Genomic DNA, 64,846 nt, shown 5'->3' on the forward strand with positions numbered 1-64,846 from the left:
AGGAGCCCAGTTCGCGAGCCACGCGGAGACCCACGGGATGGGTTGTGCCCGTCTCTAACCATCAGCACAAAAAGAGAGATAGCCCAAATAGGGTGGTTCAGGCCAGCAAGAAAAACAAACACCTCACCTATTTCCGTGCCCCAGTCAGTGAGGAGGTACCCAAAAGAGCCGCCGTTCTTTATTCTGCGGGCAAAAGCGGAACACCGCAAGACACAATGGTGGGTGGAGAAGGTAAGAGGGAGCAACTCAGCTGCATCCAACCGTGAATGAAACTGCGGTCAACAGCAGACGTGGGAAGCCTCAGGTGGTGGCCGAACCGAGCTGGCTGAAAAGACAAACCCAGCCGGACTTTGGAGACTGGGAAAATGACGTCACTGCTGGGGATTGCATAATGCCCCGTTTCTCACATAATGACTAATCAGTGCAGCATGGGAATAGGAACATGAAAAGAGCCCTGCTGGACCAGACCAGTGGTCTATCTAGTCTAGCATCCTGCCTCACACAGGCAGGGGTACCACAGTATAAGAAGGATGTGGACAAGCTGGAACATGTCAACAGAAGGGCAACGACAGAGATGGTGAGGGGTCCTATGATGAAAGGTTGAAGGAACTGTGTGATGCAGAATGTTGGATGGGATGGGCCATTGATCTGATCCAACGTGGCTTCTCTTATGTTCTTGGTGCTTGGGGGGAAACAGTGGGAGGGCTTCTGGGGTGCTGGCCCTGCTGGTGGACCTCCTGATGCCCCCTGGGTTTTGGCCACTGTGTGACACAAAATGTTGGGCAGGATCAGCCATTGACTTGATCCAACATGGTGTCTCTTAAATTGTTATGTCTGGGGCAGTGATGCTCTGTCTTCTTAGTGTTTGGAGGACTACAGTGGGAGGGCTCCTGAAGTTCTGGCTCTGCTGGTGGACCTCCTGATGGACCCTGGGTTTTGGCCACTGTGGGACACAGAGGGTTGGACAGGATGGACCATTGGCCCGATCCAACATGGCTTCTCTTATGTTATTTTATGTTCCTGGTGCTTGGGAGGGCCACACTGGGAAGGCTTCTGGAGTTCTGGCCCTGCTGGTGGACCTCCTGATGGTCTCTGGGATTTGGCCACTGCGTGACACAAAGCGGTGAAATGGATGGACCATCAACCTGATGCAACATGGCTCCTCTTACGTTCTTATTTAACCCTACATGAGGCTCAGAAAGGTTTGACACTCCTGGTCTATTTGAATGGTAGTTTTGGTCTCTTTTTAGTTGCTGGAATCTGCTTTCTTAAAACTGGAAAGCAGCTATTAAATACAGCAAAAAATAAGGCCATGGTTTGGGAGCTGTTTAAACACACACACGGCAGGCTTCGCCTCAAGCACTTAAACCCACCCACTCCGATTATCGAAACCATGAGAGACCCAGCCTGTCCTGTTGTCTTGTCCCCTTTACCTGCAACGCAATGAGTTATTTGCATGACGTGGTACTTTGTACGCTATGCAAATCTAAGCAAATAGATAATCTGCAGGCTTCATCTTTATACAGGACACGGTAGATTTATAAACCAAATAGGACAGGGCGGGGGAGAGACAACGGTTGTACTGCCAAGGGATTAGAGCCTGAATCCAGAGGGTTAACAGTACGATCCTTGGCGATTAAGTCAGGGGAACAAGGTTCGAGTTGAAGACCAGCAACGTTTTATTTTGGTTATCAGCTTTCGTATGCGTGTGTAACCCGTGCCATTTTTATTTTAATAATTCCCCCTGGTTTAGGATTTAGGACTAGGGACCCAAAGGTTACTGAGCATGAGCAGTAAGTTCAGTGGTTCATATATTAGTTGCAAAAGCCCCACCCCTCAGTCAGTCTGGCCCTGCAGCCAGAGAGAGAAGGGCCAGAGCTTGACGGAGGGAAGTGCTAATTCTTTTGCAGGTTCTTGGTGGGCCTAATGGCCAGGGGGAGGTTGCACCTTATAATTTCCCCTTTCCATCTTTTCAATTGTGTAGAGCAGGGGGCCCCAACCCCCGGTCCGCCATCATACCGGGCCGCCAGCGGCCGCGCCTGCCTCCTCCCCCTGCAGCGAGAGGGGGGGGAAAGAGGCCGGTACGGCAGCCGGTACGGCAGCCGGTGCAGCGGCCGGCGCGCCAGCCACGCAAACACGCACGCGCGGAACTGCCGCGCATGCACGTTGGCGCCCCCTGGTGGCCAAAACGCGCACGCACGGCAACTCTGCGCATGCGTGTTAGCGCCACTTGGTGGCCAAAATGTGCATGCGCAGCAATTCGGCATGCGCATTTATGAGCAACTGCGGCAGCCGGGCCACTGGCTCTCCCCCACCCCCGGAGGCGGTCCTCGACCAGAAGAAGGTTGGGGACCGCTAGTGTAGAGTTTGAGAGTCAGGCTCTTCCCCCCCCTCAGTCAGTCTGGCCCTGCAGCAGGAGAAAGAAGAGGGCCCAGAGCTTGACTGAGGGAAACTGTTAATTCTTTTGCAGATCCAAGCCAGGGAGGGAACTCCTGAGCAGCAGCAGCAGCAAGTCAACTCCTGAAGCAGCAGATCAGAAGCGGCAGCCGTATACTTCTACAAGTTCAAGTTTGGACTTTCTTCTTCCAGTGTTCTGTTCTGAGTGGCCTTTTTAAAAGGACACTGAAGATTTGGTTCCATTCATGTTGCTATGCTCATAGCCATTGTGATTTTGTTCTATACCTAGGCCCATTCCGCACCAGGATCAATGTAGCAAATTGGTTTCGGAACGAAAAAACGCCATTTTAAATAGTGGAATTCGTCGTTATGCATACCTGCCTTTGTAGTGGAATCCAGTTGCGTTTCTATTGTTTCCCACAGGTTTCCGGTCTCAGCAAAAATCGCTAGCCAGGAAGCGATATTTGCCGAGTTTTGTCCTGCCCCTGGCCGTCAATCAAATGAGCAGCCAATAGGCGGCCGTTATCATGCTCCCGAAAAGCCCCTTTCCCTTTAAGGCAGGTTTTTTAAAACTATTTTTTTAAACTCTTGGTTGCAAGAGTGTAGCGCTGTCCATAGGGTGAATCCACTTTTGGGGATTTCCCTGGAAGCGCTACAACGAAGCGCTTTTTGCGGATCGGTTTCAGGAGTGTGGCAGATTGTGTATGACGTTGTGCATAACTGCAGTTTAGTAGCGATTACAATTTGCCACATTGCTGCTACAATGAATCTGTGCGGAATGGCCCCTAGTTTTGCTGTTCTGGGATTGATGATAAATATTGTTATGTTTTAAAACTATACAGTGTCTGGAATGGTTTCTTTTCTTTTGGAGCAATTCCGCATCTTGTCAAGCCAGAAAGGTGCTGTCATTTATGGATTTGAACCCTCCCCTTCGAAAAGGTTACACAGGCACACTTCTTCAGATATCCTATCAAACCTTATGCCCAAAATCAAACTGTTTTGGTCTAGAAGATGCCCCTGGACTCAAGCTTTGCTCTGCTGCTTCAGACCAACGTGGGTACCCACCTGAATTCGTTGAGGGAACATCAGTTGTAGGGGAGGGCTGTCAGCTCCAGCTTGGGAAATCCTGCTGGAAATCCTCTTGTGTACAAAGAAGAGAGAAGAAAATCCTGTAGGGGGCAGCAAGAAGACAGAAAATCAGGAGGAGAGTGGCCAAACTCCAAGTGGGATGGTAGAAATTTTATTTTTATTTATATTATTAGGCTTGCAGACCGCCCCTCTCTAACAACAGTCTTGGAGAAGTTCACATTAAAGCCCAGACATGCATGGGGATAAAATCCAATAGACAGCTTAAAACTGTTTAACAACTAATATATCGATGTAAATATAAAACACACTGACAATAGTACTGAGTTATTTGTCCTTCAAGCTTCGGGTCCGGACTCCGGGCTTCGGATTCTGGTGGTGGGAAAGAGGAAAGGAGAGGAAGGAGGTCTGCTTCGTCATTTCCATGTTCTTACACTGGCCTCAACTATGAGCAAGGAGGGAGGGAACCGTTTTGCAGCTTTGGTAGGTCTACGAGGGCCCGGATCTCTTCTGGCAGCTCAATGGACCAAGCTGGAGCCAAAGCTGAGAAGACCCTGGCTCTGATTGAGGTCAATAATTCTAATCTGGCACGCCAGGTTCGATTCTGCACTCCCCCACATGCAGCCAGCTGGGTGACCTTGGGCTCGCCACAGCACTGATAAAGCTGTTCTGACAGAGCAGAAATATCAAGGCTCTCTCAGTCTCCCTTGCCTCACAGGGTATCTGTTGTGGGGAGAGGAAAGGGAAGGTGAATGTAAGCCTCTTGGAGACTCCTTTGGGTAGAGAAAAGCAGCATATAATGACCAACTCTTCTTCTTCAGTAATCTCAGGGCTCTCTCAGCCTCACCTCCCTCCCAGGGTGTCTGTTGTGGGGAGAGGAAAGGGAAGGCGACTGTAAGCCACTTTGAGCCTCCTTCTGGTAGAGAAAAGCGGCATATAAGAACCAAATCTTCTTCTTCTTCTTCTTCTTCTTCTTCTTCTTCTTCTTCTTCTTCTTCTTCTTCTGCTTCTTCTTTGGGTCTAAGAAATGGAAATTTGCAGAGCGCAGTGCTCTCCAGGGGACATATTCAGAGAGGCAGTCCCTTAGATTGGCAATGCCTTGAACGCAGGAATGGTTTAAGGATTTGTGGGGCTCGTAGCACCAGGGCCTATTCAAGGATTCACGGGGCCCTAGTAGAGTACAACTTTTGCGGGAGTGGCCGGAGTGGGGCAGAGGGACCCCCACAGTGCAAAGAGGTGTCACTGCAAGAGGGAAAAGGAGTGAGGCTATGGCCCTAATCCATAAGGGGAAGGCATTGTGCAGGATCCCAAGAAGCATGGTGCCCATACAATGTGCTACATGTGCTACATGGATAAACCAGCCCTGCTTGAAAGAACCAACACCTGGAACCTGACCTCGGACTTGACCGGCAGCAAATGCAGCTGCTGGAGAACAGGTCAAATATGGGTTCTCCAAGGGATTGTTGTAAGTACCTGAGAAGCCGCATTCTGCACCAGCTGTAGCTTCCAAGTCAAGTAGAGTGAGTTACAGTAATGTAGCCTGGAGGTGACTGTCTCGTGGATCAGGATACCTGATCCCCTCCCTGGCCTTCCCCAACTCCTGTCCCCTTCCCGACCAGCACAAGATCTTCCTTGCTCAAGCTTTCCTTGCCAATCTGCTCTGGGTTATCCTTCCTGCAACAGCCAGTCCTATATTGCATGCAAATCTAGGGTTCATACAGACCCCTCCTTCCTGGGCCACCTCCCCAGAGTCCTGTGCTGTTTGTGCCACTCTGTGCTCTATTCTTCTGGGAGAACTCTCAGAGACTTAAGTTCCCACTTCCACAACCAGTTTCTGACAAAGGTGATGGTAAGGGATTTTTTTCTTATCCGGGAAAGATATGTCCATGGTCAGTGACCCTCTAGGACAGGGGTAGTCAAACTGCGGCCCTCCAGATGTTCACGGACTACAATTCCCAGGAGCCCCTGCCAGCGTTTGCTGGCAGGGGCTCCTGGGAATTGTAGTCCGTGGACATCTGGAGGGCCGCAGTTTGACTACCCCTGCTCTAGGATGAAATCTGGGGTCTCTGTCACAATAAGCCTTGTGAGAACTTACTGTGTATTCAGTTCAAGCCACAACAGTTTTTGATAAAATCAGGAATATATATTCCTACTGTTATGATGGTCAGTTCTTAGTTTGACGAAGAGTGCTTGCACCCGAAAGCTCACGCCTTGAATAAATCTTTGTTGGCCTTAAAGGTGCTACTGGACTCTGATTTTATTGTTCTACTTCAGACCAACGCGGCTACTGATGAAAATCTAACAGTTTTTGATGTTTTTGGATGCTGTGCGGCTGAGTGGCCACTAGATGGCAGTGGCCTCAATTCAAGGGTCATTTGGCATTTCAGCACAATCCTTACCAGATGCAGACGCTTTAAAATCATGGTTTCAGACGGCGGAGTCATCCACCAGTCCCCTCCCAGGGCTGGTCCCGCGACATCTGCCAATTTGTAGCGATAGCTGTGTAATCGGGAAAACGGCATTCCCCTGGCCAAAATCCCGGCAGATGTCGCAATCACCTGCCAGGTAAGAGTGAGGAGGTGTCAGTAGTACTCTTACTGCCACAAAGATGTCCTTCCCTGCTCCCATCTCCATGGCTTCCGGGACGGAGAATGCAACCAGAACCTATTAAAAAATCTTGGTAAAATGTACAGGAGAGGAGCAACGCATAGGTGTTGGCTTGCCACTCAAACTTGTGTATGCCAACAATCCTGATGGCGGAAGATGCTTGCAATCTAAACAAAGAGAGCTCAGTGGGAAAGTGCAAGGTTGACAGGTCCCCCCCCTTGTTTTTTTGTTTGTGAATGGCTGGAAACTAGAGATTACCAGCCCTTCTGGGGTTGATAGGTACCCCCCCCCCCCCTGTTTTTTCTTTGTGTGTCTTTCTGTCCAATGAAAAAGACCAATAAAAGTTGATTTTTTGTTTTTTCTTCTTTCCAGCCTGTCTTTGCTCTGTGGTTTTGACAGACACCCCCCTCCACACGCATACACTCCCTCCCTCCAAAATAAAATGTCCTTCTTTCACAGATTCTGCTGCCGTTGTGGTTTGGTTTCTTTGTTGTAAAGTGAAGCTGACTTTCTCGCCCTATCACTGACAAATCTTTTGGCCCCAAAGCATCGCCTCTTTGCTTCTGAGAAAGAGCTGCCGTTTGGGAAGATTTGCACCCTGGCCCCACTCACAAAGGCCAGAATGCTTAACTTTTATGGAATCAGCTCCTTACCAGCTAAGCACAGGGCAAATCCAATAGAAATCCACACACAGCAGTCTCTAAATATAAGTTTGCGCTATGAAACTATCAAAACTTGAAGATGGAGCTGTGAGAGATAACCAGTGGCTCTGTGAACAAATGAAATTGCGTTGCAACAATTAATTCTGTGCTTTTTTTCCTAAAAGAAGGGGGGGGCTTTGCGTGGCCAGTCGAGGCTGATTGGTTGTCTGGTTGCTTGGCAGGCTCGAGGTGGGGGCGAGGGAAGTTTGTGGCGTTTTTATTGCTCCTTGGCAAGAACCGGAAGTTGGTAGGGAACACTGGAGGAGAAACAGTCCCACTAGGAAAACGGAGGTTTTGGCCAGGTGTGAAATGACAATGGAACGCTACAAACCATAGTGATAGAATATTCAGTGCTGATTACGGATTTCTACCAGCTGTGCGGAATGGACCTTGGTGTTTTTGACTTGTAGGCTGTTCAAAATCCACGCTGCCTGCTGGTGAAGATCTCTCTGTTTTGCCTGATTCTGCGTGGCATGATGTTCACCTCCACGGTCCAATGGCTTATTGAATCATAGAATCATAGAACCATAGAGTTGGAAGGGGCCATACAGGCCATCTAGTCCAACCCCCTGCTCAATGCAGGATTTGCATAAGCATCCAGGATATTGGTCTACTCCCGCCTTCGGTGCTCTGGTGCAGTCTGCATTCCAGGCTGCGATGGGCGCTGGGTGATCACTCAGTGGTGGCAGCAGCTCCCAGGCAGCTCCCAGCCCGTTCTTCCTGCAGGGTTTAGTAAGCCTAGCAGAAATAAACTGTTCTCTCATTCACAGTGGGAGCTGAAATTGGATTTGAGCATGGAGTTGAATCTCATTGTTTCTGGCTTCCCTGGCAGGGCTCATTGATAAAATGGTGTCTAAGTCCCTTAGGGCGGGTTGTTATGTTACCCGCTGCAGAGGGACAAAGAATTCCCACAAAGGATCCATCGGTTTAATTTTATTGTAGCTGTAGATTGATTAGCCAGCTTAGTGTCGTGGTTAGGATTGCAGACTTCTAATCTGGCGACCTGGGTTTGATCTGTGCTCCCCCACATGACCTTGGGTTCGCTATGGCACTGATAAAACTGTTCTGACCGGGCAGTGATATCAGCGCTCTCTCAGCCTCACCCATCCCACAGGGTGTCTGTTGTGGGGAGAGGAAAGGGAAGGCAACTGTAAGCCGCTTTGAGACTCCTTCAGGGAGAGAAAAGCGGCATATAAGAACCAACTCTTCTTCTTCTTCTTCAGTAATCTCAGGGCTCTCTCAGCCTCACCTCCCTCACAGGATGTCTGTTGTGGGGAGAGGAAAGGGAAGGTGACTGTAAGCCGCTTTGAGACTCCTTCGGGGAGAGAGAAGCCGTGTATAAGTGATGGAGTAGGAGTTGAACTTTTCCCTTTTCTTATGCTATGAAATGCTACAATTCCTACAAGTGCCCACTCATTGTTTAAACATTGTTCATGACGATGCAAAGTTCTGTAATATTTTGTCTCTGTCACTTAGCTACTGGAACTCTGTCTGAATCAGAAGGCCTTGTGAGGAGGCTGTATTTGATCATCTCTTGAAATGCTGCCAAATACACAGCCAGTGTTGATGCACTGGGCTGGCCTCTTTCCAAGGCCACTAGAATTGTTGATACTAAACCATTGGAGTCGGGCGGAGGGCTGGGAGGAACCACTATCGCCTTTTAGGGACCTTTCTGGTGACTTCGCAAAATGGCAAAGGGTGGAGACCTTAGGTCAGGGGTAGTCAAAGTGTGGCCCTCCAGATGTCCATGGACTACAATTCCCAGGAGCCCCTGCCAGCAAATGCTGGCAGGGGCTCCTGGGAATTGTAGTCCATGGACATCTGGAGGGCCGCAGTTTGACTACCCCTGCCTTAGGTTATTGGTTTGACCTATAAGGGCATCACCTTCCCCCGCCTCCAATGAGAAGTTATATAATTTCATGTTACTCTATTGCACGACACACAGGCTCTTTTTGGACCAACCCACCTGTGTCATTTTGTTCTTCCGCAGTTGAATAAATGCATAAAAGGTCTTCCAGCATAGTGGTCATTCTATTTGGGTGCTGCACACTAGGCAAACAATCCCAAAAGGCCCAGACCAGGCCCTGGGCCATCATAAGAACCAACTCTTCTTCTTCAAATTAGACACCACGGTTTCACCCAAATTAGCGTGCCCACAGTCTCAATACAGAAGACTTTATACAGGTGAGACAATCACAGCCCAATAAGTCACTTCGCAGTTATCCATTCTGGCACCACCACCGATAAGGCCTTCCACTGAAAACAGTTCAGGAAGCTATTTCATAAAATTATTACTCCATCCTGCCCCCTCCGAGTTGAGAGGAATATGTTACAAAGGACAATGATGGACAATAAGGCTTGGAGTGATGCCAAGATGCCACTGTCCCCTAGAAGACAGTTCTGCAACACCAAGCTGCAGATGGCGGGTGTCAGACTAAGCACATTCTGATATGGTAAAATGGTGAAATATAGGACCATTCCGTACGACTTCAATGTTGCAAAAGGCTTCCAAATTGTAAACGCTACTAATTCTCTAAAGCCTGAAATGAAGATCAGGCAAGTTCAAAAAACCACACAACCACTGCTTTTCTTATAACAAAGTCTTATCTCCTCATTCCATTTACTCCTTCCCTCTGTAATCTCTTGTTTTGTTGTACTTTAACATAATCTCAAAGCCATTTCCAGGGCGGGACAGTCAGCTTTGTTGTTTTATAGCTTTTAGTGGCATAATAAGCGTCCATAAAACAAAAGCAATCAATCAAGCCAATCCCGAAAATAAAAACAATATTTTAAAGACTTTAAGAGTAAAAAGCTTTGCAAATAAAAAAGAGACACAGCAGCAGAGATCTGTGGGACTTTATCAAGAAGAAAATGAACGAGCAGCACGTCAAGAGTTAAAAGGTCTCATTCCCTATAATGGAGAAAGATATAAGCCCCACTCCAATGAGTGTTTCGGACAGTGAAGTAATACGTGAGCCGTTGACAAGAGCACTGATTTTCAGCACCGGAAAGGTCGCCAAACCTTCCCCTTGTCCAAGCAGTTGGTAAAGGATTTAATTGCGCTTGTATGAAAGAGTGCCTAAGCACTGCCTTATTTTATGTCTGAAAACATTAAGGAAGGGACTTGCAGACAGGGGAAATGTCATAAATTAACAATGAATACGTTCTTCGTGCCCCACCCACCAGAGCCTGCAAGTCAATGCCACAGATGCACTGTTTGATATATCGGGAACGCTGACTTTTCATCTAGATTCTGGAATTTGTCCAGAACAAAACCAAGTAGTTAAAAAAAAAACCACGATTTTCCTATGCCAAGTAGAGTGAAATAGGTCCGCTAACAAGAAGGGTGTTAAACTATCAGCATGCACCCTGAAATGCCATCGAGTCCAATAATGAAGAAGAAGAAGAGTTGGTTCTTATATGCCACTTTTCTCTACCAGGAGGCTCAAAGCAGCTTACAATTGCCTTCTCTTTCCTCTCCCTATGACAGGCACCCAGTGAGGTAGGTGGGGCTGAGAGAGCTCTGAGATAACTTCTCTGTGAAAACAGCTCTAACAGGACTGTGACTGGCTCACTTATTTGTTCTTTTGTCAGTCCACGGCACCTGTCAAACTCTCTTCCAACTCCTCATTTCAAGCAAATCAATTTCTTTTTCATCAGCTTCCTTTGTCACCCCGTTTTCAGGATGCAAGTTTATCTTGTTTCTGGGAGTTAGTTCCGCAAGTTAATCGCCCAGTTCCAAGTGCAGAAATTGCCATTCTTTGGCTGGTCCTGGAATTACGGCCAATCCACATTTATAGGCACCTATAAATCTGCCAGATTAAGCCAATTCTCTATTCTTGTCCTCCCACATCATTCATGATATTATAAACATCTATCATGCCTCCTCCCTTTGGCCCTTTGTTTTCCCTAAGCCAAATTCTTTTCAGGCAGATTCAGAAGACGATGAAAAGGAAATGCTTCTTTACAAGCCACATCATTCATTTGTGGAACGCTCTTCCTCAAGAAGGGACAATGAACTCATTGTTTAGAAATGTTTGTGCTTTTATTTATTTAAATATGTAACCCACCCCCCACCCCCCACTTCTCTCCCCAAATGGGGACATCAAGCAGCCTATGTTTTAAGCTCACACATACCACCATTTAAGAGACGGAGGGCAATTCCGCACCTGATAAATAGAGTGTAATGCTTACCTTAGGCAGTCGTTATATTCTGGACACTCCAGTATCAGCAGTATCAGACACTCCAGTGTCAACATCCAGTATCCAAGCAGCAAACTGCTGGCTACATCCGTCATTTTAAAGTGGAAGTTGGGGAATTGCATAAAGTGGATTCCCCAACCTATGTAGTGTAAGCTAGAGGAGAGCAACCAGCAAGCCACCAGCCAAAGAAATGTGTGGAGGTGAAGAAGCACTACTCTGCCTCCAATGTCCTGCCCTCCCATCTGCCTCCCTCTTCCTTCTCCTGGGGATGGGAGTTTTTTTTAAGCCAACTGCCTGGAGCAACGAATAGGTGTTCAATTGTGCAGGCAAAGCCAAAAATATATTGTTCCCAAAGTTCTCGCACAAATCATGTCTCTCTAAAGTCACCCCCCAAAAGAATCAGGAACAAGATTATTTTTCTTAAGTTTCAATACTTGTGACTCCATAATGGGTGTCATTCAAAAAGCAATATGCATCTATCATTAGATGCATGGGCATTTCAATAGAGAAGGTTTGGATTTTAAAAAGTTGCGGACATTGCAAGCCCTTTAAAATGTTGAGAAAGGGGATTGGTTGCCTGGCTTGATTGACAGGCGGAAGAGTGTCGCATGTAAAGTGCCATTTCAAACAAACATGTTGAGTGTAAGGAGTGCAAGAAGGTAGCAGACGAAAGCGACACAGGAAGAAGGTGAGGAATGGCTGGAGACGCCATAATATTTAGCACTACGCCGTTACGCTGGTGTAACATTATTTTTTTAGATGTGCAGAAATGTCCAAAGACTGAACTGGCTTTTGGAACCTTTTTGGGACGGGCAGCAGGGTTCGTGGGGGGGAGAGGAGGTGACATAGGCGGTCCTTCTTCGGGATGGCATCCCGCCTTACCTTTCTTGAAATCTGGTCACCTTATTGTGGGCCATAGACTGAACATGAGTCAGCAGTGTGACTCGGTGGCTACAAGGCAAATAGGATTTTGAGCTGTATTAAAAGAAGTATAGCCTCTAGATCAGTGGTCCGCAACCTTTTCTAGGCTGCGGACTGGCGGCGGCGGGGAGGGTGATCACCCGGCTGCACATGCCATGCATGCGCGGCACTCCCGCACATGAACACATGCGTGACCATGTTGTGCATGCGCGTTTGTGGCCGCGCATGGGACAAATGCATACGCGCGACCTGGCCGCGCATGCGGAGGCAGGGAGCTGCGGCCCAGTGCCAGGGCCTTTGCGGCCCGGCCCCGGGCCGCGGCCCCTTGGTTGGGGACCACCGCTCTAGATCACATGAGGTGATGTTACTACTTTACTTTGCTCTGGTAAGACCTCAAGTGGAGTACTGTGATCAGATTTGGGCACCACAACTGAAGAAAGATGTAGAGAAACTGGAGTGTGTCGAGAGGAGGGCAACGAAGATGGTGACCAAGACATATGAAGAAAGGTTGAGGGAGCTTGGTCTGTTTAGCCTGGAGAGAAGACGACTGAGAGGTGACATGATGACCACCTTCAAATACTGACATATAGAAGATGGAGCAGAGTTGTTTTCTGTTGCTCCAGGGGGTCAGAACAGGACCAATGGGTCAAATATAATTCAAAAGAAATTTCGGCTAAACATCTGGAAGAAATTCCTGACAGAGTGGTTCCTCAGTGAAACAGGCTTCCTGGGGGGGGGGGGGAGGATGATGAGTTCTACTTTGGAAGTTTTTAAGCAGAGGCTAGACAGTCATCTGACAGAAATGCTGATTTTGTGAACTCATGCATGTTGTGAGTGGGAGGCCAGGAAGCGATGTGCCAGTGTTTGTTTCTTGTGACCCTTTCTAGCTTACCCGGGGAATTGCTGATCATCAGTGTGGGATAGGTGAATTTCTTCCAGGCCAGGCCAGGCCAGATTCTGGAGATTTGGGGTTTTTTTGGGGGGGAGAGTAACTTGGGCATGAAATTGTGGTCAATATGGGTGGGCAAGTAGTTGTGAGTGTCCTGCATAATGCACGGGGTTGGACTAGATGGTCCTGGAGGTCCCTTCCAACTCTATGATTCTAACCTGGGACTTTCGACAAAACATGCAGAAGCTCTTCCACTGACTCACACCCTTCTGCGTTCTTGGTTGATCCTGATTCTGGCTGCAAAAATTACACAGATTTGTAAACAGAAAAAAAACACTGATTGAGTGTCCTTTGTCCTCTGCCTCTGAAAAAGCCAGGGCTTAAATTCTCTGCAAAAAGAAAAGAAACAGCGCTCAGCTCATAGGTGTGTGCCAGCAGGCTCAGAGGTATCTGGTTCCCTCCCTTTTAAAAAGAGATCAAAGTGTGAAGAAGAAGAAGAAGAAGAAGAAGAAGAAGAGTTGGTTCTTATATGCCGCTTTTCCCTACCCGAAGGAGGCTCAAAGCGGCTTACAGTCGCCTTCCCATTCCTCTCCACACAACAGACACCCTGTGGGGTGGGTGAGGCTGAGAGAGCGCTGATATTACTGCCCGGTCAGAACAGTTTTATCTGTGTCGTGGCGAGCCCAAGGTCACCCAGCTGGTTGCACGTGGGGGAGCGCAGAATCGAATGCCAGATTAGAAGTCCACACTCCTAACCACTACACCAAACTGGCTCTGAAGACACCAAACTGAAGAGATGCCCATCAGTGGCTATCAGAGCCAGATTCAGCTTCCATGTTCAGAGGCAGTATACCTCTAATTACCAAATGCTGGGGGATGAATATTAGAGGGGGGCAGAGGATTCCACACTCTGCTTGCGGGCTTCCCAGAAATATCTGTCCAGATGCTGTTAGAATTTTGGATTGGGCGGCCCTAATCCAAGAGAGGTTTCCTCACGTTCTGATAAGAAGAAGAGTTGGTTCTTATATACCACTTTTCTCTACCAGGAGTCTCAAACCAGCTTACAGTCGCCTTCCCATTCCTCTCCCCACAACAGACACCCTGTGAGGTGGGTGAGGCTGAGAGAGCCCTGATATCACTTCCCGGTCAGAACAGCTTTCTCAGTGCTGTGGTGAACCCAAGGTCACCCAGTTGGATGCATGTGGGGGAGCGGGGAATCAAACCCCGCTTGCCAGATTGGAAGTCAGAGCTCCTAACCATTAAACCAGGAGGGTGATGGACTTGACACCCCTTGATCTGACTTGCTTAAGAAAAGTTGATTGGATGAACAGGTGTGACATATTCATGGTAGAAATGGCCAACACAAAAATCAGCTTCTTGATCCTGACCGGTAAACAGAATGTGATCAAACCAGCTGGTGTTTGCTTTGTGGTTGAAGCAGGCCAGCAGGTTTTCTATTTCAGAAGCCTCTTTCTGGCCTGTTCAGCTGTCCCCCCCCCCCCCCTATTTTATCTCTGGAGTCTGTTACGCATTCTTATTATGTTATTTCACTCTCACACTTTGCCTAGCCCAGTGGTTCTCAACCTTCCTGATGCCGCGACCCTTGAATACAGTCCCTCCTGTTGCGGTGACCCCCAACCATAAAATTATGTGTTCTTTCACAGAAATTAAACCAGAACTGACCGATGGCGTCAAGATCCATTGGTCATGATGGTATACAAATTGGTTTTTGTCCTGGTTTTTCTCAGTTCAGTTCTGCCTCTTGTCCCACCACGTCGATCTCGCTCTTTTCCGCTGCTCCAGACGGACGGACGCTCTATTTCGATCTACCCCACAAGGCTGTTCTGTGGATGGCACCCCCCTGGCCAAGCTGCTTGCCCTGCCACGACCCCTGTGGAATGGTCATTTGGCCCCCAAAGGGGTCCCGACCTCCAGGATGAGAACCACTGGCCCAGAGGTATGAACAGATGACTTCCATCCCAGGACACTAGATACAGATGGCTAGCTGCGTTGGTCTGAAGCGGCAAAACAAAATTTGAGTCCGATGGCACCTTGATGACCGACAAAGATTTATTCAGGGCGTGGTGTTTTGTGTGCATACACAAGTTCTCGAACAATGCAGGGAACATTCCTCGGACATTGTCTGAGGAGGGATGCCTGCACACGAAAGCTCACACCTTGAATAATTCTTTGTTGGTCTCCGAGGTGTCATTGGACTCAAATTGTATCAAGTGCCATTGTCTCAGAGGAACTGGTGCGTGCACACAAAAGCCCATACCTTTGCTAAAACTTTGTTGGTCTCAAAGGTGCCACTGAACTCAACGTTTGTTAAGCTGTTCAGAGACGATCTCAGTTCTGGCAGCTTGTGTACTCATGTGATGGAGGCAAAAGGGAAGATCAGAGTTAGGTTGTCAACTCTGGATTGGGAAATTCCTGAGAATTTGGCCTTCGATTCAGCTTGATGTAGTGCAGGGGTAGTCAAACTGCGGCCCTCCAGATGTCCATGAACTACAATTCCCAGAAGCCCCTGCCAGTGAATGCTGGCAGGGGCTTCTGGGAATTGTAGTCCATGGACATCTGGAGGGCCGCAGTTTGACTACCCCTGGTGTAGTGGTTTGAGTGCGGCCTTGTAATCTGGCAAGCCAGGTTCGATTCCCCGCTCCCCACATGCAGCCAGCTGGGTGACCTTGGGCTCGCCACGGCACTGATAAAACTGTTCTGACTGAGCAGTGATATCAGGGCTCTCTCAGCCTCACCCACCTCACAGGGTGTCTGTTGAGGGGAGAGGAAAGGGAAGGCGACTGTAAGTCACTTTGAGACTCCTTAGTTCGAGGAAGAGTGTTTGCACTCGAAAGCTCATGCCTTTGTTGGTCTTAAAGTTTTGTTGAGACTCCTTCTGGTAGAGAAAAGCGGCATATAAGAACCAACTCTTCTTCTTCAGTAATCTCATGGCTCTCTCAGTCTCACCTCCCTCACAGGGTGTCTGTTGTGGGGAGAGGAAAGGGAAGGCGACTGTAAGCCTCTTTGATTCTCTTTCTGGTAAAGAAAAGCGGCATATAAGATACAACTCTTCTTCTTCTGAGGAGGAGGGACCTCAGGGCACAATGCTTTATGCCAGGGGTAGTCAAACTGCGGCCCTCCAGATGTCCGTGGACTACAATTCCCAGGAGCCCCCTGCCAGCAAACGCTGGCAGGGGCTCCTGGGAATTGTAGTCCACGGACATCTGGAGGGCCGCAGTTTGACTACCCCTGCTTTATGCCATAGTCCACCAGCCGAATGGGCCATGTTCTCCAATCAGAGACCAATGTTGTCTGGAGGCCAGTTATAATTCTAGGAGATCTCCAGGATCCACATAGAGCTCACAATATTCACTGCTAAATAAGATCAGGGTCCAGTAGCACCTTTAAGACCAACAAAGATTTATTCAAGGCATGAGCTTTCGAGTGCAAGCACTCTGAATGCTTGCACTCGAAAGCTCACGCCTTGCATAAACCTTTGTTGGTCTTAAAAGTGCTACTGGACCCTGATATTATTGCTCTACTTCAGACCAACATGGCTACTCATTTGAAGATATTCACTGCTGTGGCAGCGGTGGGAAGGGGTGGTGGCATCTTCATGTGACTCTGAGCGGAAGCAGAACTATAGGTGGAAAGGTAAGATCTGCAATTTACTGTAGAGTGAGATCAAAAAGAGGGACCTCCCTAGGTGAATTGGGACAGATGCGAGTTCAAGATTCCCTGGGTGTAAACTGCACGGAGCTTTTATTCCAACCCCAGATCGATTCAGTCCCTGCCCTCTACACAGAATGCGATTTCTGTTTTGATTTTGGGCAATTTAAATTTTCCTTCTGCAGCAAGAAGGATTGATCCGGAGTGACCCTACCTTTATTGTGTGATATCTCAGAGTGCTGTTAATCCTCAATATCCAGACTGGGAAAGAGAACCTCTGATAGGCTACACCTGGTCATGTGACACGCTTGCCTTAAAGGAGAAGCCCCTAATTTCTCTCAACTTCTGTCGGTCCTGGATTTTTCCTCCCTCCTCTGCCTTTTTTGATCCTCTCCCCCTCCCCTCCAAGAAAAGAAAGAGGCTCCCTGCCTGGCTCCTCTCCCCCCCCCCTTCAAGAAAAGAAAGAAAGAGGCTTGGCTCCCCCGCACACACACACTTTCTGAGCCTCCCTAACCACGTGCAGAAGACTTTCCTGTTTCAATGGGGAGGAGAGGGGAGAGGAAGACCCGAGCTCAAAGCGATCTGAATTCAACAGGATTGACAATGGAATCAACAAAGTAAGTGCAGATTCTGCCCTGGAGACCACTTTCTAAAAACACTTGCAGGGCACCAGGAAACGTATCCACGGATGCCATGCACCCATGGGCCCTTCATTGGGGAGTCCTGTGCTAGAAAAAAAATGCGTCAGACACGGTGCTTGGAGAGAGTCCTTGTGGAATGAGCTGATCCCTGAAAAACAACAATTTAATGTGGCATCTCCCCAAATGACAGAAACAGGCTATGCAATTTTGCAGAGACTGGGATCAAAAACAGGGACTCTCCCCTGGTGAGTAAGGTCAGTTGGGAGTTCAAGATTTAATGGGGACCTCAATACCTCTTCCTCCTCTGATTCATTAGCAATAGTTCTTATCATGGGCAGCTCCACTTCCGCCCAGTGTGCAGTCAAAGAGCCTGCCTCATTTTCTTCTTCTGACTCAGATGAGGCGATGGAGATGCTCTCCTTCCTAGGGCTCAGGGAAGCCCTAAGCTGTGGTGTGGCAGAGAGAAGGAGCCCGAATATGGAAAGGACAGAAGGTGAGCATTGGGCAGAAGGCAGATCGTGGTCCACCAGTGGCCACCGTTCAATGGGACTGTGCAACACATAACAGACTTGGTGGATCTTGGGTTGATCCAAAGAGAACTGTCTTACTGGCTGCTGGCCATGGTGGCTGAGGGAATCCTCTGCATTCAGAGGCACTAAACCTCTGAATCCCAGAGCTAGGAGGCAACATCCAGGGAAGGCCTTGGCCTTTCTGCCCTGTTATTGGCCCTGCAGAGGGACTGGCTGGCCCCTGGGTGAGGCAGGAGGCTGGACTGGAGGGACCCTCCCTGGTCTGACCCAGCAGGGCTCTCCTGTGTCCTTATGAGGGGAAGGCCTCGGCCTCCCTGCCCTGTGGCTGGCCCTGCAGAGGGACTGGCTGGCCCCTGGGTGAGGCAGGAGGCTGGACTGGAGGGACCCTCCCTGGTCTGACCCAGCAGGGCTCTCCTGTGTCCTTATGAGGGGAAGGCCTCGGCCTCCCTGCCCTGTTGCTGGCCCTGCAGAGGGACTGGCTGGCCCCTGGGTGAGGCAGGAGGCTGGACTGGAGGGACCCTCCCTGGTCTGACCCAGCAGGGCTCTCCTGTGTCCTTATGAGGGGAAGGCCTCGGCCTCCCTGCCCTGTGGCTGGCCCTGCAGAGGGACTGGCTGGCCCCTGGGTGAGGCAGGAGGCTGGACTGGAGGGACCCTCCCTGGTCTGACCCAGCAAGGCTCACCTGATGTCCTTATGAGGGGAAGGCCTTCCTTGCCCTCTTATTGGCCCTCCTGAGGAACTGGCAGCCACTGTATGAGGCAGGATGCTGGACTGTATGGACCACTGGTTTCGTTCAGAGGGGCTCTTCTTACGTTCATCCTACCCAGGGCCTGTTCCATATTTTGGGGTGCACTGGGCAGACAATGCCTGGAGCCCCCATCTGCCCATCTCCAGATCCCCCTCATGCCCTCCTTTACACCTCTACACCTGCACACCATCCACTGAACTGGGCATCCTTTTCCCAGTGGCGAGACCTTCCACCACCTAACCTTGGTTGCCTGCACCGCCGTTCCCGGTGTGCAGCCAGAAGTGCTACTGTCGTGGCCACCCGGAGAGCCACACCTGTGCCTCACCCACAAGCTCTTCCTTAATGGCTCTGGGCAAATGACTCAGCATAAAGGCATAAAAGTCAATAGAACATCCCACTGGGCACAGTAAAGAGGGCAGCTAGCTAGCATCGCGAGGTTAGGGATTCCCCCTATTTCAGATTGGTCCCTTCCTGTCTTTGACTGGCCTTTAAAAACTCTCCCAGTTCTTCAGATACTGTGGCTCTCTTCAACTCAGGGTTGCCAGCTCTGGGATGGGAAATACCTGGAGATTTTGGGGGTAGAGCTGGGAATGGGAGGGATTAGGGGTGGGGAGGGAACCTCAGTATTATATAATGCTACGGAGTCCACCCTCCCAAGTGGTCTTTTTCTCCAGGGGAACTGATCTCTGTCAACTGGAGATAAGCTGTAATTACTTATTCTTTATTCATTTCGTTAGATTTTTTATACTGCCCTTTCCACATGGCCCAGGGCAGTTTACAGGGAACGTTTTAGGAAACATAGATCATCATATATTAAATAACAGTCGCAACATAACATAGCAGTGACAGTTCTAACAAGAAATGTAAGTTTAACAGCTTACTATAATTAATTCATTGAACAATTTCAATAGAACAACACCTAGGGAGGTCAGAATCTGTCAGATTATGGAGGGGGACCACCAGATTTTTTGGGGGGGGCAGATGTTTTAAGGTTGGTTTTGTTGTTGTTGTTGTTGTTGTTGTTGTTGTTAGGTGGGAAGTCGTGTCCGACCCATCATGACCCCATGGACAATGATCCTCCAGGCCTTCCTGTCCTCTACCATTCCCCGGAGTCCATTTAAGTTTGCACCGACTGCTTCAGGGACTCCATCCAGCCACCTCATTCTCTGTCGTCCCCTTCTTCTTTTGCCCGCAATCGCAGTGAGGTTGGGTTAACCTCAGGCAATTGCCCCTCTCAGAAGACGCATTCCCTTGTGTGTGGCAGAGGAGTCACGCCTCTTCTTTAGTCATACCCGCACAGACAGACCACTGGAGGCAAAGGAGAGGCATCTCCCCAATGTTAGGATGAAGAGGAATGCGTCGTATTGGAGGCTGTCAGAAGAGTGAACATGGGCCAGTCTCAGTTGCTCTACCTAACCTACACCACAGGTTTGTTGTGAGGATAAAGCGGGGAAGAAAGAAGCATGTGCATTGCCTTGATCTTTTTGGAAGAAAAACAAGATAAAATGTTTTAAGACAAACAGCTGTCCGTCAGTCAGTCAGTCAGTCAGTCAGTCAGTCAGTCAGTCAGTCAGTCAGTCAGTCAGTCAGTCAGTCAGTCAGTCAGTCAGTCAGTCACCCTTCCTCCCTATCTACCTGTCTGTCTGTCTGAAGAGACATTCATCATCTCTCTCTCTGTCTCTCTGTATATACAGAAGAGGCATTCTTCTATCTGTCTAAAGAGGAGGTATTCCTCTGTCTGTCTGTCTGTCTGTCTGTCTGTCTAAAGACATTCTTCTGTCTTTCTAAAGAAGTAGCATTCATCATTCATTCTATCTATCATCTATCTGGCATCCTTCTATCTAAAGGCAACAGGCATTCTTCTGTGTGCCTACTGGATCGTAGAAATTCGGTTGATGTAGTTTACTTGGATTTTACTAAAGCTTAAGGAACTTTCCGGAGAACTTGCAGAACCCTTGTCCATCATCTTTGGAACCTCTTTAAGGACTGGAGATGTCCCGGAGGACTGGAAGAGAGCAAACGTTATTCCGATCTTCAAAAAAGGGAGGAAGGATGACCCGGGAAACTACAGACCAGTGAGTCTGACCTCTGTTGTGGGGAAGATAATGGAGCAGATATTAATGGGAGCGATCTGCAAACATCTGGAGGACAATTTGGTGATCCAAGGAAGTCAGCATGGATTTGTCTCCAACAGGTCCTCTCAGACCAACCTGGTTTCCTTTTTTGACCAAGTAACAGGTTTGCTGGATCGTGGAAATTCGGTTGATGTCGTTTACTTGGATTTTAGTAAAGCTTTTGATAAGGTTCCCTATTATGTTCTGATGGATAAATTGAAGGACTGCAATCTGGATTTTCAGATAGTCAGGTGGATAGGGAATTGGCTAGAGAACCGCACTCAAAGAGTTGTTGTCAATGGTGTTTCATCACACTGGAGTGAGGTGAGTAGCGGGATACCTCAGGGCTTGGTGCTTGGTCCAGTACTTTTTAACATATTTACTAATGTTCTAGATGAGCGGGTGGAGGGACTACACATCAAGTTTGCAGATGACACTGAATTGGGAGGACTGGCAAATACTCCGGAAGATAGAGACAGATTTCAACGAGATCTGAACACAATGGAAAAATGGGCAAATGAGAACATGATGCAATTTAATAAAGATAAGTGTAAAGTTCTACATCTGGGTCAGAAAAATGAAAAGCATGCCTACTGGATGGGGGATATGCTTCTAGGTAGCACTGTGTGTGAATGAGACCTTGGGGTACTTGTGGATTGTAAACTAAACATGAGCAGGCAGTGTGATGCAGCGGTAAAAAAGGCAAATGCCATTTTGGGCTGTATCAACAGAGGCATCACATCAAAATCACAAGATGTCATAGTCCCATTGTATACGGCACTGGTCAGACCACCCCTGGAGTACTGTGTGCAGTTCTGGAGGCCTCACTTCAAGAAGGACATGGATAAAATTGAAAGGGTACAGAGGAGAGCGACGAGGATGATCTGGGGCCAAGGGACCAAGCCCTATGAAGATAGGTTGAGGGACTTGGGAATGTTCAGCCTGGAGAAAAGGAGGTTGAGAGGGGACGTGATAGCCCTCTTTAAGTATTTGAAAGGTTGTCATTTGGAGGAGGGCAGGGTGCTGTTCCCATTGGCTGCAGAGGAAAAGAAGTGCAGTAATGGGTTTAAACTACAAGTACAACGATATAGGCTAGATATCAGGAAAAGGTTTTTCACAGTCAGAGTAGTTCAGCAGTGGAATAGGCTGCCTAAGGAGGTGGGGAGCTCCCCCTCACTGGCAGTCTTCAAGCAAAGGTTGGATACACACTTTTCTTGGATGCTTTAGGATGCTTAGGGCTGATCCTGCGTTGAGCAGGGGGTTGGACTAGATGGCCTGTATGGCCCCTTCCAACTCTATGATTCTATTATTCTACTTCAGGAGACATTCTGTCTTTCTAAGAGGCATTTTTGTCTATCAGAGGCATTCATCTTCTCTCTTTCAATATAGAATCATAGAATCATAGGGCTTGGTCCCTTGGCCCCAGATCATCCTCGTTGCTCTCCTCTGTACCCTTTCAATTTTATCTTCGTCCTTCTTGGTGTCATCTGCAAACTTGATGAGTAGTCCCTCTACCCCCTCATCTAGATCATTAATAAATATGTTAAAAAGTACCGGGCCGAGCACCGAGCCCTGAGGTACCCCGCTACTCACCTCTCTCCAGTCTGATGAAACACCATTGACAACAACTCTTTGAGTGCGGTTCTCTAACCAATTCCCTATCCACCTGACTATCTGAAAATCCAGATTGCAGTCCTTCAATTTATCCATCAGAACATCATGGGGAACCTTGTCAAAAGCTTTACTAAAATCCAAGTAAATGACATCAACCGAATTTCCCTGATCCAGCAAACCTGTTACTTGGTCAAAAAAGGAAACCAGGTTGGTCTGGCAGGACCTGTTGGAGACAAATCCATGCTGACTTCCTTGGATCACCAAATTGTCCTCCAGATGTTTGCAGATCGCTCCCTTTAATATCTGCTCTATTATCTTCCCCACAACAGACTCACTGGTCTGTAGTTTCCAGGGTCATCCTTCCTCCCTTTTTTGAAGATCGGAATAACATTTGCTTTCTTCCAGTCCTCCGGGATATCTCCAGTCCTTAAAGAGGTTCCGAAGATGATGGACAAGGGCTGTGCAAGTTCTCTAGAAAGTTCTTTGAGTACTCTCGGGTGCATTTCATCCGGACCAGGGGATTTGAACTCATCCAGTGCAGCTAAATGCCTCTCGACAACCTCTCTATCCATGTTAACCTGCCACCCAGACACTGTCCTTTGGCTATGGCCATCTCTAGATGTGCCTAAACACTTTGACCTGTGGGAAAAAACAGATTTAAAATAGGCACTAAGCCTTTCTGCTTTCTCTGCATCTTCCGTTAGAGTTTGTCCATCCGCACCCAACAGTGGGCCTATTGCCTCCTTTACTTTACGTTTGCTCCTCACATAACTGAAAAATCTGGCCAATCTTAGCTCACTCTCAGCTTTGGCCTTTCTGATGATTGATCTACAGTGCCTAGTAACCTGTAGGTACTCTTCTTTAGAGCTCTGTCCTTCCCTCCATTTCCTGAACATTTTCCTTTTCTTTCTTAGTTCCTCTTGAAGTTCTCTGTTCATCCAAATAGGCTTCTTAGAGCTCCTGCAGTGTTTTCGTCTTTCTGGGATAGTCATTGATCGAGCATGCAATAGCTCCTGTTTGAGTAGCGCCCACCCTTCACATGCTCCCTTCCCTTCCAGCATTCTCGTCCATGGTATGATACTCATCATGTCTCTGAGTTTATTAAAGTTTGCCCTACGAAAATCCAACATCCGCGTCTGGCTACAAGCTTCCTTGGCTCCCCATCTCAAAAGGAATTCTATGAGGACATGGTCACTTCCCCCTAGGGTCCCCACCTCCTTCACCTCATCCACCAACTCTTGCCTGTTGGTCAGTATTAAGTCCAGTATGGCTGAACCTCTTGTGGGTTCATCTACCATTTGATAAATGAAATTGTCAGCCAGGCAGGTCAGAAAGTTGCATGACTGAGGACGCTTCGCAGAGTTTGTTTCCCAGCACACATCTGGGAAATTGAAGTCACCCATGATGACAAGGTCCTGCCACTTGGATATTTTCTCAAGCTGCTCACAAAGTGCAGCATCCACATCCTCTCGTTGGTCAGGCGGTCGGTAGCAGACACCAACCACCACACTGTTTGTTTTCCCCTCGCTTATTTTCACCCAGATGCTTTCTACTGTAGATATGCTCTCCTTCACTAGAATTTCCTGACAGGTAAGCCCTTTCCTCACATACAGTGCCACTCCTCCACCTCTTCGATCTATTCTGTTTTTTCTGAACAGTTCATATCCATCCACCATTACATTCCAGTCATGAGAATCATTCCACCAAGTTTCTGTGATGCCTACTAGATCATACCTTTCCATCAGCATGAGAAGTTCCAGCTCTTCCTTTTTATTGCCCATGCTTCGGGCGTTAGTATAAAGGCATCTGAATCCTTTTACTTTTGGTTCCCTATGAGCTGGCCTTGCCGGTTGGGCTGCCTCCGATCGTTTTCCTTCCATACACTCCCTATGTTGATCGTCTCCTTCCCCTAGTGGCTTTAGTTGAAAGCTCTCCTGATGAATCTCCCCAGGTTCCTGCCAAACACATTCTTCCCCAGTTTCGATAAGTGCAGTCCATCAGGTGCTAGTAGGCCTTCCTCAAGAAAGCCTATCCCATGGTCCCAGAAACCAAATCTACCAAATATATACAGAAGAGGCATTCTTCTCTCTCTCTCTACAGAGGAGGCATTCCTAAATGTCTGTCTAAAGAACAAGTGTTCTTCTGTCTTTCGAAAGAGGAGGCATTCTCCTATCTACAGAGCAGGCATTCCTCTGTCTGTCTGTCTGTCTGTCTGTCTGTCTGTCTGTCTGTCTGTTTGAAGAAAAAGTATTCTGTATTTCGAAAGGAGAAACATTCATCATTCTATCTACCACCCATCCATCAGAATGCGTCTTTTAAAATGCCATTCCTTTCTGTGTGAGAATGGGGACTGTCTCTTCTAAGAAGATGATTGCCTCCAATGTTTTGTAATAAAAATAATGTACACTTTTGAGAGAAAACATGACCCCAATTAAATAAAAAGAACATTTCCCCTAGTGATGACACAGTAAAACAAAATATATGATTCAGAGATCCAGTAAGAACTTCTGGTTGTGTTGAGATTTTTTTTTTTTAAACCCCAAAATGTAACTTTTGGGGAGACTTTGGATTTACTCGGATCTGCAGTACGGAGAGGACACATTTGATTCTGTCATCCTCGGTTCACTCTCCCCAGCACAGATACACTGCAGTTTCAAAAGAATCCGGGAAACGACATTCTGTCATTTGGCCTCATCAAGGATAGTCTGCCACCAAACTGGCAAGAAACCACCTACTTTTTAAATGCAAAAGATTTTCAGTAAGAGGAATGCTTCAGGTCCCCGTGGCACCCCTCTGCACAAACATCACCCCCTCTGTTGGCTTGTGTCAACACGACAGACCTGTCAGCCGCTCTCACGCTGGTGAGCATGAAAAGGATTTGTGGAGCTTCATGCTAACGGTACGCCCAACGCACCAGCCCCAAGTAGAGCTTGTCCTGTCACATACCGCATAGAGGAAGTTGGCGACAACATACAGCCTCAAGGAAACAAGGAGCAGGAACCACCACGGTGAACTCTGACCAGATTTGTTCCTCGGAATTGCCTAGTTGAGTCAGACCAAAGGGGACCCAAAGGAGCTTCAGGACATAAGAACACCGAAGACCAGGGAGGGTCCTTCTAGTCCAGCCTCCTGCCTCACCCAGGGGCCAGCCAGTCCCTCTGCAGGGCCAGCAACAGGGTAGGGAGGCTGAGGCCTTCCCCTCATAAGAACCTCAGGAGAGCCCTGCTGGGTCAGACCAGGGAGGGTCCTTCTAGTCCAGCCTCCTGCCTCACCCAGGGGCCAGCCAGTCCCTCTGCAGGGCCAGCAACAGGGTAGGGAGGCTGAGGCCTTCCCCTCATAAGAACCTCAGGAGAGCCCTGCTGGGTCAGACCAGGGAGGGTCCTTCTAGTCCAGCCTCCTGCCTCACCCAGGGGCCAGCCAGTCCCTCTGCAGGGCCAGCAACAGGGTAGGGAGGCTGAGGCCTTCCCCTCATAAGAACCTCAGGAGAGCCCTGCTGGGTCAGACCAGGGAGGGTCCCTCCAGTCCAGCCTCCTGCCTCACCCAGGGGCCAGCCAATCCCTCTGCAGGGCCAGCAACAGGGCAGGGAGGCCTACCCCTCATAAGAACATCAGGAGAGTCCTGCTGGGTCCATTTACACTGGCTAGCTTCCCCTTAGAGCAGTTATCCCCAGCCAGGAGTCCATGGACGCCCAGTGGTCCGCAGGAGCTCCAGAGGGGTCTGTGGCCTTTCCCCTCCTGCTTTAATGGACTTGGCTCAAGGTAGGGAACTGGCCACCTCCACCCAGAGGGCTCGATAGGTAGGTTGTGCATGTAAAAATCAAAGGGGGAGAGTCAGTTGTGTATGGAGGGTCTGGACTGTCTCCTCAGCTCCTCTCCTTTACGGGCTACACGAGACAGAGCTGCCATAGTGGTAATAAAGGTGGGGAGCAAAAGGGTGCAGGTGTTTGATGTCACTTCTGGTGACATGTCACTTCTGGGGGGGGGTGGCCAGCTGACATCACTTCCAGGGATCCTCAGCTTGAAAATTTATTTCAGGGGTACCTCCATGGCCAAAAGGTTGAAAAAGGCTGCCTTAGAGCTTCCCATCCTATTTTCTCAGGGACTAGACTTCCTTTTTAAAATGGCGGCTGGATTTCTCCAGTTTGTCTACATCCCTCTTCAACTGGGGTGCCCAGAACTGAACACAGTATTCCAAGTGAGGCCGAACCAGAGCAGAGTAAAGCGGTACCATCACCTCCTGTGATCTGGACACGATACTCCATTTGATACAGCCCCAAATCCCATTTGCCTTTTTAGCCACTGAGTCACACTGCTGACTCATGTTCAATGTATGGTCCACTAAGACTCCTAGATCCTTTTCGCATATGCTACTGCCAAGACAAGTCTCCCCCATCCTATATTGGTGTATTTGGTTTTTCCTACCTAAATGCAGAACTTTACATCTGTCCCTATTGAACTTCATTTTATTCAGTTTAGCCCACTTCTCAAGCCTATCAAGATCATCCTGTATTCTGTATTCTTTGGGGCTAAAGTCCTACATTTAGGGCAGTTGGCTGTCTATAATCTTTCAGCCCTGTAGCTTTTGTCTCAGTCTCCTCTGCATGTGGCTCTTCTTTAAGGCAGCCAGCCTTCAGGTGGGGCTGGAATGGCCACCGCTCTCCAGGGACTGCAGGGCTCCTAGCATCTTTTTGGCCCTGACCTGAGCCTATTCTGCACACAATAGATAATGCACTTTCAATGCACTTTAGAAGTAGATTTTCCTGTTCTGCACAGGAAAATCCAGCTGCCAAAGCACATTGAAAGTGCATTATCCTGTGTGTGCGGAATGGGCCCTGGATGGTCCAGGATAGCCTAGTTTTTTCCAGATCTTGGAAGCTATGCAAGCTTGGCCGTGCTTAGTATTTGGATGGGAGACCTCCAAGGAAGCTCACCTCTGAACATCTCTTGCCTAGAAACCCTCAGAGTGTAGCTGAAAATCCACAGAAGAAAATGTTACTTTGCACAGAAGGTGATTAAAAAGTGGAATTCACTGCCAGTGGATGTAGGATGACCACATGAACGAACAGCTTTAAAGGGGGATTCAGTAGATCCCAGGAGGACAGGTCTACCACAGGGACTGAGGGGAACCTCTACCTTCAGAGGCACTAAACCTCTGAATCCCAGAGCCAGGAGGCAACATCAAGGGAAGGCCTCGGCCTTTCTGCCCCGTTGTTGGCCATACAACACAAGAACCTTGGTTCTTCTTATGTTCTTATGACTTCATGGCAAAAAAAACCCTAAAAATAAAATAAAGACATCTTTTCTGAAACTGAAACCTATATTTCCCCCCTTCCCAAATTCTGAGTGGACTCCCCTGTTTGATCTCTTGTATTCAAGCCTCTCTGGGACACCCCAAGTCACAAGCGAAGCCCTGACATGGGAAGAGATCTGGTCAAAGGACAAACGCCTCTCTTCTGGGTGTATATTTCCTGGAGATCTCTTCCTGGACAGCCCTATGGGGTGTGGCCTCCTTCCCCCCTCACCTGCAATTCAGGTGTTTTAGTCAGAGCCCAAGCCTTTTTATTGGCACATAAAAGAGATAGAATGAAGCGGGCAGATACATAACTGAAGGGAAGGCTGCTTTTGTCAGAAAGGCAGCCCGTAGGAATTCCTGCGAATCCTTGATCCCTGTCCCTGCAAAGGTTACAGGGGCTGAAGACGGAGTATTGGGCACCTGCCAATCACAAGCCCTCGCCATGGGGCAGAAGCTCCTAAGAATGGTGGCCCTGGTGGGGGTCCTTCTGCCGTTAACGTTATGCACAGGTGAGGAGGCAGGAGAAGGGTCTGGGAGGGTCATTCTTGTAGGTGGAAGGAGGGGAAGAACAGCTTTATTGAAACTGGGACAATGTAGGGTGAGAGTGGATCAAGTACCCAATCTTTCCTGTTCGGGGAGGCACAGCTGTTTCTCGCATAGCTGTGCCAAAGGAGGGACTTGGGCAAACACAGCCTCTCTCGCTCCGGCAAGAGAAGCCACATCGACCGAAATCCCTTCTTCTTCTCCAGAACTTCCCAGTTCACTGGCTTTCCAGATGGGGAGGCCTGCCTCCAAGGGGCAATGGTGGTGTGTGTGTGTGTCTCTGTGTGTGTTTTGGCCCTTTGTTGTCTTCTTATTGCGTTGCTCATTCGGGCGGATTAACAAGGGGCTGCTTCAAGACCTGCTGGAGTCCGTTTCTGCTGCATGTGGTCTCCCTGACTGTTTCCTGAGGGAGGGAGGTCCATCCTCCCACCCCCATTGGCTTATCCATCTGGCTTAAGAGAGTCCAGTGGCTCCTTTAAGACCAACAAAGATTTATTTAAGGCACGAGCTTTCGAGTGCAAGCACTCTTCCTAAGACTCTGGCTTAGCTTTGTTGACTATGATGCTACCTGCTTGGCACCAGCAGATTCGGTTTGTGAGGTCTCCCTTTCTTCCGGATTCCAGGATCCGGGACAGAGTGATAAATCAGCAGAGAGAGGAGAGGAAATTCCGACAAGGCAGCTTTCTCCCTGGGGAGGGGACTGGAAAAGCTTGATCAAACTCTCTCCTAATGTCCTGGGTGACTAACTGGAGGCATTTCCTGTTCAAACGCCTCAACCTGAGTTGGGGTAGAATCGGTGATGCTACCGCCCATCTTGATAAGAGTGGGCACCGCCCAAGGCCACAAAAGATGTCCCTGCCCTGGGGACTCATGGCTCTGGGGCAGCACTAGGGGTCTGGAGATGAGATGGCACAAGGCCTTCATCTTGAACAGTTGCCAAAGCCTATTTTGTTATTTCTTTAAAACATGTATCCTCCTGGAGGAAACGGCTGCTTTGGAAAGGGCAATTTACGGCATTATGCCCTTTTGAGATGTATCCCCTGCATAGTGCAGGGGGTTGGACTAGAGCAGTGGTCCTCAACCCCCGGTCCGGGCCACTGCTCCTCCTCGTCCTCCTCTCCAGCTGCTGCCTCGGGGTCTGCCCTGCCACTCTGCTGCTGGCTCACCTTTGGTGCTCTCCAGCGGCCGCCATGGCTGGGGCTCTCCCTCAGCTGGGTACAGCGCAGCTGCTGCTGGCAGCACCCCCCAGCGTGCAGCATCAAGTCAGGGGCGCCAGCAGGAAAGCAAGTGGAGCAGGGGCTCAAGCAGCAGAGGCAACGTCCCTTGGCAAAAGGCTACCCCCCCCCCAGGCCTCAGTAAAATTGTCAAGCGTTGACCGGTCCCTGGTGATAAAAAGGTTGGGGACCACTGGACTAGAGGACCCAGGAGGTCCCTTCCAACTCTATGATTCTATGATTCTAGGAATTCAAAATGAAAAGAATTACAGATGTCATAGTATTAACAGTTTTGGACCCACAAAAATTACTGCAGTATGTAATGGAATATATCAAAGAATTCAGATCCCTCTCAGGATATAAAGTTAATAGGAAAAAGACCCCCAAAACTTGAAATTTATAATGTCACAAATATTACGAAGAGTACAAAGTGTATATTAGCTACCAGTTCTATTACGTACCTGGGAATAAATGTGTCTGCACAAAACTGTAACCTTTAATAAAATAATTATAAGATGATCTGGAAAAAAAATAGCATATTTTTAATTGGGGGTTTTATGTATATTGTAACCCGCCACGAGCCTCTGTGGGAGTGGCTGGTTAGAAATTATATTATTGTTATTATTATTATTGTTATTATTATTATTATATAACTGAATTTCTATTCCCTGTGCATGTAGATAAATTGGGGTGTGTTTTTTTTATTCGCTTCAGTCTAGTTTCTTCTTGTAACATGCTGCGGTCACTTCCAGTGTCCGTTCACCTCTGAACCCACAGATCTAAGGGGGGAGGGGGGAAATGGTATAAAAATAGGGCAAAATGCTTGTTTAAAAAAGGGAACTGGTTTTCAAGGCCATCATGCTAAGAGGCAATAAGACAATTATTGCTAGGTGATGCCTGCAGTTTTAGCAAGTGGTCAATATGAGGAGCTGGATTTACTCCCAATCAGTTTCTTGGGAGAAAATGGCTGCTGGGGGGGGGAGGGGAGGTAGGCTCTATGGCAGGGGTAGTCAACCTGAGGTCCTCCGGATGTCCATGGACTACAATTCCCATGATACCCCTGCCAGAGTTTGCTGGCAGGGGCTCATGGGAATTATAGTCCATGGACATCTGGAGGACCACAGGTTGATTACCCCTGCTCTACGGCACTGTACTTTGCTGAGGGTTTTCCCTTCTCTAAATTCTTCCTGACCCCTATCCCCCAAATCTCCACTAGGGCCAGCCCTCCATGGCTGAGACCAATGGAGTTACAAAATAAAACAGAAATCAAGGGACATAAGTAAGAACCACGATTTATTCCACTATAGGCTTTAATGAGTCAGAAGGTCACGTTGTCAAGAGCTTACCGCTGGAAGATATTTTGGGAGACGGTTATAGCCACAATCACAGGGGAGGGGGAGGGGAGGCGTCGTAGCACCGGGAGAGATAGAAAGGTCCCTGTTGTAAATCACTCAAGTGGGCATCCCTATGCAAGGGACTGGAACAGATGCGGTGGTTGCACATGATGGAGGCAAGAGGTCAGAGGTGCCATTGCTCAAAGGGTACATACAGTTCCACGAAATCCAGGAACCCAGGCCTGCTTCAAGTTTATTTGATGCCCTAGGCAAACCATGACTTTGTCCACACATCCCTTAACAAAGAAAAAAACGAGAAGAGAGAGCATTTTGGGCATTCTAAGTAAACAGTGTAATAATAAAAATGGTGATGCTCCATGATAGCAGATACAGAAGCACAGATCGAGCAGAACATTTTTATTTCTCCAGTGTATTTATGCTGTCCTTGTTCCCTTACGTTTCATGTGAACTGCACTGAGCCTCAGGGGAGGGCAATATGTAAAACAAACGAATAAATAAATAGAATATCAGAAAATACAATTCTCCCCACACTCCCAAGATCCATATCCCTGAAATGCTTTACATTTAATCTGGAGTTCTGCCGAATTCACCATAAAGTGTGAATCATGAGGTTCATTCTCCTTAGGTTATATAATACGTTTTCAAAAAGTGTTTGCAGATGACTTACTCTAGTTGAATCAAGAAAAACAGATTCTAAAGTACATTAAAAGTGTATACCCGACATGGGTAGAAGGAAGTAGATTCTGTTAATCCTGTATGACCTCCCTGATAAGTATTGTTCTTGGTTTACTAGTCAACACAACGACTTCGGGAAGCACCACTACCAGGACTGTGACAAGGACTCCTGTGAGCCCCACTGTCAGCACTGAGCCACCCTTAGCCGATACAAGCATCCCTGGAACCTCAGCCACCGGCACTGCAACAATGACTCCGGAGAGCCCCACTGTCAGCACCCAGCCACACTTAACTGTTACAAGCCCCCCTGGAACCTCAGCCACCGGCAGTGCAACAATGACTCCGGAGAGCCCCACTGTCAGCACCCAGCCACCCTTAACTGATACAAGCCCCCCTGGAACCTCAGCCACCGGCAGTGCAACAATGACTCCAGAGAGCCCCACTGTCGGCACCCAGCCACCCTTAACTGATACAAGCCCCCCTGGAACCTCAGCCACCGGCAGTGCAACAATGACTCCGGAGAGCCCCACTGTCAGCACCCAGCCACCCTTAACTGATACAAGCCCCCCTGGAACCTCAGCCACCGGCACTGCAACAATGACTCCGGAGAGCCCCATTGTCAGCACCCAGCCACACTTAACTGATACAAGCCCCCCTGGAACCTCAGCCACCGGCACAGCAACAATGACTCCGGAGAGCCCCACTATCAGCACCCAGCCACCCTTAACTGATACAAGCCCCCCTGGAACCTCAGCCACCGGCACTGCAACAATGACTCCGGAGAGCCCCATTGTCAGCACCCAGCCACACTTAACTGTTACAAGCCCCCCTGGAACCTCAGCCACCGGCACTGCAACTATGACTCCGGAGAGCCCCACTATCAGCACCCAGCCACCCTTAACTGATACAAGCACCCCTGGAACCTCAGCCACTGGCACTGCAACTATGACTCCGGAGAGCCCCACCGTCAGCACCCAGCCACCCTTAACTGATACAAGCACCCCTGGAACCTCAGCCACCGGCACTGCAACAATGACTCCAGAAAGCCCCACCGTCAGCACCCAGCCACCCTTAACTGATACAAGCACCCCTGGAACCTCAGCCACCGGCACTGCAACAATTACTCCGGAGAGCCATACCGTCAGCACCCAGCCACCCTTAACTGACACAAACACCCCTGGAACCTCAGCCACCGGCACTGCAACAATGACTCCGGAGAGCCACACCGTCAGCACCCAACCACCCTTAACTGATACAAGCACCCCTGGAACCTCAGCCACCGGCACTGCAACAATGACTCCGGAGAGCCCCACTGTCAGCACCCAGCCACCCTTAACTGATACAAGCACCCCTGGAACCTCTGCCACTGGCACTGCAACAATGACTCCGGAGAGCCCCACTGTCAGCACCCAGCCACCCTTAACTGATACAAGCACCCCTGGAACCCCAGCTACCGGCCTTGCAACAATGACTCCCGAGAGCCCCACTGTCAGCACCCAGCCACCCTTAACTGATACAAGCACCCCTGGAACCTCAGCCACCGGCACAGCAACAATGACTCCGGAGAGCCCCACTGTCAGCACCCAGCCACCCATAACTGGTACAAGCACCCCTGGAACCTCAGCCACCGGCACTGCAACAATGACTCCGGAGAGCCCCACTGTCAGCACACAGCCACCCTTAACTGATACAAGCAACCCTGGAATCTCAGCCACCGGCATGGCAACAATGACTCCGGAGAGCCCCACTGTTAGCACCCAGACACCCTTAATTGATACAAGCACCTCTGGAACCTCAGCCACCGGCACTGCAACAATGATTCCGGAAAGCTCCACTATCAGCACCCAGCCACCCTTAACTGATACAAGCACCCCTGGAACCTCAGCCACCGGCACTGCAACAATGACTCCGGAGAGCCCCACTGTCAGCACCCAGCCACCCTTAACTGATACAAGCACCCCTGGAACCTCAGCCACCGGGACCGCAACAATGACTCCGGAGAGCCCCACTGTCAGCACCCAGCCACCCTTAACTGATACAAGCACCCCTGGAACCTCTGCCACTGGCACTGCAACAATGACTCCGGAGAGCCGCACTGTCAGGACCCAGCCACCCTTAACTGATACAAGCACCCCTGGAACCCCAGCCACCGGCCTTGCAACAATGACTCCCGAGAGCCTCACTGTCAGCCCCCAGCCACCCTTAACTGATACAAGCACCCCTGGAACCTCAGCCACCGGCACTGCAACAATGACTCCGGAGAGCCCCACTGTTAGCACCCAGCCACCCTTAACTGGTACAAGCACCCCTGGAAACTCAGCCACCGGCACTGCAACAATGACTCCGGAAAGCCCCACTGTCAGCACACAGCCACCCTTAACTGATACAAGCACCCCTGGAATCTCAGCCACCGGCATTGCAACTATGACTCCGGAGAGCCCCACTGTCAGCACCCAGCCACCCTTAACTGATACAAGCACCCCTGGAACCTCAGCCACCGGCATTGCAACTATGACTCCGGAGAGCCCCACTGTCAGCACCCAGCCACCCTTAACTGATACAAGCACTCCTGGAATCTCAGCCACCGGCACTGCAACTATGACTCCGGAGAGCCCCACTGTCAGCACCCAGCCACCAATAACTGATACAAGCACCTCTGGAAACCCAGCCACCGGCACTGCAACAATGACTCCGGAGAGCCCCACTGTCAGCACCCAGCCACCCTTAACTGATACAAGCACCCCTGGAACCTCAGCCACCGGCACTGCAACAATGACTCCGGAGAGCCCCACTGTCAGCACCCAGCCACCCTTAACTGATACAAGCACCCCTGGAACCTCAGCCACAGGCACCGCAACAATGACTCCGGAGAGCCCCACTGTCAGCACCCAGCCACCCTTAACTGATACAAGCACCCCTGGAACCTCAGCCACAGGCACCGCAACAATGACTCCGGAGAGCCCCACTGTCAGCACCCAGCCACCCTTAACTGATACAAGCACCCCTGGAACCTCAGCCACCGGCACTGCAACAATGACTCCGGAGAGCCCCACTGTCAGCACCCAGCCACCCTTAACTGATACAAGCACCCCTGGAACCTTAGCCACCGGCACTGCAACAATTACTCCGGAGAGCCACACCGTCAGCACCCAGCCACCCTTAACTGATACAAGCACCCCTGGCACCTCAGCCACCGGCACCGCAACAATGACTCCGGAGAGCCCCACCGTCAGCACCCAGCCACCCTTAACTGATACAAGCACCCCTGGAACCTCAGCCACCGGGACTGCAACAATGACTCAGGAGAGCACCACCGTCAGCACCCAGCCACCCTTAACTGATACAAGCACCCCTGGAACCTCAGCCACTGGCACTGCAACAATGACTCCGGAGAGCCCCACCGTCAGCACCCAGCCACCCTTAACTGATACAGGCACCCCTGGAACCTCAGCCACCGGCACTGCAACAATGACTCCGGAGAGTCCCAGTGTCAGTACCCAGCCACCCTTAACTGATACAAGCACCCCTGGAACCTCAGCCACCGGCACTGCAACTATGACTCCGGAGAGCCCCACTGTCAGCACCCAGCCACCCTTAACTGATACAAGCACCCCTGGAATATCAGCCACCGGCACTGCAACAATGACTCCGGAGAGTCCCAGTGTCAGTACCCAGCCACCCTTAACTGATACAAGCACCCCTGGAACCTCAGCAACCGGCACTGCAACAATGACTCCGGAGAGCCCCACTGTCAGCACCCAGCCACCCTTAACTGATACAAGCACCTCTGGAACCTCAGCCACCGGCACTGCAACAATGATTGCGGATAGCTCCACTATCAGCACCCAGCCACCCTTAACTGATACAAGCACCTCTGGAACCCCAGCCACCGGCACTGCAACAATGACTCCGGAGAGCCCCACTGTCAGCACCCAGCCACCCTTAACTGATACAAGCACCCCTGGAACCTCAGCCACCGGCACTGCAACTATGACTCCGGAGAGCCCCACTGTCAGCACCCAGCCACCCTTAACTGATACAAGCACCCCTGGAACCTCAGCCACCGGCACTGCTACTATGACTCCGGAGAGCCCCACTGTCAGCACCCAGCCACCCTTAACTGATACAAGCACCCCTGGAACCTCAGCCACCGGCACTGCAACTATGACTCCGGAGAGCCCCACTGTCAGCACCCAGCCACCCTTAACTGATACAAGCACCCCTGGAACCTCAGCCACCGGCACTGCTACAATGACTCCGGAGAGCCCCACTGTCAGCACCCAGCCACCCTTAACTGATACAAGCACCCCTGGAACCTCAGCCACCGGCACTGCAACTATGACTCCGGAGAGCCCCACTGTCAGCACCCAGCCACCCTTAACTGATACAAGCACCCCTGGAACCTCAGCCACCGGCACCGCAACTATGACTCCGGAGAGCCCCACTGTCAGCACCCAGCCACCCTTAACTGATACAAGCACCCCTGGAACCTCAGCCACCGGCACTGCAACTATGACTCCGGAGAGCCCCACTGTCAGCACCCAGCCACCCTTAACTGATACAAGCACCCCTGGAACCTCAGCCACCGGCACCGCAACTATGACTCCGGAGAGCCCCACTGTCAGCACACAGCCACCCTTAACTGATACAAGCACCCCTGGAACCTCTGCCACTGGCACTGCAACAATGACTCCGGAGAGCCGCACTGTCAGCACCCAGCCACCCTTAACTGATACAAGCACCCCTGGAACCTCAGCCACCGGCACTGCAACAATGACTCCGGAGAGCCCAACTGTCAGCACCCAGCCACCCTTAACTGATACAAGCACCCCTGGAACCTCAGCCACCGGCACCGCAACAATGACTCCGGAGAGCCCCACTGTCAGCACCCAGCCACCCTTAACTGATACAAGCACCCCTGGAACCTCAGCCACCGGCACTGCAACTATGACTCCGGAGAGCCCCACTGTCAGCACCCAGCCACCCTTAACTGATACAAGCACCCCTGGAACCTCAGCCACCGGCACTGCAACAATGATTCCGGAAAGCTCCACTACCAGCACCCAGCCACCCTTAACTGATAAAAGCACCCCTGGAACCTCAGCCACCGTCACTGCAACAATGACTCCGGAGAGCCCCACTGTTAGCACCCAGCCACCCTTAACTGATACAAGCACCCCTGGAACCTCAGCCACCGGGACCGCAACAATGACTCCGGAGAGCCCCACTGTCAGCACCCAGCCACCCTTAACTGATACAAACACCTCTGGAAACCCAGCCACCGGCACTGCAACAATGACTCCGGAGAGCCCCACTGTCAGCACCCAGCCACCCTTAACTGATACAAGCACCCCTGGAACCTCAGCCACCGGCACTGCAACAATGACTCCGGAGAGCCCCACTGTCAGCACCCAGCCACCCTTAACTGATACAAGCACCCCTGGAACCTCAGCCACCGGCACTGCAACAATGATTCCGGAAAGCTCCACTACCAGCACCCAGCCACCCTTAACTGATAAAAGCACCCCTGGAACCTCAGCCACCGTCACTGCAACAATGACTCCGGAGAGCCCCACTGTCAGCACCCAGCCACCCTTAATTGATACAAGCACCCCTGGAACCTCAGCCACCGGGACCGCAACAATGACTCCGGAGAGCCCCACTGTCAGCACCCAGCCACCCTTAACTGATACAAACACCTCTGGAAACCCAGCCACCGGCACTGCAACAATGACTCCGGAGAGCCCCACTGTCAGCACCCAGCCACCCTTAACTGATACAAGCACCCCTGGAACCTCAGCCACCGGCACTGCAACAATGATTCCGGAAAGCTCCACTACCAGCACCCAGCCACCCTTAACTGATAAAAGCACCCCTGGAACCTCAGCCACCGTCACTGCAACAATGACTCCGGAGAGCCCCACTGTCAGCACCCAGCCACCCTTAACTGATACAAGCACCCCTGGAACCTCAGCCACCGGGACCGCAACAATGACTCCGGAGAGCCCCACTGTCAGCACCCAGCCACCCTTAACTGATACAAACACCTCTGGAAACCCAGCCACCGGCACTGCAACAATGACTCCGGAGAGCCCCACTGTCAGCACCCAGCCACCCTTAACTGATACAAGCACCCCTGGAACCTTTGCCACCGGCACTGCAACAATTACTCCGGAGAGCCACACCTTCAGCACCCAGCCACCCTTAACTGATACAAGGACCCCTGGAACCTCAGCCACCGGGACTGCAACAATGACTCCGGAGAGCACCACTGTCAGCACCCAGCCACCCTTAACTGATATAAGTACCCCTGGAACTCCAGCCACCGGCACTGCAACTATGACTCCGGAGAGTCCCAGTGTCAGCACCCAGCCACCCTTAACTGATACAGGCACCCCTGGAACCTCAGCCACCGGCACTGCAACAATGACTCCGGAGAGCCCCACCGTCAGCACCCAGCCACCCTTAACTGATACAGGCACCCCTGGAATCTCAGCCACCAGAACTGCAACAATGACTCCGGAGAGTCCCAGTGTCAGTACCCAGCCACCCTTAACTGATACAAGCACCTCTGGAACCCCAGCCACCGGCACTGCAACAATGACTCCGGAGAGCCCCACTGTCAGCACCCAGCCACCCTTAACTGATACAAGCACCCCTGGAACCTCAGCCACCGGCACTGCAACAATGACTCCGGAGAGCCCCACTGTCAGCACCCAGCCACCCTTAACTGATACAAGCACCCCTGGAACCTCAGCCACCGGCACCGCAACAATGACTCCGGAGAGCCCCACTGTCAGCACCCAGCCACCCTTAACTGATACAAGCACACCTGGAACCTCAGCCACCGGCACCGCAACTATGACTCCGGAGAGCCCCACTGTCAGCACCCAGCCACCCTTAACTGATACAAGCACCCCTGGAATCTCAGCCACCGGCACTGCAACTATGACTCCGGAGAGCCCCACTGTCAGCACCCAGCCACCAATAACTGATACAAGCACCTCTGGAAACCCAGCCACCGGCACTGCAACAATGACTCCGGAGAGCCCCACTGTCAGCACCCAGCCACTCTTAACTGATACAAGCACCCCTGGAACCTCAGCCACCGGCTCTGCAACAATTACTCCGGAGAGCCACACCTTCAGCACCCAGCCACCCTTAACTGACACAAGCACCCCTGGAACCTCAGCCACCGGCACTGCAACAATGACTCCGGAGAGCCCCACCGTCAGCACCCAGCCACCCTTAACTGATACAAGCACCCCTGGAACCTCAGCCACCGGCACTGCAACTATGACTCCGGAGAGCCCCACCGTCAGCACCCAGCCACCCTTAACTGATACAAGCACCCCTGGATCTCCAGCCACCGCCACTGCAACTATGACTCCAGAGAGTCCCAGTGTCAGCACCCAACCACCCTTAACTGATACAAGCACCCCTGGAACCTCAGCCAGCAGCACTGCAACAATGACTCCGGAGAGCCTCACCGTCAGCACCCAGCCACCCTTAACTGATACAAGCACCCCTGGAACCTCAGCCACCGGCACTGCAACAATGACTCCGGAGAGCCCCACCGTCAGCACCCAGCCACCCTTAACTGATACAAGCACCCCTGGAACCTCAGCCACCGGCACTGCAACAATGACTCCAGAGAGCCCCACCGTCAGCACCCAGCCACCCTTACCTGATACAAGCACCCCTGGAACCTCAGCCACCGGCACTGCAACAATGACTCCGGAGAGCCCCACTGTCAGCACCCAGCCACCCTTAACTGATACAAGCACCCCTGGAACCTCAGCCACCGGCACTGCAACAATTCCTCTGGAGAGCCCCACTGTCAGCACCCAGCCACCCTTAACTGATACAAGCACCCCTGGAACCTCAGCCACCGGCACTGAAACAATGACTCCAGAGAGCCCCACTGTCAGCACCCAGCCACCCTTAACTGATACAAGCACCCCTGGAATCTCAGCCACCGGGACTGCAACAAGGACTCCAGAGAGCCCCACTGTCAGCACCCAGCCACCCTTAACTGATACAAGCACCCCTGGAACCTCAGCCACCGGCACTGCAACAAGGACTCCAGAGAGCCCCACTGTCAGCACCCAGCCACCCTTAACTGATACAAGAACCTCTGGAACCTCAGCCACCGGCACTGAAACAATGACTCCCGAGAGCCCCACTGTCAGCACCCAGCCACCCTTAACTGATACAAGCACCCCTGGAACCTCAGCCACCGGCACTGCAACAAGGACTCCAGAGAGCCCCACTGTCAGCACCCAGCCACCCTTAACTGATACAAGCACCCCTGGAATCTCAGCCACCGGGACTGCAACTATGACTCCGGAGAGCCCCACTGTCATCACCCAGCCACCCTTAACTGATATAAGCACCCCTGGAACTCCAGCCACTGGCACTGCAACTATGACTCCAGAGATTCCCAGTGTCAGCACCCAGCCACCCTTAACTGATACAAGCACCCCTGGAACCTCAGCCACCGGCACTGCAACAATGACTCCGGAGAGCCCCACCGTCAGCACCCAGCCACCCTTAACTGATACAAGCACCCCTGGAACCTCAGCCACCGGCACTGCAACAATGACTCCGGAGAGCCCCACCGTCAGCACCCAGCCACCCTTAACTGATACAAGCACCCCTGGAACCTAAGCCAGCAGCACTGCAACAATGACTCCGGAGAGCCTCACCGTCAGCACCCAGCCACCCTTAACTGATACAAGCACCCCTGGAACCTCAGCCACCGGCACTGCAACAATGACTCCGGAGAGCCCCACCGTCAGCACCCAGCCACCCTTAACTGATACAAGCACCCCTGGAACCTCAGCCACCGGCACTGCAACAATGACTCCGGAGAGCCCCACTGTCAGCACCCAGCCACCCTTAACTGATACAAGCACCCCTGGAACCTCAGCCACCGGCACTGCAACAATGACTCCGGAGAGCCCCACCGTCAGCACCCAGCCACCCTTAACTGATACAAGCACCCCTGGAACCTCAGCCACCGGCACTGCAACAATTACTCTGGAGAGCCACACCGTCAGCACCCAGCCACCCTTAACTGATACAAGAACCTCTGGAACCTCAGCCACCGGCACTGAAACAATGACTCCCGAGAGCCCCACTGTCAGCACCCAGCCACCCTTAACTGATACAAGCACCCCTGGAACCTCAGCCACCGGCACTGCAACAAGGACTCCAGAGAGCCCCACTGTCAGCACCCAGCCACCCTTAACTGATACAAGCACCCCTGGAATCTCAGCCACCGGGACTGCAACTATGACTCCGGAGAGCCCCACTGTCAGCACCCAGCCACCCTTAACTGATATAAGCACCCCTGGAACTCCAGCCACTGGCACTGCAACTATGACTCCAGAGATTCCCAGTGTCAGCACCCAGCCACCCTTAACTGATACAAGCACCCCTGGAACCTCAGCCACCGGCACTGCAACAATGACTCCGGAGAGCCCCACCGTCAGCACCCAGCCACCCTTAACTGATACAAGCACCCCTGGAACCTCAGCCACCGGCACTGCAACAATGACTCCGGAGAGCCACACTGTCAGCACCCAGCCACCCTTAACTGATACAAGCACCCCTGGAACCTCAGCCACCGGCACTGCAACAATGACTCCGGAGAGCCCCACTGTCAGCACCCAGCCACCCTTAACTGATACAAGCACCCCTGGAACCTCAGCCACCGGCACTGCAACAATGACTCCGGAGAGCCCCACTGTCAGCACCCAGCCACCCTTAACTGATACAAGCACCCCTGGAACCCCAGCCACTGGCACTGCCACTATGACTCCGGAGAGCCACACTGTCAGCACCCAGCCACCCTTAACTGATACAAGCACCCCTGGAACCTCAGCTACCGGCACTGCAACAATGACTCCGGAGAGTCACACCGTCAGCACCCAGACACCAAAAACCAGCAGAACAACCATTTCAGTCTTCACTCTCAGCACTAATATGATTTCCAGTACTAGGAGAACTACCCTACTGCTCCCTAGCAACAGCTCCACAATGAGCTCTCAGCCGACACTGACTAGCAACCGTACAACAGCACAACCTTTCCAGGAATTTTCTCTCAGTTATCACATCACAAACTTTCAGTTCAACACGAGCTTGTTGGATTCAGAGTCTTTTTTCTACAAGTATATTGATAGGCTTATATCTGAGATGGTAAGTTCTGCAACACAGGAAGTTCATGATGATATTAAGTTAAGTGGTGGAGGATAGACAACCCTTCCAAAAGTCTGCACAGGGTGAGAATTGTTTGGTGTCTGTTAAGCTAGTGTTCAATCTCATTCTGCCCTGGGCCTCAGCCCCAGGTTTTTTTTTCTAGGTCTGGACACGTCCCTGGAGCATGCGAACTGATGTCTCTGAGCATGTGCAGAGTGCATCTCATTCTCATTTGAGCAGAGATTTGACACACTGACATCACCCTTTCTCAGGGATGGAGGCAGTTTTATGGCATTTAAGTTTGCCGCCCTCCTCCCCAGGCAATAGAATTTCTCCACATATATCCTGTTGGGTTGATTCAAATGGGTAGCCATGTTGGTCTGAAGTAGAACAATAAAATCAGAGTCCCGTAGCACCTTTTAGACCAACAAAAAGGTAAAAAAGGTAAAAAAAAGGCAAATGCCATTTTGGGCTGTATCAACAGGGGCATCACATCAAAATCACAAGATGTCATAGTCCCATTGTATACGGCACTGGTGAGACCACACCTGGAGTACTGTGTGCAGTTCTGGAGGCCTCACTTCAAGAAGTACGTAGATAAAATTGAAAGGGTACAGAGGAGAGTGACGAAGATGATCTGGGGCCAAGGGACCAAGCCCTATGAAGATAGGTTGAGGGACTTGGGAATGTTCAGCCTGGAGAAAAGGAGGTTGAGAGGGGACATGATAGCCCTCTTTAAGTATTTGAAAGGTTGTCACTAGGAGGAGGGCAGGATGCTGTTTCTGTTGGCTGCAGTAATGGGTTTCTGTTGGCTGCAGTAATGGGTTTAAACTTCAAGTACAACAATATAGGCTAGATATCAGGGAAAAAAATTCACAGAGTAGTTCAGCAGTGGAATAGGCTGCCTAAGGAGCTGGTGAGCTCCCCCTCACTGGCAGTCTTCAAGCAAAGGTTGGATACACACTTTTCTTTGATGCTTTAGGATGCTTAGGGTTGATCCTGCGTTGAGCAGGGGGTTGGACTAGATGGCCTGCATGGCCCCTTCCAACTCTATGATTCTATGATTCTATAGCAATATTTTATAAAATCTGCAGAATCAATCAAATCTCCAGTAGCTAACCAGGAGCCTTGCTGGTCTAAATCCCCCTTTCTGAATCAATTCGGGGGTTCCAGAAACCCTGCCATGAGCATCACATTGGAGCCTCCTGCTCTAGACATTGGTCCGCACAGACATGCTGATTAGGGCTATAGGAAGGTCCCCTGGGAACACAAGAAGGAATGTGAAAACCATGGAGAAATTTCACTGATTCACCCACACTTGGCTCCCTAAGGCAACCTCTGTTAATGGCATATATTTCTGGCATCAGGAGTCCTTTTCCTCCTCCTTTCCTGCTGCACCTAAAAAGATCTCCAAAATGCTGCTCCTCTGAGATGGGGGTCCTCCCAGGAACAGCAGGAGGGGCCAGTGGGGGCCTGCAGTGGGAGGGAGGAATCTGGAGGTCTCCTCTCCCTCTCCTTGTTGGGGGGAAGTGCCCTCCAGTCACAGCTGACCCATGGCAACCAACCCCACAGGGATTTCAAGGCAAGAGACGTCCCCAGGTTGCTTGCCATGGCCTTCCTCTGTGCCAAGCCTGCCATTCCTGCGTGGTCTCCCATCCAAATACTAGCCAGGACCAAGCCTAAATAGCTTCTGAGATCTGATGAGATTGGGCTACCCTGAGAATTATCGGATCCAGCCCCCCAGTCTCCTGTGGACAGGGCCGGATTTTCCTATAGGCTAAGTAGTCTTCAGCCTAGGGCCTCAAGAACAAGCGGGGCCTATATTCCACATTTTTTATAAAGGTTAGTACCAATCACAACATGTTTCATTTAACATATTGATATATATCACAGTAATGATGTATTTTATTATCTCTCATGTTATTTACAAACTTAAAAATGGGAGGTGAAAGGGCCACATAAGTGGAATAGCCTAGGGCCTCTTTTCATGTAAATCCGGCCCTGCCTATGGGGATGGGGGCCAGGAAATCAGAGGAAAGGACACGCAGTAATGGGTTTAAACTTCAAGTACAATGATATAGGCTAGATATCAGGAAAAAAAATTTCACAGTCAGAGTAGTTCAGCAGTTTAATAGGCTGCCTAAGGAGGTGGTGAGCTCCCCCTCACTGGCAGTCTTCAAGCAAAGGTTGGATACACACTTTTCTTGGATGCTTTAGGATGCTTAGGGCTGATCCTGCGTTGAGCAGGGGGTTGGACTAGATGGCCTCTATGGCCCCTTCCAACTCTATGATTCTATGATCCTGCGTTGAGCAGGGGGTTGGACTAGATGGCCTGTATGGCCCCTCCCAACTCTATGATTCTATGATCCTGCGTTGAGCAGGGGGTTGGACTAGATGGCCTGTATGGCCTCTTCCAACTCTAGGATTCTATGATCCTGCGTTGAGCAGGGGTTGGACTAGATGGCCTGTATGGCCCCTTCCAACTCTAGGATTCTATGATCCTGCGTTGAGCAGGGGGTTGATGGCCTGTGTGGCCCCTTCCAACTCTATGATTCTATGATTCTATGAAATCACCTAAGAGCAGAAGGTTAAGGGGGTGACCTTAAAATATGGCATCATCCCTCATCCCATGTTCCAGAAAATTCACCCATCTAATAGAGTCTAATTCACATAACTTTCCCCTTTTCTCCACAGTATCAGAACATCTACGGCTGTGACACATGTGCTCGCAGGAATCAGTACCAAGGATATGTAATACTTGGATTTGCGTAAGGAGCGCATGCTATCTATACACAATCTGATAGTTCGTACGGTGGCCAGGTCTGGGTTATGAGATTCCTGGAGATTTTACGAGTGGAGCCTGGGGAGGACAGAATATTGGGCAGGGAAGGACCTCAGTGGGGTATAATGCCATCGAGTTCACCCTCCAAAGCAGTCATTTCTCCAGAGCAACTGATCTCTTTAACCTGGAGACCTGTTGTAATTCTGGGAGATTTCCAGATGCTACGTGGAGATTAGCAACCCTAGATCAGTGGACCCCAAACTTTTTCGGGCCGGGGATCGGGGAAGGGGAGAGGGAGATCCGGGGACAAGGGGGAGAGGGAGGCGCCCGCACCTCCCCCCCCCACAGCGCAGCGAGCGCTGCGCCGTGGGGGGAGGGAGGCTAAATAGGCAGGCAAATGGAGAGACTATGGCTTTAAGGCCGGAGGGACCGAGGGGGAGGAGAGTTTGTGGCGCAGCGAGTTCGAGAGAGTGAATAAGTACTTGCGGGGGAGGGCATGAAGAACCCTTTCGCCGCATTGCCTGCCCTGCCGCTGCTGCCACCTCGCGCAGAGTCCCACTCTAGCTTCTAGCTGGCTCGGAGGCAGTGGGTCCTGCTGACTGGCGCCCAAGTTGCATGCTTGCTTGCTCGCTCTGCTGGAGGTCAGGCGGTGCCCCCCCCCTTGTCCAGTTCCCACCTTTCTCTCACATGGTGCTGCCCTCGGCCGCTCTTGGGGAGTGAGATGGGGCACCTGGCAAAGTGACACCTGCAGCGGCTGCGGCAATGGGAGGATGCCAGACGCGAGGCGGCGAGCCTTTCCTTCTTTTTCCCACCCTCTCTCTCGCTCTCTCTCCCAGCCAAGTGACAGATGCTTGCCTGGTCCCGGCGGGGGGCAGGAGGCAGGGGGCACCCCATGGGTGGAGCTGTGGGTGGCGCTGCTTCTCTGATGGCCCTGGCCGAGAAGCGGGCACACACCGACTTCTTCACGATCATGATGATTGTGGAGGACACCACCGTGAGGAACAGCAGCGCCTGCACCTCGCCCTCACAGCATGGCGCTCGCTGCGCTGTGGGGGGGAGGGAGATGTGCCCGCTGGCACACTGGAGCTCGCGCCTCCCTCCCCCTCCATGGCCCGGTACCGAGGGCTCTATAGCCCGGTACCTGTCCATGGCCCAGGGGTTGGGGAACATTGCCCTTGAGCAGTGGTCCCCAGCCTTTTTATCACCGGGGACCGGTCAACACTTGACAATTTCACTGAGGCCGGGGGGGGGGGTAGTCTTTTGCCAAGGGACGTTGCCACCGCCTGAGCCCCTGCTCCACTTGCTTTCCCGCCAGTGCCCCTGACTTCCCAACGCCCACTGGGGGGCGCTGCCAGCAGCAGCTGTGCAGTGCCACGCCGAGGGGGAGCCCCAGCCATGGTGGCCACTGGAGAGCACCAAAAGCAAGTCAGTGGCAGAGTGTCAGGGCAGCCCCTGAGTCAGCAGCCGGGGAGGAGGACAAGGACGAGCCGCGTCCGGTACTGACTGATCTACGGACTAGTCCCCGGACTGTTGGTTGGGGACCACTGCCCTAGATGACTGAGCTGTCATCTGTAAAGGGATGATGGAAAAGGTGAAGTTAAAGATTCAGATACCCAAGTCATTTCTACGTTGCCCATGGGGGAAGATGGGGAGGGGAGGGGCAGGGCCTCAGTGGGGTATAATGCCATGGAGTGGGGTATAATACGCTCCAAAGCAGCCATTTTCTCCCCGGGAGCTGATCTCTGCCACCTGGAGCTCAGGTCTAATTCCAGGAGATCTCCAGGCTCCATATAGTGGTTGGGAACCCCCGGTAGGCACATCCAGCTTCTTCCGTGCCTTACTTCTTCCCTTCTCTCTCTCCTTGACAGGCCAGGCTCAATTGAAGCTTCAACAGTGTTGCGGTTCAGAACAGCAGACCCCCCTCAAGAGCTTGCCCAGGAAGCGGAGAGGATTTTAACAAATGCAACCAAAAACCAAACGGGGCTATTGGAACTGAATAAGGTCCAAGGTGAGCTGGTATCTTAGTGCATATGTTGCAGAATAGCCCAAGATGTGGCATTAGGTTTCAAACCCTATTGGGGGAAACAGCTAGATTGGAATGCCATAGCATCTTACTAACCAATGAAATTTTCAGGGTAGGAGCTTTCAAAAGCCAGAGCTCCCTTGTTTGTAATCGGAAATAGCCAGGGGAGGGTTGTTGGGAAAGCTAGATGCTTGATCCTAGTGAGCTAGATGTACTTTCCCCCATTGGGGCAAGCAGTGGTTCCTTGAGCCTTTTCAGCTCAGCAAAATTATGACATGAGAACCCCCCCCCCTTTCCTGTGTGTAATGGTTCCACTCCAAACAGGGACCCCCATGCCTGGGAATCTTGGTTCCAACAGGGATCTCACAGTAGTAGAAGAAGAAGAGTTGGTTCTTTTATGCCACTTTTCTCTACCCAAAGGAGTCTCAAAGTAGCTTACAGTCGCCTTCCCTTTCCTCTCCCCACAACAGACACCCTGTGAGGGAGGGGAGGCTGAGAGAGCCCTGAGATTACTGAAGAAGAAGAGTTGGTTCTTATATGCCGCTTTTCTCTACCCAAATGAGTCTCAAAGCGGCTTACATTCACCTTCCCTTTCCTCTCCCCACAACAGACGCCCTGTGAGGTGGGTGAGGCTGAGAGAGCCCTGAGATTACTGAAGAAGAAGAGTTGGTTCTTATATGCCGCTTTTCTCTACCCAAATGAGTCTCAAAGCGGCTTACAGTCGCCTTCCCTTTCCTCTCCCCACAACAGACACCCTGTGAGGTGGGTGAGGCTGAGAGAGCCCTGAGATTACTGAAGAAGAAGACGAAGAAGAATTGGTTCTTCTATGCCGCTTTTCTCTACCCAAAGTAGTCTCAAAGCGGCTTACAGTCGCCTTCCCTTTCCTCTCCCCACAACAGACACCCTGTGAGGGAGGGGAGGCTGAGAGAGCCCTGATATCACTGCTCGGTCAGAACAGCTTTATCAGGGCAGTGACTCGTCCAAGCTCACCCGGCTGGCTGCATATGGGGGAGCGGGGAATCGAACCCGGCTCGGCAGATTAGAAGCCCACACTCCTAAAGCTGGATCAGATGGCTCAGGTGGCCCAGCCTCAATAGTAAAGGGTGTGGGGCCCATTCCGATGTCAGTAAGTATCAGCTTTGGCCTCAACCACATGCCTGGGGAAAGGGTCCCATTTCACAGTCAGAACTTTGACTGACCAGGAGTCTGTCTCAGTGTGAGGCAGCTTCATTTGTTCATGGTGCTCACCCCTGGGAATTGGACTGTACTTTGGGTGCAGGGGTCTCTGTTGTGTCTGTTGCTATATAGTTGTCCTGGGGACCAGGAACACAATCTCTGGGAGTCCTACCTCTGGCAGTGCTAAATATCCCTCCAAATCCTGCTCATTTCGGGCCACTGGCATAATCTCTCCCTCTTGCAGGAAGCCCTGTGACATCCACTCCGGAGAGTTCCACCACGGTGGTTTCTATCACCAACAGCACCACCCAGACACCTTTGCGTTTTTTCTATCTCGCCTATCACATCCAAAACCGTGCCTTCGACAACACCTTGTTGGATCCCACCTCTGCGTACTACATGCAGATTCATGACACTATTGGGAAGATGGTAAGTGCTGCAGAGGAGTGAAATCATGGCTACAGTGGGTAAGGAGGCGGAGGATAGGCGTCCCTTCCGAAATCTGCACTGGGTGGAGATTGAGAAGCCGCTGTTGAATCAACTTCTGCCCAGGGCCTCATCCCCAGCACTTATTTTCTAGGCCTGGACACATCCCTGGAGCGTGCAAACTGATGTCTCTGAACATGTGCAGAGTGCAATATCTGTCACTCCATCTTCCAACTCTTCTTCTTCTTCTTCTTCTCCTTGGTGGAGTCTCAGGCCATCTAAGTTTGCCAGCTCCACTCCCACCCCGGGCAATAGAGTTCTTACACCTGCATCCTGTTGCCTCCTATAACAAGAGGCATTGAAAACACCTTTATTCCCCCCCCCCCCCAGCCTGTAATCAGTCCATCAGTGTGTGAGCGAAAACGTCATCTGCTTGGTCACACACACACACTAAATAAGAACCCTGTGGGAAGAAAAGTCTTCTGGCCATTCAGTTGCCAGTCTTTAAGTATGGGACAGCTTAACGCCCAAAGCAGCAGTCTAGCCTTCACCAGTGATACTTGTGGCTTGGATTGGGGCCTCGTGAGACCCCGAGGGCAGGCTGGAGCCTTGGGCAACCCCAGCTGAAACAAAGTTTCAGGAATGCCCTGTGCCCATTGCACACACATAGGATAATGCACTTTCAATGTGCTTTCGCAGCTGGATATTCCTGTGTGGAACAGGAAAATCTACTTCTAAAGTGCATTGGAAGTGCATTATCTATTTGTACAGAATAGGCCCTGGCCTGAGCCCTGCTTTATCCTCCCAAGACTCCTTGAAGGGCATCATGCTGACATTTGGTGACCCCTGTGAGGCAGGAGAAGGTTTCTCACCCACAGAGCACCCCGCCCCAGAAAACTTCATGGAAAGGTGGGGATTTGAACCTAGGCATCTCCAGTTCTGGTGGGAACCTCTAAGCCAGGGATCCCCAAACCTTTTGAGCTTGAGGGCACCATTGGAATTCTGGGACAGCGTGGCCAGCACAACCACAAAATGGCTGCCGTGGAAATGCTGCCAGTGGCAGGAGGCGGAGCCAATCTCAAAATGGTTGCTTCAGCTGAACTCTAGTCACACAGGGGCAGAGCTTGTGCTACCAGGGCAGCTGCTTCCATAGCAACGCTTTAGAAAATTGGCTCAGCCAATCAAATCTCCAGAGGCCAACCACAAGCCCGGTTGGGCAAAATCCCACTTTCTAAAACACTTGGTTTGCTCCATAAAAGCCGCCATGGGCACCACGTTGGAGACCCCTGCCCTGAATACTGGCCCACATAGACATGCTGACTGGGGCTACAGGAAAGTCCCCAGGGAACACAAGAAGTAATGCAAAAACTGTAGGTACGTTTCATACACTCACCCAGACTTGGCTCTCTAGGAAAACCTTCCTTAATGGGACACATTTCCGGCAGTAGAACAAGAGTCCTTTTCCTCCTCCTTTCCTGCTGCACCTAAAAAGATCTCCAAAATGCTGCTCCCCTGAGATGGGGGTCCTCCCAGGAACAGCAGGAGGGGCCAGTGGGGGCCTGCAGAGGGAGGGAGGAATCTGGAGGTCTCCTCTCCCTCTCCTTGTTGGGGGGGGGAAGTGCCCTCCAGTCACAGCTGACCCATGGCAACCAACCCCACAGGATTTTCAAGGCAAGAGACGTCCCCAGGTTGCTTGCCATGGCCTTCCTCTGTGCCAAGCCTGCTATTCCTGTGTGGTCTCCCATCCAAATGCTAGTCAGGGCCATCCCTCCTTAGCTTCTGGTTGTTGCTAGCCTGCAACAAGTTAACTGTGGGATGCAGCCTCCAGTCTCCTGCGCGGATGGGGACCAGGAAATCACCAAGGAGCAGGGGGTTATGGAAGCGGCCTCAAACGACAGCTTCATCCCCCATCTCCTGTTTTGAGTTTTACTGACTCCAATCTACTAGATTCTAACACACCTTCCTTGCTTTTTTTCTCTACAGTATCAGAACCTCTACGGCTGTGATGAATGCAAGCACAAATATCAGTACCAAAGATTTGAAATACTTCAGTTTGGGTAGGAAGTGTGGGCTATCCACACACACACAACTGATACGTTGTAGGGTTGCCAACTCTGAGTTATGAAATTCACGGGGATTTTGCAGGAGAAGCTTAGGGAGGAAAGAGTTTGGGTGGGAGGGAAGGAAGGATCTCAGTGGAGTATAATGCCATGGAATTCACTTTTCAGAACAGCTATTTCTCCAGGCTAACTGCTGGAGGCTGGTTGTAATTCCGGGAGCTTTTTAGCCACTCCCTGGAGACTGGCAATCCGAGAAATTCAGATACCCAAGTCATTTCTACTTTGCCCAGGGAGGGGGCAAGTGGGGGAGGGCCAAGGTCTCAGTGGGGTATAAGTCCATGGCATCTACCCTCCAAAGAAGCCTTTTTCTCCCCAGGAAGTGATTTCTGCTGCGTGATTCTCAGTTCTAATTCCAGAAGATCTCCAGGCCCCACATGGAGCCTGGGAACCCTTGGTTGGCACACCCAGCTTCTTCCGTGCTTCAACTTGTTCCTTAACCTTCACAGGCCTGGCTCTGTCGCAACATCGACACTGTTGCATTTCAAGACCGAAGAAAGCCCTGAAGAACTTGCACAGGAGGCTGAGATAATTTTTAGAAATGCAGACTCAAAACAACAGGAGCAATTGCAACTGACTGCGATCCGAGGTGAGCAGGTCTAACTATCTCAGGGCGGTGTCCGATTGAGCTAGATGTATGTGTCCCCTTTGGGGCAAACAATGGTTCCCTGCTGCCAGTCTGTGCAGACAATACTGATTTTGACAGACCAGGGCCAGACTCAGTATGAGGTTGCTTCCTGTGTTCACAGTGCTGTCAGGTGGCGGGAAGTTGCTCAGCCTGGGAATTTGACTGTACTTTGAATGCGGGGCTCTCTGTTGCTAGATAGCTGTCAGAAGACCTGGGAACATGACCACTGGGAACCCTACCTCTTGTGGTGCTGCATGTCCATCTCTTGGCCCCAACTCCTGCTCATTTTGGGCCACCAGCTTGGTGTAGTGGTTAGGAGCTGGGGCTTCTAATCCGGTGAGCCGGGTTTGATTCCCTGCTCCCCCACATGCAGCCAGCTGGGTGACCTTGGGCTCACCAGAGCACTAATAAAGCTGTTCTGACCAAGCAGTAATATCAAGGCTCTCTCAGCCCCACCTCCCTCACAGGGTGTCTGTTGTGGGGAGAGGAAAGGGAAGGAGATTGTGAGCCACTTTGAGACTCCTCCGGATAGAGAAAAGTGGCATATAAGAACCAACTCTTCTTCTTCCAATCTATCAAGAAAGGAAACCAGAGTATCTGGGATCCAAAGTACACTATCACCAAAGACGCTATAAGTTTACAAAGCCGTTCCTGTATTGTTTATAACTCAAAACATTCCAAGGTTTGCATTCCGGAATTAAACCTGTGTAACAAGTTGAACGGCCAAAGTCCTTTTATTTCGATGGTCCTTCAAAAATATCTTGACTGAAGATGCTGAGAAGGACTGTGGTTGAAGAACGTGGCAAGGACGGGGGAGGGGGGGTCAGCTCTATAAATCACCCTGTCTGAAGAATTCTTTTTCAAGGCACTCAACAGGAGGAAGAAGCCTTCCTTGGTCCCATTTAGAAAATTCTAACCACAAATATCGATACCAAGCTTAGAAAATAGCCCTAAAGTGTGTCTTAGAAGGGATGCAAAGTCACTAAGGTCGAGATTCCCAACCAGGGGTTCATGGATCCCTGTGGATCCATGGGAGCTCTGAATCAGTATGGTATGGGGAGATCCAGGTCTTCTCAGCTCTTTCTGGACTACATGAGGTGAGCCACCACGATAGAAGCAAAGACGGAGGGAGGGAGCAATAGGAGGGCTAAGGGAACAAGTAGTGATGTCACTTCCGGGGGTGTGGCCAGCTGACATCACTTCCAGGGCTTCTCAAAGTCTGGAAATTTTCTTTAGGATCATAGAATCATAGAATAATCGAGTTGGGAGGGACCTCATGGGTCATCTAGTCCAACCCCCTGCACTATGGAGGGGCTCCTCCAGGGTCAAAAGGTTGAAAAAGGCTGCCCTAATGACATCTCTTTCCATTGCAGCGAGCTCCACCCCTTTGACTTTGACTGAGCCCGCCGCGACTGAGGCGCCCATACGGAGCTGGGACATTGCGCTCCTCGTCTTGGTCAGCGTCCTTCTGCTGCTAATCATTATTGCCTTCCTCCTGCTGGTGAGTCTCTCCTCCTCCTCTCTCTCTTTCCGATCCATCTGCCTCTCCCCCTTTGCCCCAGTCACATGCATGGCTGTCTCTGCCCCGTTGTTGCCTCACATCAACCCCATGAGGTCGGTCAGACTAAAAGCTTGGGACCGAGACCATCCAATGACATTCATAACAAAAGGGGGATGGACACGGCCATGCTCTCCTGCGGGAGCCCTGCTGGTGTCGCTGTGGCTGCCCAGGAGGTCATTCCCTCTGTCCCCCCCAACCAAACATGACACCGAGGCGCACGTGTCAAAGAATTGGAGCATTTTTGTGAGCATCTTTGAATTCTCAGTATTCAAGATGGCCGGACAAGACGGCTGTGCTGATAGGAGCGGTCTAGAAAATTAACAATAAACAATAACGGGGTCAAGATGTACGAACTGTATGCTCTAGAACAGGGGTAGTCAACCTGTGGTCCTCCAGATGTTCATGGACTACAATTCCCATGAGGTCTAGAAATTTAACAATAAACAATAACGGGGTCAAGATGTACGAACTGTATGCTCTAGAACAGGGGTAGTCAACCTGTGGTCCTCCAGATGTTCATGGACTACAATTCCCATGAGCCCCTGCCAGCTGGCAGGGGCTCATGGGAATTGTAGTCCATGAACATCTGGAGGATCACAGGTTGACTACCCCTGCTCTAGAAGAGTACCCACATCACAGCAAAGGCAGAAAATAACATCACCTTTGGGTGCCTCTGAAAGACTCACTGACTTCTTAGGGCCTCAGCAAACAAAAGACTGCTTTATCTGCGGAAAAAATATATGAGCTGAGTAGAAAGAGGAGGGAAATCTTCCCCTGCTCTTCCCCTGCTCTCAGGGCTGGATCATTGAGCGGGGTGGCAATTAGAAGGATTGGTGGGAGGTTCAGGCAAAACGGAAGCCCTTTTTCGTTTACGTAATTCAGTGCAAGCTTTCCTTGTGGAAGTTCACTCTTTACCTGACTGAGAGGCCTCACTCTGCATTCGGAGGGTTGCCAGCTCTTCACGTTGTCCTCCCTGGAGATATGAGCAGGGCTGCCAGGCTTCCATTGGGGGTGGGGATTCTCCTGCTCTGCCCCCACCCCCAAGAGCAGCTCCCTGCAGCCTATCAGCTGGTTGTCCGGTGGAAAAGGCCAGGAAAACTGGGAGGGTGTTCCAACAGCATCTCCATGTGTGAACATCACTCCCTGTGCACCCGGAAGTGACATCAGCACATCCCTTCTGTAGCCAGGAAATGATGTCAGCATGATGAGGGACACTCTGGTATTTGGGCAAAGCATCACTGGTGAGGGACCCTGCCATCTGGTTAGTCCCCCACCCACCCCGACTAGTTGCCAGGAGGACCTAGCAACCCTACATAGGGAGTGGACCCTAAGGAGGAGACGGTTTAGGAAGGGGAGGTAACTCAACACAACATAATACTGTAGAATCTACCCTCCATAGCAGCCATTTTCTCTAGGCGAACTGATCTCTGTCATCTGGAGATGAATTGTAATTCCAGGAGATCGCAAGATCCTGCCTGGAGGTTGGCCACCCTACATCTACAGTCCTAGTTGGTAACTAGATTTCCTGCAGGGAAATTTGTAAGAATCAACAGCAGGATACTGGGCCCGTGGATCCATCTTTCGGATACACACTTTTCTTGGATGCTTTAGGGTGCTTAGGGCTGATCCTGCATTGAGCAGGGGGTTGGACTGGATGGCCTGTATGGCCCCTTCCAACTCTATGATTCTATGATTCTATTATTTTGTTGCCATCCATCCAAAGTAGTCTGCTCGCAATTTACTACAGGTTTTACTTGGCCCACCCATCTTCAGTCCTCAGGAGGGGCGGGGGTGTGTGAAGGATGGGCATATCTGGGCCAGCGGGTAGCAGGAGCCCTTCCCTTTTCAGGGTTTATCTCCTTGCCTCTCTTGGCCCCAAATGACTTTGATGTTCCTTTCACAATCGCATCAATCCCTCCCAGATCATCTACCGTTGTCGAAAAAGCCATCGCGGCCATCTTAACCTGTCCGAGACCCAGGGCTCCTACCGTCCCACGAGCGAGTATCCGAGGTACCAGACGCATGGGCGATACAACGCACCGTTCAACAAAACCAGTCCTTACGATGACGTGAGTGAAATCCCCATGTAGCCTGGGACCGCTCCCTGTGGAACAGGGTGAAACGAAAAGCTTTCACACCAATAGTTGTGAAGAAACGGGGAGGGTGGATGGTAAATCTTGGCCATGCTAATCTTCTCTGTAATGTCCAAATTTTAGTACATGTGGTGACGAAGCGAGCACGTAAATTCATGCTCTTGAAATTAAGGCCAACCATCGGTCTGTCTACCCTAAGGTTGTCAACTCTGAGCTGGGAAACACCTGGAGATTTTGTATGAGGAACCTGAGCAGGGCAGGTTTGGGGAGGGGGGAATTCAGCTGTGTGACCTTGGGCTCGCCACAGCACTGATAAAGCTGTACTGACCGAGCCGTAATATCAGGGCTCTCTCAGCCTCACCCACCTCACAGGGCGTCTTTTGTGGGGAGAGGAAAGGGAAGGCAAATGGAAGCCACTTTGAGACTCCTTTGGGTAGAGAAAAGTGGCATATAAGAAACAAGCATATAAGAAGTGGCACATGCAGCTGGCTGGGTGACTACGGGCCAGTCACAGAGTAGTTCTCACAGAGCACTCTTAGAACTCTCCTCTTAGCCCCACCTACATCCCAGGGTGCCTGTTATGAGGAAAGGAAAGGAAGGCGATTGTAAGCCGCTTTGAGACTTCTTCGGGGAGTGGAAAGCAGGGTACAAAGAACAGGACTTCTTCTCAAGGAGTCTCAAAGTGGATTACAATCTCCTTCCCTTCCCTCTCCCCACAACAGACACCCTAGGTATCACCCTAGGTGAGCTAGATGAGGCTGAGAGAGCCCTGAGATTACTGAAGGAGAAGAGTTGGTTCTTATATGCCGCTTTTCTCTACCCGAAGGAGTCTCAAAGCAGCTTACAATCTCCTTCCCTTGCCTTTCCCCACAACAGACCCCCTGTCAGGTGGGTGAGGCTGAGAGAGCCCTGAGATCACTGCTCAGTCAGAACAGCTTTATCAGGGCTACGACGAGCCCAAGGTCATCCAGCTGGCTGCATGCAGGGGAACGGGGAATCAAACCCGGCTCGCCAGATTAGAAGTCCGCACTCCTAACCACTACACCAAGCTGGAGGAGTGCACTGCCATAGAGTCACAGAATCATAGAGTCGGAAGGGTTTTTGTCCTCACCAGGCTCCACTCCCAAATCTGTAGTCTGGAGCCGGCATCCCTATGCCCACTGGTGGCCAGAGGCAAGCCTGACTCAGTCCCTGTCAGCCAGGCTGCTCTCCCTGGAAGCATAAAGCTGCCATTTGTGACACCCATGCACCCCATGCAACGATAGCTTCCTCAGGCCCCCGTGGCTTCTGCTTCTGACCTTGCCAGCTCCTTCCCAACTGCAGACTTAATCTCTAACCGGGAGTGAAAAATTCTACTAAAGCCAGCGGCCACTTCCAGTCTGGGGCCTTGTCCGTTTTGTTGCTCTTAAAATGCTGCCCCCCTTTTCACTTCCTGCTGAAGGTCTGTGTGAGGGACCCGAAAAATGCCTCCTCACTGGCCCCTGAGCTGCCACAGGGTAGCCATTTTGGCTGACCAGGCCAGTTGCCTAGGCAACTCAAGGCCCAGGCCAGCGTGAGGCCTGTTCTAAGTTTGGGTGTGTGTGGGTTGGCATGCGGGGAAGGTCTCCTTCCACACTGGGCTCCTGACAGGGCGCGGCCAGGTGATTGTCACCTAAGAGGTCTGGCCCCGCCCATTCCAAGACGCATTACTGCTGAGCAAACACCATGGCCCTTTATGCAATCAGACATCTTTTCCACCCCTGTGGGAGTCAGAAATCTGGGAAAAAGGAGGGAGTGAGGAGGAAGGAGGATTCGAAATGGCATCACAAACCCCTGCACTGCGGGATCCTTCCCCCTTCCTCCCCAAGAAGTCCAGGCATCCCACAGGGACTGAGGGAGTTCCCCCCCGTTTGGAGGCCGAGCTCAATTGTCCTTGGTGGGGGCAGCTTTCCAGCCGCTCCCTTCCTCATGACCAGGCAGTGTTTACACATGACATTGAACAGCTTGTAGTGAGTCTGGCAACCGGCCAGGGCACTGCAGCATTTAACCCTTGGGATCTGGGCGCACTGAGAGTGAGATGTGCAAACAACCCAGTCAAGTCGGCAGATGCTGAATCCAGCATGCTGAAATCGTCTGCTCCCCCTCAGCTTTGCCTTGAGGGAAAACAAACGAAATGGAAGAAGCAAGTTTCTAGCCCTTGTGGTTGGCAGTGGAAATTTGGAAACCCTGCTAGTCCTGCGTGTTTCTTCATCCACTTATTGTAAAGGCCCAAATGGCATGTTCAGGGACCTTTCTGTTAGAGGCACTGGAATCATTCAGCTCTTTATCGTGATCAGCTCATAGAATCATAGAATCATAGAGTTGGGAGGGGCCATACAGGCCATCTAGTCCAACCCCCTGCTCAATGCAGGATCAGCCCTAAGCATCCTAAAGTTTAAACCCATTACTGTGTGTCCTCTGCTCTGCAGCCAACAGAAACAACATCCTGCCCTCCTCCAAGTGACAACCTTTGAAATACTTAAAGAGGGCTATCATGTCCCCTCTCAACCTCCTTTTCTCCAGGCTGAACATTCCCAAGTCCCTCAACCGATCTTCATAGGGCTTGGTCCCTTGGCCTCATGGTACAAAATGTGCCGGAAAACCCGCTGAACAACCCCCCCCCCCCAATATATACACATAGAACCAATAGAGGTGTTTCCGCACAAGGACCAATGGTGCCAATTGATTCCACAAAGCGGAAACGCTATTTTAAATAGTGGAATCTCGGCGTTACGCACACCTGCATTTGTAGTGGAATCTAGTAGCGTTTCATTTGTTCCCCACAGGTTTCCGGTCTCGCAGGAATCGCTAGAAAGGAAGCGATTTTTTCTGTGCTTGGTCCCGCCCCTGGCCGTCAATCAAATGAACAGCCAATGGGCGGTTGTTATCATGCTCCGGAAAAGCCCCTTTCCCTTTAAGCACAGGTTAAAAAAAAAAAACAGGTAATAGGAGCACTGGTAATAAGACTGGAAACCTAGGTCTTGATTCAGTCCAGGTGGCTGCGTTGCCTTCAGCTTCATTATCAGTTGCAAGTCAGCAGTTGTAATTCCGGGAGATCCCCACCCAGAAGTCAGCAACCCTAGGTATAATGCCACAGAGTCCACCCTCCAAGGCAGCCAATTTCTCCAGGGGAACTGATCAGCCACCGCCATCTTGAGGCCATGAAATGGGTGAACTCTGGGTGAACCTAAGATTTGGACTTGAAGCCATCAGTGTGGATCTGTTCCCAGCATAAAGGGAGGAGCTGTGAGTCTGTGATGAATGGGGGTCGCTGATATTTTTCCTGGCCTTCCTTCCCATCCTCAGCTTGGCGTATTGGTTGGAAGTGGCGGCTTTTAATCTGGCAATCCGAGAAAAGCGTCATATAAGAACCAACTCTTCTTCTTCTTATATAATCTCAGGGCTCACTCAACCTCACTTTCCTCACAGGGTGTTTGTTGTGGGGAGAGGAAAGGGGATTGTAAGCTGCTTTGAGACTCCGCTGGTAGAGAAAAGCGGCATATAAGAACCAACTCTTCTTCTTCTTCAGTAATCTCAGGGCTCTCTCGGCCTCACCCACCTCACAGGGTGTCTGTTGTGGGGAGAGGAAAGGGAAGGCGACTGTAAGCTGCTTCGAGAATCCTTAGGGTAGAGAAAAGCAGCATATAAGAACCAACTCTTCTCCTTCTCCTTCTCCTTCTCCTTCTCCTTCTCCTTCTCCTTCTCCTTCTCCTTCTCCTTCTCCTTCTCCTTCTCCTTCTCCTTCTCCTTCAGTAATCTCAGGGCTCTCTCAGCCTCCCCTCCCTCACAGGGTGTCTGTTGTGGGGAGAGGAAAGGGAAGGCGACTGTAAGCTGCTTCGAGAATCCTTTGGGTAGAGAAAAGCGGCATATAAGAACCAACTCTTCTTAACATCACCCTGGCGCAATGCAACTCAGCAGGGGAAGATTTTTCTGATGCACAGACAGGAAAAGCTTAGTGTGCCTGCTTAATCTCCACCTGTTGTGTGGCTGCTAGAGGCCTTGCAGCAATGCCCGGTTAAAAAGAAAAAGAAGCAGCATCAGTGCTGAATTACTTCTGCTATGCTCATTGAAAGCAGGGAGGACTCATAACATGGATGCCACCAAGTAGTAGGCTGATCGGGTCCCTTAAGTACAGCATGTTTGGGCCCCAACCCCGAATTACCAACTCAAGCCTTGCCCTAACTATTTGCATCTGTTTTTTTTTCCCGTACAGAAACTACCCACCAATGGCAACAGACTTTTCTCCTACACCCCCCGGTCAATGGCTGACAACCCTTAGGGGGTGCACTTTGCATAGCTGGACTCTGGGGGGGGGGGGGAGAGCAGACTGAATCTGGCTGGGCCAGGCTGATCCAAAGAGAACATGCTGATGGAAGAATTGCTGAGCTACGACGGGGAAAGGCCTGCCTTGAATAAGGCTGCATCCAGGATTCAAAATAGCCACTGGCCTATAGTGAGTAAAGAACTGTGTCCAGGTGATCAAACGCAAAAGTTGTTCCCAGCTGGAAGAACTGGTTTCTTTCATCGACTGTTTCCACACTAGGAACTTCACTGCCCCAGTTCCCATGCAGGAGCACAAATGCAGGTTGGATGAGGTGCACCAGGCCAAATGCTCTCCCTGCAGCCTGGCATGAAACCTCCAGTGCGTAAATGGTCTTAGTGTGCTATTGGCATATCATCAACCATTCACATGTATCTGCTGTTGACAGCCAAGCTAATCAAGAGTAAGGAGGCCTCGTAATAGGAGGGTTCAGAGATATGGGAGTGCTTGGAACTCTTCCGACCTTCATCCCTTCCCTAGAGATGCAGGGGGCGAGGCTAGGGTTAATATCCCGGCTTGGACACTGATGTTGTGCAATACCAGGTCTATAAATAATAAGACCTTTTTCTCTGAGTCAAGACTGCTTGTCAGAGCCAGAGACCTGGCATGAATGACTGAGACATGGGTGAGAGCGAGTGAATCAGTCACCTGAAAAGAGTAATCCACCAGATTACTCAGTCTTGGACCATGGGATGGAGGAGGTTTGCTATCTTGATCTGGGAGTCTTTCTCCTTCAGTGCGTTCCCTGCACCAACAATCCAGGGATTGAAAGAGTGGGCCTGGGGTGGGAGTTGGTTGAAAATTTGGCCGTCTGGTTGGTATACCGTTTGCCTAATGCACCCACAGATGCCAGGCTGAATCTACTGAAGGCAGCTGCCGCCTGGGTGTTGCAGCACCCAGAATATTGGTCCTGAGAGAGTTCAATACTCATTCAGATGAGTCAAAATTCGAACTTAGTGTCTTCCGTGGCAACCCCCATCAAGCAGGACATACCCTGGACTGGATCTTTGGGTTGCAAGTGGATCTGGTGGCTGTAAGCAGAGTGCCATGGTCAGACCACTTTGTCCTGAAGGCCTGGCTCCTCATTCTGCCCCCCTTCTGCCAACATATAGGTGGGGGGTAAGTTTATTCCTGCCCACAGAAAAACATATCTTCCCTGCCTGGATGGAGTACAATTAACAATTTGATGCTCTGTCAAGAATCTGGGCACAATCTTACAATGGAGACACTAATCATGGGCATAGGTCACCGGACAATCTCCCACCTCCACCAGCTGAAGCAACTAGTGCCTTACCTGGCCCCAAAAGACCTAGCCCCTCTAGGTCAGACTACAGTAACTTGCTCCATGTGTGCCTACCCTTGGCCTTGACCTGGAAGTTACAGTTGGTGCAAAAATGTGGCTGCTTGGGCCCTTACAAGAACTCCATGGAGAGCCTGTATTCCTCCTGCCCTTCATCAGCTGCATTGGTTGATGATAGAGTTCTAGATCAAGTTCAAGGTGTTGGTACTAACCTTCAAGGCCATATGCAGTCAGGACCTTGTGTATCTAAGGGACCACCTCTCCCAGTCTGTTCCCCGGAGAATGTTGCTCTTGGAGCTGAAAAGGCCCTGGCACTGGCTGAAGCCAGCCAACCATATGTTCAACTGGCCTCCACCAGAGCCAGGGTCTTTTCACCTCTGGCTCCTTCCTAGTGGAACAAGCTGCTAGTCAAGAAACCGGACCCTGAGGGGGTTGCCAAGATTACACAGAACCTATGAAATGGTGCTCTTTCCTCAGGCTTATGGTTGAGGCTGGGATGATTCAGATCAGTGGTTCTCAACCTTCCTAATGCCTCGACCCTTTAATACGGTTCCTCATGTTGTGGTGACCCCCAACCATAAAATTATGCAAGTGTTCTTTCACAGATATTAAACCAAAATTGACTAATGGCGTCAATCCATTGCTCATGATTGTATATAAATTGCGGGGAGGTGGCGCTGGAGTGGCATGTGCTGTGCAGCAAGGGGACGTGCCTGGAGAGGCTGGGTGCACCGCTGCAGGACCTATGCTGCTGCCGCATGGAGCCCGAGGCCACCGAGCTGTTCTGCCACCTGGAGCGGCTGGCGGGAGACAGCGCTGTGCTGGAGGCGCAGCTGGAGTGGCTGGTAGCAGAGTGCAGGCGCCTGCAGGAGGAACTGCAACAGTGGAGGCGTCCCCCCCTGGCCAAGCTGCTCACCCTGCCACGACCCCTGTGAAAGGGGTCCCAACCCCCAGGTTGAGAACCACTGATTTAGATCATCATTACACTGGACTTCCCTCCCTTCTCTCTTCCCCTATCTTGTCCCCTCCCCTTCGTAGGTTCCCCTCCCGCTCGCCCAGTACCACCAATATGGCTGGGAAAGTGGGGAGGGGAATTGCCAGCAAGATGATGGCGACAGAACAAAATGTCAGTATGCTGGAAAAGAGGAATATTTTTGATATGATAAATTTAAATATTTTTGGGCGCGTCTGTGTATTTATTGAGTGTCTGTTTAAACGTTGTGAACTGCCCCAAGCCTGCTAGCAGGGAGGGTGTGCTCAATGTATTGAATGTAATATCAAAACCTTTTGGAGGCTGACTTTATCGCTCAAAAGGTTGAGAAGGGAATTTTCCGCACAAGGTGATCTCACCAGGAAGAAGCAGAAGAAAGAAAATTAAGTTGGGGTGATTTTGAAATAAAGACTTGGCTGGTCTTAAAGGTGCCCCTGGACTCAAGTTTTGTTCTCATACTTATGAGTTTGGGACAATTTCCCCATCAATGCTCCCGTGAGGATGAAATCCTTCGTGAGCATCAGGATCGTAGCGTTTCGGAGATCTGTGGGGCCTCCGAAAGCATCAGCTGCAAGCTCCATGCAGCATACGTAGAATTTGAGCATCGCCAGGCAACGGCTGTGGACGGGAGATCTCCAGTCACAACCTGGGGGTCAGCTAAGCTACCCAAATAAGAGAGGACAGCGGCCATCTAGTTCCACCTCCTTGACGCATTTCAGTTGGTATTGCCTAAGACTGGCAGCTAAGAGCCTCTTGTGGTGCAGAGTGGTAAGGCAGCAGACATGCAGTCTGAAAGGCATCAAATCCAGCCCCTCCAGATTAGAGTCTGCCACTCTTTAACCACCACACTACGCTGCCTCTCAAAAAGGAGTTTGACAGTGAAATTACAGCTGACAGACCATTTTGTTCAGCAGGGCATACTTCTGATTGCCAAGCTCCACGGGGTGACAAAACATGGAACTATCAAGCTGGCTGCTATGGCAAACGCTTATTCAGTTTTAAATATGTCAGAACGAGATCTGGTATACCTCGTTTTCGTATATGACCGTCTTTTTCAAAGGCTATTAATAAACAGCTTGGTGTAGTGGTTAGAGGTTAGGAGTGCGGACTTGTAATCTGGCAAGCTGGGTTTGATTCCCCGCTCCCCCACAAGCAACCAGCTGGGTGACCTTGGGCTCGCCACGGCACTGATAAAACTGTTCTGACTGAGCAGTGATATCAGGGCTCTCTCAGCCTCACCCACCTCACAGGGTGTCTGTTGTGGGGAGAGGAAAAGGAAGGCAAATGTAAGCTGCTTTGAGACTCCTTCAGGTAGAAAAAGCGGCATCTAAGAACCAACTCTTCTTCTTCTTCAGTAATATGAGGGCTCTCTCAGCCTCACTTTGCTTACAGGGTGTCTGTTGTGGGGAGAGGAAAGGGAAGGTGAAGGTAAGCCACTTTGAGACTCCTTTGAGTAGAGAAAAGCGGCATCTAGAATCATAGAATCATAGAGTTGGAAGGGGCCATCCAGGCCATCTAGTCCAACCCCCTGCTCAACGCAGGATCAGCCCAAAGCATCCTAAATCTAAGAACCAACTCTTCATATTCGACAAAAAAAAATCAAATTAACAATATTCTCATACATTTTTCTTATTACAAATGTTAATAATTATTAAATATATTAGCTCGTTACCTTATGACTGTTAGGTCATCCTTACACTACAAAAAACAAATAGCAACTTCCAAATGCCATAATATTCATATAGCTGCTGCAATGACCATACGTTCCAATTTCACCTCATACTGACTTATGATTATCACTTTGCCTCAAAGGTCTCTCCACCTTATTATTTGCATTGCAGTTACTATAATCCAAGCTCCAGGTATTGGCTGGAGATTATAACTGATCTCCGACTGACTAAGAGTCAGCAGTGTGACTCGGTGGCTAAAAAGGCAAATGGGATTTTGGGCCGTATTCTCCTGCCTTTCTGGCTCAAGGTGGAAAATATGGGTTTTGCCTCCTTTGTTTCATCCTCACAATAACCTTGTGAGGTAGGGCAGATTGACCGCAAACATAATGGGCCCAAGGTTGCCCAGAGAGTTTCCCGGCAAGCTGCAGTTTGAACCCGAACCGCCCGGATTCTGGCCTGGCACTCGAACGTGGCATTTTTGTAACCGCAGGTTTTACAGTTCACTGTGTAAACCTATAATATTTTATACAAGGTCTAATTTGACCTCTCTTTGATGATTGACTTCCCTGAAGCCCTAACCGTTGATGGAAGAAAAATGACGGACTTTGACCGGTTCCAGAAGATCCATTTTATATGGAAAACTTATTAAGAAGAGAGGAAGAGACAGGGACAACTGAGGCATGCCAGTTTTCAGAACGCAAAAAGAGCATTGCTGGACCAGCTCTGTGGTCCAGCATCCTGTCCCACAACCAGTTCCCCTGGAGGGACAATGGGGCATAAGGGCTGAGGTCTTCCCCTGATAAGAACATCGGAAGAGCCCTGCTGGGTCAGACCATGGGTCCAATTAGTCCAGGCTCCTGCCTCACCCAGGGGCCAGCCAGTCCCTCTGCAGGGCCAGCAACAGGGCAGGGAGGCCGAGGCCTTCCCCTCATAAGGACACAGGAGAGCCCTGCTGGGTCAGACCAGGGAGGGTCCCTCCAGTCCAGCCTCCTGCCTCACACAGGGGCCAGCCAGTCCCTCTGCAGGGCCAGCAACAGGGCAGGGAGGCCGAGGCCTTCCCCTCATAAGGACACAGGAGAGCCCTGCTGGCTCAGACCAGGGGGGGTCCCTCCAGTCCAGACTCCTGCCTCACACAGGGGCCAGCCAGTCCCTCTGCAGGGCCAGCCACAGGGCAGGGAGGCCGAGGCCTTCCCCTCATAAGGACACAGGAGAGCCCTGCTGGGTCAGACCAGGGAGGGTCCCTCCAGTCCAGCCTCCTGCCTCACCCAGGGGCCAGCCAGTCCCTCTGCAGGGCCAGCAACAGGGCAGGGAGGCCGAGGCCTTCCCCTCATAAGGACACAGGAGAGCCCTGCTGGGTCAGACCAGGGAGGGTCCCTCCAGTCCAGCCTCCTGCCTCACACAGGGGCCAGCCAGTCCCTCTGCAGGGCCAGCCACAGGGCAGGGAGGCCGAGGCCTTCCCCTCATAAGGACACAGGAGAGCCCTGCTGGGTCAGACCAGGGAGGGTCCCTCCAGTCCAGCCTCCTGCCTCACCCAGGGGCCAGCCAGTCCCTCTGCAGGGCCAGCAACAGGGCAGGGAGGCCGAGGCCTTCCCCTCATAAGGACACAGGAGAGCCCTGCTGGGTCAGACCAGGGAGGGTCCCTCCAGTCCAGCCTCCTGCCTTACCCAGGGGCCAGCCAGTCCCTCTGCAGGGCCAGCAACAGGGCAGGGAGGCCGAGGCCTTCCCCTCATAAGGACACAGGAGAGCCCTGCTGGGTCAGACCAGGGAGGGTCCCTCCAGTCCAGCCTCCTGCCTCACCCAGGGGCCAGCCAGTCCCTCTGCAGGGCCAGCAACAAGGCAGGGAGGCCGAGGCCTTCCCCTCATAAGGACACAGGAGAGCCCTGCTGGGTCAGACCAGGGAGGGTCCCTCCAGTCCAGCCTCCTGCCTCACACAGGGGCCAGCCAGTCCCTCTGCAGGGCCAGCAACAGGGCAGGGAGGCCGAGGCCTTTCCCTCATAAGAACATCTGGAAAGCCCTGCTGGATGAGACTAGGGGTTTATGTAGTCCAGCATCCTTCCTCTGAGCTATTCACCCAAATCTTTTCCCCTCTCAGGTTCATTAAGCTCAGACACCATTTGCCTAGGTCCGAAGTATACTTGACTTCCTCTTCCAGGTTCAGTTCATATGAACAATGCGTTAAACATTTTCCGAACCACATTTAATGGTGATAACAGCAAAACAATGCGGTGGAGTTTCTCAGCTCAGCTTAGTTGTAAAATTGAAGCAGCCAAGTAACATTTCCTGCATGCCTCTCTTAACTCTCTGTTTGCATTGGGGCGGATGAAGGCCGATTACTGACGC

The 64,846-nt window shown here is 51.0% G+C and overlaps 1 protein-coding gene across 1 annotated transcript; it reads left to right on the forward strand.

The window, feature by feature from the left end:
- Positions 1-27,852: 27,852 nt before the first annotated feature.
- LOC143837916 (mucin-1-like) lies at positions 27,853-59,184 on the forward strand. Its single transcript, XM_077338456.1, has 9 exons — positions 27,853-27,957; positions 44,059-44,168; positions 46,051-46,190; positions 47,626-47,810; positions 49,791-49,864; positions 50,374-50,513; positions 51,926-52,053; positions 54,036-54,182; positions 58,438-59,184. Exons 1-9 carry the CDS (start codon positions 27,853-27,855, stop codon positions 58,501-58,503), a joined length of 1,095 nt encoding a protein of 364 aa, XP_077194571.1. The 3' UTR covers positions 58,504-59,184.
- The last annotated feature ends 5,662 nt before the right edge of the window (positions 59,185-64,846 follow it).

Source organism: Paroedura picta, chromosome 1 (genome assembly GCF_049243985.1).
Source record: "Paroedura picta isolate Pp20150507F chromosome 1, Ppicta_v3.0, whole genome shotgun sequence".
In the NCBI taxonomy this organism is placed as follows: domain Eukaryota; kingdom Metazoa; phylum Chordata; class Lepidosauria; order Squamata; family Gekkonidae; genus Paroedura; species Paroedura picta.

Bases quoted from the DNA above. Each gene is read 5' to 3' on its own strand.
- LOC143837916 (XM_077338456.1), top strand. From the start codon at position 27,853: ATGGGGCAGAAGCTCCTAAGAATGGTGGCCCTGGTGGGGGTCCTTCTG. The intron at 46,191-47,625 runs GTGAGCTGGTAT...TCCCTCTTGCAG, and splicing joins GGAACTGAATAAGGTCCAAG to GAAGCCCTGTGACATCCACT. The intron at 52,054-54,035 runs GTGAGTCTCTCC...AATCCCTCCCAG, and splicing joins TTATTGCCTTCCTCCTGCTG to ATCATCTACCGTTGTCGAAA.